We start from the raw sequence: 72,089 nt of genomic DNA, 5'->3' as shown, positions 1-72,089 counted from the left end.
GATTTATATGTGATGTAAATTTAAAACTTGTAAATTCCATAAACTCCATGTTCTAGTGAGTTCTAATGAACATGGCTGCAGCAGCCACACAAGACATTTTTAGGCAGCTTGTGTTGTGGGGCTTGCGTGCTACAATGCTTATGAACTGTAATTGAAAGGATACGGTCTTTGGCCAAGTAGCCTATTATGTAATGTCCTATATTTTGCGTTTCATGCTACTATAATAACATAAACGTATTGATGAGGAATGTTCAGAGAGGATTTTAATTGAGTAATTGCGTTATTTCCAATGTGTAGCTGCAAGTACCAGCTGCCTGCACGTGAGAAGCGGGTGTGCACTGCGTCATCGGTTGTCGCAGTTTGTCAGTGCCCCACGCTTCATCACCACACCGCAGATCATCTGAAAAGACAAGGCAACTGAAAACTGTAACTAAGCCTACCAAAGTTTTTGAAAATTGAAGGTGCAACCTAGGGATATATAAAAAAATAAAGAAGATGAAATTTCTTTTTTCTCACACTCCAAATGTGAAGTAAATTGCAGTTTTCTTACACCTTTCTTTGAAAAGTAGTGAAGTTTTTGTGCTGGGAGCTAAATGCATGTTTGAAAATTTAATAAGGTTTATTCTGTTGTACACATGTAATTTTTCTTGTAAATAATTCATGGAGTATGGAGAATTACCATTGAAATGAAAGGTGACTCAAGCGAACATTTACTGTGATATATTTGCCTACATTTCCTTTTAACAGGGAGTGTAATTACTCATGGTAATTGCATTGAGGGATATGTCTTGCAAATATATATATAATGCATATATATATATACAAATATGTTTGGTAAAAAAAAAAAACCTTAATTACTTATTCAATATGAACACATTACATTATGAAGGCAGACCATATTACTTTAAGTGGCTAATGATCATAATAGAATCTCCTATAAATTAACAAATTTCATTAAGAATTAATCATTATGTCTCCATGGATGTACTGCATGGCAGCTCATAAAAAATGTAGCTGACATGCAACTGAATGAGATTAAATAATACTACTCATTCTCTAAATTAATACAGATATTAGAATATAGTTAAAACTATTCTTTATTCTTCCACACATCTCAGTAGGGGTGCATGGAGAATGAAGACAGAGAGGTCTAAGAGATCAAAACATCTACTTTTATGCATAATTTATTTTCCAAGTTCTGTGCGACCAGCACTTTGTCAATGGGACAAGAACGCGATGGTTTGTCCGCGAGTCTGAAGCACACATGGTTTCTTCATTTTGAGCACTTAACGGACTCAGAACATCTGTGCCCACTAAGTAATATGAGCATAACCTGACCAGGAACTATTTTAAGCAAAAAAAAAGAAAGAAAGTTTGCAGGCATGTACAGCAAAACGCAATAATTAGTACACTGTGATTGGAGCAGTCAGAGACCATGATGATTATGTCTTTTTTTGCCAAGGGTGCACATATTTTGTAGTATGTTCTGATTTGTTTTACGTATGTGTCAGCACTGCACATAGAGTGATATATCTTACATGGTTGTGCTGTGATTTTTTTTCCTGAAATGTTTCTCTTACTCAATGAAAGCCATTAAATGAAATTATTTTGCCGCTTTTGCCTTATCCAAGAAAAGCAGTCAACAGCGCCTGGGTTCAGACTGAATAAACTTTAATACTGAGATTAAAACTAGACCTTCCTGTAGCCAGAGCCAGGAAAATGCAACTCTAAACAGTATAATAAGCACTGGTATATGTGCATACCAGGGGCAGAGCTACACTTAGCTGTTTCCACAGGAGGCATTTTTGAAAATGACCATGCATGCATTTCCTCTGAGGCACTGATTATATACCTGATAATGCGTCCCATTCTGAACTTTTGGCCAGATGGGGCTGGAATGTTAACAAGGACACGTTAAACTTTTTTTTTGGACATGTCAAAATGTGTAATGAAATTTAAGAAAATATTTTTCATGTTTAAGGCAAGCCAGAGATCAATTCAATTTCCCCAATACTTGAATGATCAGGAATAATCAGGTAGTTCTTACTGGACTCTATTCTACCTTTAATCTGAACTGAAGAAATGGTGGTTAAAATAATAGATTACCAACAGTAGCAAACCTTTCGTAACACCCAATATAAGCCAATATTAACCAGAGGGAGACAGACAGTCAAGAGCTCAGATAGCCGCAGAATTCACGAGACTGCTCTCTGATCCTCCACTCACTGAAGTTGTACATTTTGTCCTCCTGTGGATGAGGTCCTGGCCTTTTTGAACCAATGAGAGGAGTCCATATCTGTGAGGGCGTGGCCTCCAGGAGGTGGCAGTGCTTCCTCAGCTGAAAGATCTTTGTGATTGAGCCAGTGATTGTATGCAATTAACACGCCTCTTTAAACATGTTTCCACTTCTGCTGCGTTCTGTCTGTGTTCAGAGCCAACATAGTAGAAGCCAATATAGTCCAAACCCTAGTTTGTCAAATGTCTCACCAACAAGTGTCCATCCAACAACTTAGTTCCTTCACTTCCTTTCACTGTGACCCTGATAAGAACTGTCAAACATATAATGCTTAAAGCTGCATGAAATGGTTGTCCAATGTTGATGTTTACAGTCATTTATGCTTAAATTAAATAGCATTCTTGAAAAAAGTTTCAAAAACACTACTTGGAAGCTTTTGTAATAACTTTATATAAGTATAAAATTATAATAAAATTATTATGTAACCGTCTTTGTCATTCTCTGTGAGTCCATCAATTCAGCAGGCATGTTTCATTCTGGATTCAAGTTTGTCTCTGAATTCAGGCTTCAACATTCCAGCAAAACTTTAGCTTTTGTGCTTGAAGCAGTGAGACCCAAGTCATGCAGTTCTGACACAACCCATACAGCACAGTGGCCTGCTTCCTTCTAACTGTTGAAGTAAATTTCTTCAAATTTAATTTGAAGACCAAAAGCAGAGGAAAACCATTTGTTTCTTGACCCGTGGGTTTCCATCGTCAATAAGCAAATTGTAGAAGAGCAGTCAGGACACAGAGAGTACCAGAAAAATCTGGTACTCTTTGTGCTCTGAATAAAATTGAGAATCTCAAAGGATTCTATTTACAAAGGAAGAATGAATCAGTTTAGCAGAGAAGGAAAATAATGACTGTACGGTACATATAAACACATACCAGAGAGATCTGGAGGGTCTACCAAACTCAATAAATAGCACCACAGTACTGTTTCATTTTACCACCACAACTATCTTGGTTCCTGATGGATGGAAACCTCTTCCTGCCTCAATTTGTCCTCAGAAGGGAATGAAAAAAGGGTTGACATCATAAAGACTGGGAGCAATTGCCCAATCAGGGGTGGCCATTTAAGAGCATCACATTGCATTTATTTAATTTCCTGTTTCTCTTTGTTTCCTCTGGAATAATGAAATGCCTAATAGCGAGAGACATAGTTTGGCCCCAGTGCTGGAATTCATTATGATGAGCCTGAAGAAAAACAAAACAGCTTTTCTGAGGTAGCTAGGTCTGTCAGCATTTTCTACGGTAACGGAAAATAAAGAATCCCACTTTATTTTGTGGTATTTTTTAAACATATGATATCACATTTTAATTACGCATCATGTATGAATATTTGACACTGATTTCAGTTTAATATATCTGTGTGTGTGTATGCGTGTGTGTTCATATACTAAATAAAATGTATACGTATTTAGGCACATATTTTCATTTGCATTTCGCATGAAGTGTTGGAACCGATTGTAGTTATGTTAACATCACTATGTTAAATAAATGAAAATGTGTGAAGGGTGGGTAATGTGTGTGCATGTGTTTGTCATACATCATCATAAGTTTGGATATTAATGCTATTACACAACTGAGCTGAATTTGTTTTCTAATGATTGTGTATTTACTTAGAGAGTGGCTGCGACGGCCATTTTGGTCCCCAGCACATCTGGTGACATTTTCCGTTTGGAATAGCATGCTTTGATATGGCCTGTAACATTGGATTCAGATTTTCACCACTCAGTTACATTTACTGTAGCACTCGGCAGCCTTTTTTGGAAGTAATTGAATTCAACATGACTGGATAATGACTGTTGGTGGAATTCCCTGAAATAACTACAATACATTCAGGTGAAAAGCCTTTTCTTTGATTACTTAACATAGAATTTTGAATTAGTAAGTGGAATCATGTGCCATGTTGTTGGGAATTGTCATTCATAAATTTAAGTGGACGCTCAATGTTCTTGCAAGTTCCTGAATGCACAAAACCAGTTTCCCCTCATAGTTTAACAGCGTAACCTCTGGCTGACAATCACACACAGTGTTGTAGTCTGTATTTCCCGGTCACTTGTCTCCCCAGTACTGTCTCTGTGTCTGTGTTCTCTGAGCTGCTTCACTCCCCTGTACTTGTGTGATTTCACTATTCGGGTGGTTCCGGGTTTTCGTGGTTTCCCCCCTTCTTTCCAGTCTCGCTTTACTTTCTTCCTGCTGATTTCTAGTTTTACTAATTTCTACTAATCCCTACTAACTTATAGATTGTAAAGTACTAACCTCGCTAATATACTAACATGTGAATATTACTAATGGACTAACACACACTAGTTTTGGGTTTTTGATAGTTTAGATCACTATACTAATACATTAACCAGTCTCCCCTTTTCCATGCTGCGCTGTAGCTCCGCCCCTTTTCTTTCTAGCCTGCTCTAACGCTGAGTTCTGCAATTGCCTGCACCTGTCTCTTGCTCCAACTGCACCTCTCTCTCTCTGCACGTGTTTTACCTGCTAAACCCAGGCCGTCTGTTATCATTGTTGTCTATGTGATTCCAGTCCGCGTTTTGTCAGTCCCCTGTCATTTAATTAGTTATCCTAATGTTCTTCACCTGGATGTTGTTTGTTACTCCGCCCTCACTCACGTAACCCCTCCTTGATTGTTACCTTCCCCAGTGTATAAATGTCAGTCTTTTCCACCATGTCCCTGTCAGAACGTTGATCATATTCATTGTGCCGATTATTTGTAAGCCTTTGTTTATTGAGATTCTTGCGACACCCCTTTGCCCGACTTCGAGTTTGCCTGCCCCTTTTGGTTTTGTTTGATCTGGTTCGACCTTCGCTTTTCTTTGACTTCTCTTTTGCCTGCCCCTTTGTACCTTCGCTCTTTCTGATCTCCTGGTTTTTGACTTTTTGCCTGTCTTTTTACTTTTCTTTTGGAAACTCGATTCTGTACCGCACTCTCTCTGATCACCTGGCTACGAACTTCGCACTGATTAAAGACGACGTTTTCTTGGATTTCCCTGGTCTGCGTGTGGGTCCTTACACAGAACATCACAGTACGTTCTGACCAGGATGGACCCAGCGGACCCTGCCCAGGTACAATTTGTACTTGGGCAGCAGGGAGCCATGTTGGGACGCCACCAGTCCCACTTGGAGTCGGTCTCTCACCAGCTGCAGACCCTAACCTCCTGCGTGGCGGAGCTGATATCTGCACTCCGGGCTTCCTCGCCTGGCTTCGCTCCCCAGCAACCTGCGGCTCCCGCTACGCCTGACATCCCACCTGTACGTGCTCGTGAGCCCGACCTTCCTCCTCCGGAGAAGTACGACGGAGAACCTGGTGGCTGCCGCCCATTCCTTACCCAGTGCCGGCTGATCTTCCAGCTACAGCCAGCTACCTTCCCCACTGAGCAGGCCCGAGTTGCCTACATCATCACGCAGCTCACCGGGCGAGCTAGGAAGTGGGGAACGGCTGCCTGGGAGGAGGGGCTTCCCTGCGTGCAGACCTCCACGCTGCTCGCAGAAGAGATGAAACGGGTCTTCGACCGCTCCAAGCACGGCCATGATGCGGCGCAAGAACTCCTGCGCATGCGCCAAGGGGGAATGACGGTGTCGGACTTCGCCATCGACTTTCGTACTCTGGCTACCGCCAGTGGCTGGGAGGAGAAGTCTCAGTACGACACCTTCCTCAATGGCCTGTCTGAGAGCGTGAAGGACGAGCTGCTGACCCGGGACCTGCCCGAGGACCTAAACGATCTCATTGCCCTGGCTATCCGCGTGGATTCACGCATCCGAGAGCGCCAACGGGCTCGCAGTCAAGGGGTCTACAACCGAGCAGTCACTGAGAGGTCCAGAACCACTGCTGCACCTTCTACCAATCTCAAACCTCCTCCAGTCATGATGTCGGACCCGGAGCCGATGCAAGTCAACCGTGCTCGCCTGACCAAGGAGGAGAGGGATAGAAGAATGCACACCAGGTCATGCCTCTACTGTGGGAAACCAGGCCACTATGTCGCAGCCTGCCCGCTAAAAAGACAACGCCCGCTAGTGTGTCGAGAAGCACTAGTGGGTATGGTTCCAACCGAATCCTCCTCCAAACACCGGACTTGCCTGCCTGTCAACATTGAGTGGGATGGACGAACCAAGGGGACCACCGCCCTCATCGACTCCGGGGCCGAGGAGAACTTCCTGGACGCTGGGGCCGCCGAGAGATGGGGGATCCCCTTGGAGAAGATGTCATGCCCCCTAGTGGCCAACTCGCTCAATGGTCAAAGGTTGGCGAATATTACTCACACCAGCGTTCCTCTCAAGGTTCGGCTCTCCGGCAACCATCAAGAGGAGCTTCGGCTCCACATCATTGAATCTCCCCACTCACCCATCATTCTCGGGCATCCCTGGCTTGAGAAGCACAACCCCACCTTGGAGTGGAACTCGCACAAGATTTTGGGCTGGAGCCCATTCTGTTTAGCATCTTGTCTGCGAGAGGCCCATTCTTCTGTTCCTGAGTCACCTCCTCCCGAGAAGCCGACGGACCTGTCGGCGGTTCCTCCCGAGTACCTGGACCTTGAAGAGGTCTTCAGCAAGTCCCGAGCCACCTCTCTGCCTCCTCACCGCCCTTACGACTGCACTATTGACCTGAAGCCCGGCACCACTCCCACCAGAGGTCGATTGTTCTCTCTGTCTCGGCCGGAGACGGAAGCTATGAATAAATACCTCCAGGAGTCCTTGACTGCCGGCATCATCCGTCCTTCATCCTCACCAGCAGGGGCCGGATTCTTCTTTGTGGGGAAGAAGGATGGCTCACTCCGGCCTTGCGTCGACTACCGAGCCCTCAATGACATTACGATCAAGAACCGTTACCCACTCCCCCTCATGGCTTCCGCCTTTGAACTCCTGCAAGGAGCCACCATATTCACCAAGCTGGACCTGCGCAACGCCTATCACCTGGTGCGCATTCGAGAGGGCGATGAATGGAAGACAGCCTTCAACACTCCTACCGGACACTGGGAGTATTTGGTGATGCCCTTCGGGCTCACAAACGCACCAGCTATTTTCCAGACACTGGTGAATGATGTTCTGAGGGACTGGATAAATAAGTTTGTTTTTGTATACCTGGATGACATCCTGATCTTTTCCAAAACTAAGGAGGAACATATCATCCAGGTCCGCAAGGTGCTCCAGAGACTGTTGGAGAACCGCTTATTTGTCAAGGCGGAGAAATGTGAGTTTAGTTGCAACACCACTTCTTTCCTGGGATACATCATCTCCGCCGGCAGCATTCAGATGGACCCCCAGAAGATCCGGGCGGTTGTGGAATGGCCTCAGCCAGACTGTCGTCGGGAACTGCAACGTTTCCTGGGCTTCGCCAACTTTTACCGCCGTTTCATCCGTAATTACAGTTCTCTGGCAGCCCCACTCACCGCCCTCACATCCATTAAGACCCGATTCCAGTGGAACGCCCAGGCTGAAACAGCCTTCCGAGCCCTCAAAAACCACTTCACCTCTGCACCCATCCTTGTTCATCCTGACTCTGCGGCTCAGTTCATCGTAGAGGTTGATGCCTCCAACATTGGGGTGGGAGCCGTTCTCTCTCAGCGTTCCTCCAGGGACAATAAGATCCATCCCTGTGCCTACTTCTCTCACCGCCTGACACCCACAGAACAGAACTATGACATTGGGAACCGTGAGCTGTTGGCGGTGAGGATGGCTTTGGGAGAATGGCGCCATTGGCTTGAGGGCTCTCAAACACCTTTCCTGGTGTGGACTGATCATAAGAACCTGGAGTACCTTCACACAGCCAAACGCCTCAACTCTCGCCAGGCCCGATGGGCACTATTCTTCTCCAGATTTGACTTTACCCTTGCTTACCGCCCCGGGTCAAAGAATACCAAGCCTGACGCCCTCTCCCGCCGGTTTGAACCACCCACCAAAGATCCTTCACCTGACACCATCCTCCCGCGGAGCTGTTTCATCAATGCCATTCACTTGGACATCGAGGAGATGGTTCGTAAGGCCCAGGAGGATGAGGCTGGTCCAAGTAATTGCCCAGCGGATCGTCTCTACGTTCCTGCCCAAGTCCGCTCTCAAGTTCTCCTTTGGGGCCACGCTTCGCAACTCTCATGCCACCCGGGGGCCACCAGAACCAGGACATTTATTCGGAGACGTTTTTGGTGGCCCTCCATGAAACAAGAGATCTTGGACTTTGTGGCTGCCTGCTTGGTCTGTGCCCAGAACAAACCCTCTCACCACCCACCCTCAGGTCTGTTACAGCCCCTCCCCATCCCACACCGCCCCTGGTCTCACATAGCATTAGATTTCATCACAGGCTTACCCCCATCCAACACTTTCACCACTATCCTCACCATAGTTGATAGGTTCTCTAAAGCTGTTCACTTCGTTCCCCTCACCAAGCTTCCCTCTGCCAAAGAAACTGCCAACTTACTCATTCATCACGTTATTAGATTACACGGCATCCCCACTAATATAGTTTCCGATAGAGGCCCCCAGTTCACTGCACGTTTCTGGAAAGCTTTCTGCTCACTGTTGGGTTCCTCCATTAGCCTATCCTCAGGATTTCACCCCCAGACCAATGGCCAGACCGAGCGGGCCAATCAAGTGATCGAAACTGTCCTTAGATGCCTCTGCTCCAAGAACCCCACCTCATGGTCTTATCAACTACCCTGGGCAGAGTATGCCATTAACTCACACACCTCCGCTTCCAAACTTTCTCCGTTCGAGTGCTGCCTAGGGTACCAGCCGCCTCTATTCCCTAGTCAGGAGGAGGAGGTGGGGGTCCCCTCAGCTGAAGCCTTCATCCGGCGCTGCAGGAGAACATGGAAGACCGCTCGCCTCAACTTGCTTCGCGCCAGCGCCAGGATGAAGGTGACGGCCGATCGCCGCCGCTCTAAAGCCCCCTCCTACAGAGTTGGACAGCGTGTTTGGCTCACCACCAGAGACATTCCCCTACGTGTTGAGTCCCAGAAGTTAGCTCCTCGTTTTATTGGCCCCTTCCCTATTGTTAAAATCCTCAGCCCCACTGCTGTTATATTAAAGTTACCCTCCACCATGCGCAGAATTCACCCCACTTTTCATGTTTCCCGCTTAAAACCCGTTGTTACCCATCCCCTCTGCCCTGCCCCTGAGCCCCCCCCTCCCCCCCGACTCATTGATGGTGGTGATGCCTACACCGTGAACAAACTGTTGGATGTTCGTCGTCGGGGTCGCGGCCTTCAGTACCTGGTGGACTGGGAAGGCTACGGCCCCGAGGAAAGAAGCTGGATCCCCTCTCGCTTCATTTTGGATAAGCAGATGGTTAAGGACTTTCTTGTCAAACACCCTGTACCACCGGTGAAAACGCCAAGAGGCGTTTCCTAGGGGGGGGGTACTGTTGTAGTCTGTATTTCCCGGTCACTTGTCTCCCCAGTACTGTCTCTGTGTCTGTGTTCTCTGAGCTGCTTCACTCCCCTGTACTTGTGTGATTTCACTATTCGGGTGGTTCCGGGTTTTCGTGGTTTCCCCCCTTCTTTCCAGTCTCGCTTTACTTTCTTCCTGCTGATTTCTAGTTTTACTAATTTCTACTAATCCCTACTAACTTATAGATTGTAAAGTACTAACCTCGCTAATATACTAACATGTGAATATTACTAATGGACTAACACACACTAGTTTTGGGTTTTTGATAGTTTAGATCACTATACTAATACATTAACCAGTCTCCCCTTTTCCATGCTGCGCTGTAGCTCCGCCCCTTTTCTTTCTAGCCTGCTCTAACGCTGAGTTCTGCAATTGCCTGCACCTGTCTCTTGCTCCAACTGCACCTCTCTCTCTCTGCACGTGTTTTACCTGCTAAACCCAGGCCGTCTGTTATCATTGTTGTCTATGTGATTCCAGTCCGCGTTTTGTCAGTCCCCTGTCATTTAATTAGTTATCCTAATGTTCTTCACCTGGATGTTGTTTGTTACTCCGCCCTCACTCACGTAACCCCTCCTTGATTGTTACCTTCCCCAGTGTATAAATGTCAGTCTTTTCCACCATGTCCCTGTCAGAACGTTGATCATATTCATTGTGCCGATTATTTGTAAGCCTTTGTTTATTGAGATTCTTGCGACACCCCTTTGCCCGACTTCGAGTTTGCCTGCCCCTTTTGGTTTTGTTTGATCTGGTTCGACCTTCGCTTTTCTTTGACTTCTCTTTTGCCTGCCCCTTTGTACCTTCGCTCTTTCTGATCTCCTGGTTTTTGACTTTTTGCCTGTCTTTTTACTTTTCTTTTGGAAACTCGATTCTGTACCGCACTCTCTCTGATCACCTGGCTACGAACTTCGCACTGATTAAAGACGACGTTTTCTTGGATTTCCCTGGTCTGCGTGTGGGTCCTTACACAGAACATCACACACAGTCGGTATTTGAGCAGTTTATTTCTGTTTTATTTCTGTATTGGAAAGGGTGAAAACTGAGCTTTTGGCTGCAAGTTTCCATTTTAAATAGTTTAGTTTCACAGACAGTTATTTTAATTTTCATGCATTTAATGGAGGCTCCAGTGAACCTGTTTAGTGACAGGTCCAAACAATGCAAGGCGTCTTCTTAGAAAAGGATAAGAAATAAGATTTTCCACAATTGATTTGACGAGTACCACGTTTAACAAATCTGGACCAGAATTAGATTAGTTCTTGATATCTGCCTTGTTTTTACACAATGGACATGTTTTTCTATGCAAGCACTATAGTTTCCCCTGTTTTGACAGAACCAGAAATTAAACAGTGGCTGGAAATAGGGCACAGTTCCTCTCTTCAGTTCCTTAAACAGATGCTCTATATGCAGCCTTCCCATTGTCCACTTATCCTGTTAGGTTCAGTTTCTGGTTCTCGTTGAAGCACGGTCCCTAACCCTCCATCTGTTCCTGCTTATGAACATGCACCTCTCCAGCTGAAAAGCCTCCAAACAGAGATCTGTGAGAGGCTACAGAAGGTGGAACGCGAGGCTGGGGAGGAGGTCGGTATGCCTCACCTGGTTTAGTGCATTAAAAAGAGCTCTTCAGTTTATTTTTATAATGATTGTCATCTAACAAGCTTAACATGTCTGGATTCATTTGGAGTTAATTTCTTCTGGGCCAAAAACATTGAACATTTTCACGGGATATGAATGTGTTGGAGTCATTCGCTGTTTAATAAATCGGTTGGTTGACCGAATGTTCTTTCTTAGGTACACAGCAATGCCACAAACATAAAAAGCATTATTTATAAAATAATCAGATCTTATTATATTGTTGGTGCACATAGAAATAAATTTTCATGTCATTTGGATAAATTAAAGACAACAATGGCTGCTATTAAAAATATTAAGGATTCTTCTAGTTGACAAAATGGCATGAATCTAGAAAGCACACCTGTGGACCCTTTAAAAAAAACCCAAAGATTTAAGAAAAACATTCACCCTGATGAGTAAACCTTGGTTCATATTAAATGCTAATCTAAACACTTTCAGATAATTTTCAGGTAATTTTTAATTATTTTTTTACTGTAATTTAAAAAGTAAAGCAGACAATACACACAGAGTGCAATACACTTCCATCAAGATATAAAAAACAACTTAAAAACAATTATTTCAAAAGTAAGCTAACATTCTACTGATTAGAATGCAATTAACATGTTACTTGACATAAAAATAAAGCCCCACACCCAGCCTCTCATAACAATATTTTGCATTTACTCCAAGATGAGAATGATGTAATAAATTAGCCAAAATCCATTTCCATAATCAAAATCTAATTAAAGTACATTGAATATGTAAACCAACAATGTAATTAACCCATACTCATATATAATCACGTCAATATGCAAATCTGTTTCCCTTTTTTATTATGCAAATAAAGTTCCCTTTACTCTGGTTTGAACAAAAAATAGCATATTTACAATTGTGATTAATCAAAAGTCCAAACAGAGTGAGATGCATATTTTATGATAATGAGAAAGTAACGTGAATATTCAGTATAGAAGGATGTACAGCTACACTATCCCCAAGGCTCTGGGTAATTTTCAGCTAAATAGGCAGGCCATTTATCCAAGAAAACAAGGTTGTTACAGACAAAACAGTGGAGTCCCAGAAGAACCTTAGAGATTTTCACTTCTAATCCCTGAGTATCACAAAGAAAAATCAATTTCACCATAGCGTGACAGCACCCTTCTAAACACTTGTATACTTTTTTGTCCTTTAAAGACTCTGTCATGCACCACCGGGGGGATTAGACATATTTGATGATTTTTTTTTTGTACCATAAATATGCAGACATCAGTGAGAGATCTCCCTCGCTCCAGGAAAGATAAAACTGATTCTGTCTGTCACAGATCTCCACCGAGGTCCCGGTCGCTTTGATTCAACCAAGGATCAGGGCCAGGCGCTTCAACGAGGGGGGGGGGGGGGGCGGTGGGGGGGGTTGTGGGGTGGGGGGGTTGGACTGAGAGAGGCGAAAAGGGGGCAAGAAGGGGGTGAAGGAATGTGTGGCGGGCAAACGTCTCGATAAATATTGTGCTTGTGTTTGTGTTGTACGAGATACAATCAAAGGACTTGAACGCCTGCCAAGCTACGCTAACCTCCAGATTATAAATCAGCACTGTGCGAGTCTCAGAAGACTGGAGCGCAGAAGGAGAAAAAATATCCTAAAAATGTCAAGTTATGCTAAGGATGAAAATATAACTTAAAAAAAGAAATTAAAAAGGAGATTTTATGCACGCACACGCACACACACACACACACACACACACACACACACAAACACACACACATACACAAACACACATCTATGCATGCATCTAAAAACATACACATATACACTCGACTGTAGCTGACTGGATTAATGTGTACTAAACCATGTACAAAGAACTTTGCTACCACAGCACTGACGTACTGAGTCCTCTAATATAACATGTCCTCAGTCATGTTTCATCTTCCTTTACAGTGCAAGAAATGGCTGAGTTGGGCAAGCATGGAAATTCCGAGCCAGAAATAGTGAATAACACGCATTATTTTAAACAAAGCCTGCTGTTTTTTTTTTTTTAAAAAGAAAAAAAAAAGAAAAAAAAAGGAACTCAAAAACCCCGTCTCCACAAAAATCAAGCCATTATCTGATTCATATTATTATTATTATCTTTTTTTTTTAACATTTTTTGCTGACAAACAAAGAGTCGGGTTGAGACGCGTCTGCGGGCCGCGAGGAAGCTGGCTATTATTAGAGGGTTTCCTCGGCGTGCGCTGTCTCAGGACGCAGGCCCGTTTCTGCAGGAAAGGAGAAGCGCACTGTCTGCTCTGGAGCGGCTGAAGTGCCTGCGCCGCACGCACCAGGGGGAAACCCAGAGCCATCACGGCTTTCTTCTCGGGCCTCGCTTCTGACTGTCGCTAAGCAATGCTCGGGCGGGCATTCGATTAACTCATAAACGCTGACCGTATTATCATTTTTGTACGTTGAAACCCAAACAGATACGTGCTGTGCTGTGTAATAGACAGCGACATAACTGGGTTGGGTATCTTTGCGGTGGGAAATCGGAGCCACTCCCTATCTTGTGTTTACCTTTCAGATGTCATCCGACTGTATAAAGGGCTCTTTTCATTTAATAAATCAACCCCTAACCCATGCCCCCCCCCCCCCCCCCCAACAAACCCAAAAAAAGTCCTCACTATGTATGTACAGTACTGAGAGGTGACTTCCAAAATCAAGGGTGCATGCTTATTGCATGTTAAGCTGTAACAGCAGCAGTGGCATTTTCTTTGGCTGGTTTACGACTTCCTCATGTCTGTAGCAATTAATGAAAACACTCAACTTTGGCAGTGGGAGCCAGAGTTGGGACCTAATGTTGATACTGGACTTTTGAGATTGTTTTAATGGTGTCCAAATGTGTTTGTACTGTGTTCAAAAAACAAATACTACCACTCCATTACTATCCATCCACCAAACACTTAGACACAGATTTTTAAACACACTAGGAAGACAAATATGATTATACGCTTGTGCATAACATTGGGAGGTATTACAGACCAAACATGCACGAACGTACACACACACAATTTAACAAACACATGCCAAGCCAGCAGAGAAAACTGGGCGTTGCATGTAAAACTATATTTTGAATGCTACGTCTTCTTTCTCAGGAAACACAGAGTAAAAATACGATGAACTAGGAAAGACTAAATAGCTAGCTATTTTTGTTATTACTGATTTCCATTTAGTGTTGTTGAATCAACAAGTGATCGAGAGAAAATAGTGAGATACGGAAAGAAAGGAGGGTTAGAAAAATAGGGAGGTAGAGAGAGCAAGAGAAATGGAATGGCAGTAGGAAGAAGAGACCATGAAATACAGAGGGATAGAAAAATGTGAGAGAATGAGAGAAATAGAGATGTAGTAGAAAATGGGATATATATATATGCACACACAAAGAGATAGATAGAGAGACAGAGACAGAGAGAGAGAGAAAGAGAGAGAAGGCTGGCGGCTCCTGTGCTGTCCAGGTCACAGAGATTACAGAACCTTCAGTTCAAAGTCCTCTTGTTCAGAGCTTTGATAATGGCGCTGTCTCCCTTTCTGAGGGTTATTATTGTTAATCACATTATTGCAGTCCTCAATGGGCGAATCCCAGGAGACGCACAGATAAAAGGTCAAACGGGATTCCCAGAACTCAGACGGGCAGCCAGCACCACATCAAAGCGCCGTCCGATTATCCTAAGTGATGTCACCACGATACAGAGAGAGAGAAAAAGAAACTTTTGTAAAAAAAAAATGTATGTTTTTTGGCAAGATGCCAAAGTCTCGGATGCGTGTTTCAACCGTTCTGTTAATCTTTTGTGCCCTGTGCCATTATCAATCACAGTTTCATACAGAAAGCCCATTTTTCATATTTGAGAGGGTTTGTTCTGTAGCCCTGTTCCAACGGTCGTTTCAGTGAATTTACCACTTTGGGCTGTATGACTGAGAATTCTTTCATTTCATAAGATCAATATTATCTCAGTACGTGTACTGTGTTTTATGTGTAAAATGTTGTGGTACATCTTTAAAGGGACTCTAAATCATACGGAATAACCGGATTAAATCATGCGGCACGGTCACCAGTATGACATGCGTGATGACACAAGGGGTGAATCTGTTTCCAACAGAGGGCGAACCTGTCCAGTGCAAAGACCTGCCACAGGTCAGAGGTCAAAGTTCACTCCATTCACCATAACACCACCCCCCCCCCCCCCTTCCCCCCCCACCCTGCAGCCAAGCGGGAGCTGTGATCCCCGGAATTCGGCGGCGACAGGAGAACCCGCCGGAGCACGGCGGAGAGGCACGTTCGAGCACTTGCGCCGTGCCGTCGCATAAAGGGTCCCCAGGGGTACGAGGGAGCGCCTGCGTGTGTTCGTTTGCTCTGCCTCCCCAGAGCGATAGTTCAGCCAGGGCCAGGGCTGTCCTACGGCTGTACCAAATCCTCCGTCGCCCGCCCGCCTGCCCTAGCCGAAGCCAAAGAACCCAGCCCGTCCTACTACCCTCATTACTCTTTTTTTATTGGACGGATGCACGCCCTTGTCTGAGCGTCACAGTGAGTGCTTCACTCGAGGGTACGGTGGCAGGGCCCCACTCAAATGACCCTCCCCTCTGGTTGCAAGGGTAGTTCCACTACTGCGGATAAAAATGAGAGGTGTAGGATACAGTATAGGAAATAGCCAAAGATTATTATTATTATTATTATTATTATTATTATTATAATTCAATGCTATTACCAGTGGTCAGCATTACTATTTCACATAGAATGACTGAGGTAGTAAATTTGCAAACATACAATTCTCATCGAGGTTGTGAAAGGTATTATATAAATAGAGTATATAAATTCATTATTTTAAAACCCAAATTGCTGTCAGTTCCTCCACTCCTGATTCTTAATAATGACATGAAGCTACTGAGTTCATCACAGAAACACAAATAGTGTCTTTCAGCATTAAGTGAATGCGAAATTAGATAAACTGTTAATTTGATATATGCAGGATGCTGATTAATGTGCTACCATGCTGGCAGGGATGTGCAATATCTGCTCAATACTTCCCTCTTCAGGAAAACCACGGGAACTGCTTTTAGCACTGTGGGTTGTACATGATGGAGTCAGCAGGGATCAGAAATGGTACAAGGTTTTACATGTTTTGAGTGAGATTTTTTTAGATTAGCAGCATACTGCTAATATCTCCACCGTGCACAAAATGCACACTGCAGCTGTTTTGAAAGAGTTATTGATCTGAACTGTTTTCGATATACAGAACGCACCCCGGGCAAAAATTGGGATGGACATATTTATTAGCATTTTTATTTCTTGCTGTGCTGTGCATTTCTTCATAATAAGGGACATAACACATAGTATGTTACCCATTTGTTTGCCGTGTGGTTTTCATTTCATTCGTGTACTGCAGAAGATGTGCCCTTGGCACGTAAGTAAATGCACTATGCAGAAAAATTGTACAAAAATGATCATGATAATAATGCACAATCAATCCACAAACACAACCTCCTGTAGTGGTCTTCAGCAGTAACAGTATCTACACACATGGATCTCTCACAAAGGAGGGGCTCAAAGGTGCAGGACCATGTAGGGTGGGGTCGGGGGGGGTGGGGGGGTGGTTAGAAAGTGAGGTTTGAAATGCCCCCCCCCCCTCCCCTCCCGACCCCCACTACCACTCCCTCCCTTTACCTGATTCTGCAAGTCGGCAGACAGTTCTGTGGGAGTTTTAAACGTCATGACTGCAGCCACTTATCAGACCACTCCAGGCTCTCTCAGAGACCTCTCGCCTGCCCCCCCCCCCCCCCCATAATGACATGCCCCCAGGGGACCGGTAAAACACATTTTCTAGTGTTCAGCCAGGGTCACTGACAGGCTTTCTTGTGATTCATACACTGAACTGCTTGATCGGGACGCTGTCCACATCAGTTTTCTGTGATCAAAGAAAAAAATAAAAACACGATGTTAAAATAAGAAAACATGTCATTATGATCAGTACTCTCTTTGATGTCTGCCCCAAAGCCATGTGACATGAGTACCGGTTAAATATGCTTCTTTATAATTAAAGTGCATATACACGTTCCCTTTGTTGTACCATTTTGTTTGCTCATCTGTTTGAAAATGAAGTAATTATGGGCTGAATAAGCAAAATACTTCACAATAAATCTGCTTTTAGCATTGCTATTATAAGACACAGCTCTTCTGTAGGAAACTTGTCCACGTAGAAGGTACAGCTGTTTATCCACTGTGCTAATGTCTGTGGGTTATCATGATAAACACCACCCTTATTTACATCATTATTTCATTTTTTCCATACTTAGAGCAAATTTCTTAGTTCTCAGTTCAAAATTGGGATGGGTAGGGTAGGGTAGACTGGGGAAGGGAAGGGGGGAGGGGGGTTGAGATTGGTAGTGTGGTCATCTGAGAACCTGGAGCTTTTAGCCTCATCTGCGCTAACGTGGGGATACTCCAGAGGCCTGAAACCCTATTGTTAGTTGTTTTGGGCTAGCATCTCTGGGACCTGTTGTCCACTATGAGGGGAACGGCGGGTGAAGCACGACGCTGTCATTGTTTTCGGTGGACTCCTGAGCAGGGACAGAAAGCTGAACTCCGTCCAACACAATTAGAACCTTTAGATGGCAAATGCTAGTGGTCTCTATGCGTGAATCATAAGGAAAATCATCAGCGTTGTCTCCTACCCAGAAGCCTCCTCACATAAACAGAGTCTCTATTAGGCCAGGAATAATCCTGTGCAGAATAAGTATTAAATCAGCTCTCATGGAACATTATTAATCCTACTGGGCTCATTTAAACTCTGTGAGAGGTGATTTAACACTGGAGTTGTGTCTGTGTGGCAGATCTGGGTCAAATATGTATTTGTTATGGATTCAAATACTTTTCTGTGCTTTATTGATCTTGTCTGGTGTAATTGAGCCTGCCAAGAACCAGACCAGAAGGTGGGGTTTGCACTTTTTGAGAGTATTTCATTGGTTCCAATACACCAGACAAGATCAGTAAAGCTTAGAAAAGTATACATGTTTGTATAAACAAATACATGTTCGATCCGGGTCTGCTGTGTGGGGAGCGACAGTTGCCTAAAGTGGCAGTGAGACCAAGTGCGCTCCTCGCATTGTGCTTTTGTGCTGAGGTACTGTGGCTTTCACCAGAGAGAAGAAACGCAGGCATGGCACTCCAGTCTAAAAAACCTGCCAAAATATACAGAGCTATGAGACATGATTATCAAAGGGGTCAATCCTCGCCTGGAATGTTAAATGTACACGATAGTATTCCAGTCGCGCAAACATGACAAGCGCTGTGGGGTAAGGAGGCTCGAATATGGAGTTTGGATCCGGTTAGTTTAGCACAAAGCGTCATCCAGCATGAGGGAGAATTCTTCTCCACGGTGATTTTGTTCCACATATTTCGATGTGTAATCCTGTACAAAGCTCAGAATTAATGGTTGTGCTGAAAGCACTCCCCCCCCCCCCCCCCCCCCCCCCCCCCGTTGGTACAATAAGAAAGACTTATTGAAACAAGGCTGGCACTGAGCTATGTGTGTGGGGGCTGTTTATTCGGAGAGTGGCAGGGAGCTCCGCTAACCTTTGATAAGCCCTACACCCCCTAGGGCGTCTCTCTGCCGGGTACAGAGCGGCTCCACTCCCCGTGGGTCAGACGCGTTTCCTGGCAACCGCTGGACCGGTTGCGGTCACATGACTGAGATTCGCAAAACTTCTTCCATGACAGTTGACCGAGTTCACAGCACATTAGGCCAAACTATATACCTCAGATAGTACATTTAATATAGTACATGGTTTTTAAGAAAAAAAAGCCTCTACGCTACATGTTTTTGGGTGTCTCCTGCTCTTGTCCAGTTCTTATTTTTCATTACAGCCTGTCCGCAGTCCCAGAACTCTAGGGCGTGTCCAGCCTGGAACAAAATCCCCAAAAGAGGCGATCTTTCTTTCAGAGCTCGCGCTGGATCGAATGCAGCTGAGAGCTGCACGGGGGAAGCAGGGGTTGTGTCACGGTCCGCTTTTGCACGCAGAGCGCTGGAACGTTCGCGGCGGTTTCATTAGCGGCGAAAGCCCGCGTTGGCGGCGGTTCAGGGCGCGGGTCGTTACGCCCGCCCGCGTTTCCGACACACGCAATGCCCCCGTTTATCCCTCTCCTCTCGAGTGATTTAGACCAGAGCCTGCACTCCAACAGCACTATCCATCACCGCAGCCTCGCACCTGCCAGACGCGGCGTTCGTCTGGGAAACGAAACGCCGCGCGGCGGAGTCTTACCGCCCGTCAGCGGGTTTCCCAGCGTTCGGCACATGTACGGGGTGACAGTCCGGCCTGAACACTGAATTCCACGCCGCGTACGCTACAGGAGCGGAACTAAATGCCAACTTTTCTATGATAGAAAAAGGCGAGCGATCTCTCTTAATGCCCCCACCTCCTGTTCCCCAGGGGCCGAAGCAGACACGTCAAGCACAAACCACGTCTGGCTTGAGATGTTCACTTTTTCGCTTTTACATCACGCCACACGTCACGTGATGTGAACTGGAAACCTCCATCACGCTGCATGTGCTGTCCTAGAGGGGGAAATGACTGCAATGCCTCCACATCTTTTTGGCAGTTTTGTTTCATGATGGAAGCCGCTGAACAAAGCAAGGCATCGTCTCAACTTACGGGGGAAAAGGAAAGGAGGAGAAACATCCACCGAGGGACGCGTGTCATGCGGAGTCACGAGGGACGGCGCGCTTTCGAGCGGGCCGCGGAAACCCTCAGACATTCCTCCGGCTCCCGTGTGCAGGCTGCCATTTGTCACTTTCTCAATGCGCACTTTGAAACGGCCATTGTGTAAACTTGACCCCGAAGCTTGACCTCAAAAAAAGCGACACCCTGTCCTTAACAACGGGGGCGGAAACTGTGGACAAACTCGAAAGCAGGTACGGTGAGAGCGCCAAACACTTCTCACGTGTTTTTGTACTTTTTTAATTTTTTAATTTTTGGAAAATAAGAATACTGGGAGGCACTGGGTCAGGACACTGTGCGCACCTCTGTTCAGCGACCGAGATGAAAGTCAGGCCAAAGTGCTTAAGCAAAGTGTTTAAACGCACTGGGATCCCCCCAGGGAGAAAAGCACCCGAGTTCACTCTCCTCCCAGGACTGGGGTGGAGGGGGCTTTGTTGGAGGGGGGGGGGGGAGGGAGGGGGGGCTTCGGCTGAAGTCCATTAAGCAAATTAAAGAGTGGAGGAAAAATAAACAGAGATTAATGTAAATGGGAGGTTTTAAGGCGGAGAGGAAGCGGTTACCTTTAACGGGGGCTTTTTTGTGGCACTCTGTGCCCCAGGGCATGCCCCTGATTGGTGGAACTAACAGAACTAACATGTCGCACCGGGCAATGAGTGAAGTCCACCTTTACATGCTCCCCCCTCAACGTCTCGCCTACTCCCCCCCGCCCCAAAGTCCACCCGTGCCGCTGTCCCAATCCCTCATCTCCTCTTCCTGTCAATGTCTCAGGGCCGTAGGGACTGAATGAAAAGATAAACACACATGTCCACAAAGAATGTCTCCAAATAATGACGCTAAAAGCCTATTAAAAATATCACCCTGCCTATAAACCTCAGCTTTAAAAGGCTTTTAATGAGGACATTTTGGATATGTTTACTCATGTGTATTCACAGGAAATGAGTGAATCTATGTCACTGTTTATTTTTTATGGTATTTTACAAAGAAAAAAAACTAAAAGGCCTGTTTGTTGTATTACAGTGTCTCTTTGTTCCCTTTTCATTTATAGTATCTCCCTGAAAAGCCAGTGTTCCAATTATCTTTTTACCCCTAGAGAATTTTCCAGTCAGTGTTTCTTCTGTGTGTCTGGTCACGTCCTGTGTATTCAAACCAGCCTTTAAGGAACAGGCTTTCAAGGAGTGCTGGTGGTTTAAAAGTTCTTTTACACATCAAAAATATTTTCCCTCCAGACATTCACCCTTGAATGGCAAAAGTCCTGCCATGTTGCTGTGCACAGACAGACTTATATTCAACAGGAGACATGGGCACTCAGAGCTGGAAAGAACCTGAAAACCTAGCTGTTCATAAGCTATTTTTAAGAGGACCCCAAACATTGGAACTGGCATTAGAACCCACAGTGAGGGTGCAGACACAAGGGAGGTCAGGGTTCGAGCACTTGGAGATGGGTTGTGCGAGCAGAACTGGTCAAAGAGGATGAACACGCCCTGGGCGCAGGAAATGTGCCAGGTGATCTTGCGTTCTGACCATCAGCTTCATCTTTTGCTGATAAGTCAGGCTCAGGACACTGTAGCAGCATGTGGAGTGGAAGGTTCCAGTAGGTAGTGTTTCGTCAGAACGCATCACCCAGAACAGCATCCTCTGGTCAGTCAGTCAGCTGTGAACTGCCTATGTGTGACCTTCTAGTGCAGTCACCGTGGCGACGTTGCAGTGTCTCACTACGTCCACAGTTGTGATTAAGCACCTTCAATTGGGGAGACAAATGATGAGAAAAACTATGACGTGTCTCAGGATAAGAAATTTAACATTCTCTTCAGTGGCAGCAAGACATGAAAGGCCAATTACCCCTCAAAGTTCAGTTCAGTTCAATTCAATTCAATTCAAATCACTTACAATTAAACTCAGTTCAATTCAATTCACTTGCAATTGAATTCACTTCATTTCGATATGCTTCACTGGCATGAAATATATGCAGTATGCTTTGCTAGTTTCAAATAATAGAAAAAACACTGTAAATAATCTTTTTAACTGAGGTCTATTGCAATTATAATGGTGGTAAGGGAAATGGTGAAATAAATAAAAGGATATGTGACCTGGAAGTGAAACCTGCAATGCGATACACATTTGCGATACGCGAATGCGATACTTTTATGTGCAAATGGAGCACCACCAATAAAATAAAAACACTGGAAAGTACGAGATCATTCCCCAGTACTTCATGAAGAAAAGCAATTAGCACATAACCAGGTTAGAAATTGTCTTCTGTAACATTGAACATAATTTCAGTTGTACTACAGCTCCCTCCCAATATTCCACAAAGAACATACTGTATCTTCACATTTTGCACACATTTTTAAATGGATTTTTCTCAGAAACAATGCGTGGGATAAGTTTGGACAGAAACTCCCTGCAGCATGCTCATGGTCCAAACAAGACACATATAGTGGTATGGCTGTTTTTAATTAGAGGGTAAAGATGGTTTAATGCTTCTAATGTGGGCCAGGTTTTTTCCTGTACTGCAAAGGTGCCGAAAAAAAGGGTGAGAAGCACAAAACCTTCCTGTTGGGGAACTCACCTATCGGATGTCTCAGGCGCTAACACTCGGGCTCAGGGGAGCTGTTTTCAGGGCGCACATCAAAGTGGCGACTCGCTGGCCTCCTGGAGACTCCAAAAGAAGACCACCCTGAGAAAAAAACAGATGCTACCCGAGATTGGACAGTCAGGCAGCTTTTTGAAGTCGAATAAAGGCAGGATTCTGCTCAGAAGCCCATTGAGGAGGACGGCGAGGTGTGGCTGAATTGAGCACATTGTGCGGTGCCCGTTCGCTTCGCGGCTGGGGTGAGGGGTGGGGAGAGGGGAACGCTGAGGTGGCGTGTGGCTTTGAGAACCATCTGACAGCACTGTACGCCGCACAGACTCGAGTCTGTTTCATTTTTTTTCCCTTCTGAAATGAGCCCGTGAAAATATTTCCGAAGTGCTTTGGCATTGGTATTTTTGTATTTACTGTAAATGTTATGGCAGGCCCCCTCTGTGCCTTTTATAATGTGTTTCCATTATGAATGAATATGCCGTACAGTCATTTTGACTCACGCAGTTTCCTTCCTGCTCCTGTAAAAGATGGTTTGCATGGCACAGTGCGCAGGGATGTCTGGGATTTGGGACTCAATGTGGAAAGCAATGAGATGTGAAACAAAAACTCTAGCTCTGTAGTAAAGTAGGTGTGCAGTTTGCCAAGTCATAACAGTATCCAGTAGCAATCAGGGGTGTTCTTCAAAATCACATGACTGCATTTGCATTATTGTCAGTTGAAGGCCCTCACTTATTTGTTTCAAGTTTTATTGTATGGTTGTTCGCTTAAGATGTCTAACGTGTCCCAGTTAAGCTAGTAAAGTATGAAATGTGTAAAACATGATCTTGCCACATTAGCTCCCAGACAAAAAATCACCAAACAAAACAAGTCAGATTTAGGGGCAGATCTGACATAGATTCTGGATCTCAATCAAAGCAGCCAATCATCTTTGATCTACTATTTGCATAAGCACTCCCATGCTCATCTTAACTTCGAGCGCAGCGTCATTGTATTATTAGCGATAACCAATCGAGGCAGAGCGTGTGAAAAAAACGTACTACACCCACCCATAACAACCTGTTCAGCTCAAAGGGAGAGAGACTTATAGGATATGTTTTTTTAATGTTTTGTAATTTTATTTTCTTTGAAAAAGCCTTATCAACATGTTTGGTAGACCTTATGGAGTAGTATAAAATTGCCAAAATTAGAATAATTGGGGATTTTTCACATGTAGCAGGTTTGTTGCTTGAATTTATGATTGATGTGAACTATTAATATGAAGTGTCTCTGCTGGAGTTGACTTGTTACATTGAGCCAAATTATTCCTCTAGGAAGTCTTTTTTAACAGAAATCTGAGCAACTGTTGAAGTAAATCTATGGTATGAGAGCACGGACACAGACCCTTTCACGTAAAGATATGAAGGTCTTGAACTGCAGCTGTATTTGATGAGAAAAATGGTGAATATGAAGCAGGCTACTGAAGAGGGAATCCACCGTGTGTACAGTGAGCGTGTAGCGTGTATCAGTTACAGTGGAGATACTGTATTTGTTTCCATTGTCTTTTTCACCCTGAATGTGGCGAATGTGTGCTTCTGAGTGAGGGGGTTGACTGATGCAGTTTATCTGCTGTGGAAAGGCCTAGAGGGTTCGTGCAACATCACGTGATGCAAGCCCCACATGAGCTCCGTTTACTGGGGGAAGTGATGGGAACGGTCAGTGGATTTTAATCTTCTGTGGTACACGTTCACTGAGAACTGCCTGTGGGTGGTGTTCACGTCCAGAACGCTGCCAAATGTTCAACGCCACGTCAAGATAGGTCATGAGAAACAACATGTATACCAAAAAAAAAATAAAAAAATGTAATAAAATAAATAGCATGATGCTGATGATAGGTTGGAACTTCAGATAGCTTCCCATTCAGTGTTTTCTGGGAAAGCCCTGCTGGAAGTTAACAGTGGTAGGGTGCTATAGGAAAATGTTTAAGAAAACCACAGGTCTACGGAGCCTGTGGAAATGGAATAGAGCTTTGCTGTGAGATACAAGCTGATGGAGACAATTCTGGTTCTAGATTGTGTGTGAGACACGAGGAGACATGCTGCAACTCAAACCATAGATTCCTTAGACTCCCCCGATACTGAGCTCTGAAAATCCTGCTCCCTACCACTGAAGCTGAAACATTTCAATTGGACGCATCTTCTGCAAATTCTTTAGTGGGCTTCACCATGTAAAATTCTGCAGCTATGGATATTCTGACTGGAGTATAGCCCTGGAAACATTTTACCAACCTGAACCTCCTGTAGTTAAGAAGCAAAGAGGATATAAATATACAGGAGTCTGAAGACTGATTTGTCTGAAGACTGTGAGAGATCCTATAGTTTCAGGTGTGAGATTCTGCAGCTTTATTTCAGTGAGAAACTTTGAAGGATTCTCTGAGAGGCTATGAGACATTCTGTTTTGAGATTTTGTGGCGTTGGTTGACCCTGTGAGAGACACAGTGTAAAGTACGAGGCTTGTGAAAGCACAACAGGGAACTCCAGGTAGCGGAGTGAGTATGGCGGAACTCGGAGTGAGTATGGCAACCCTTGTGTTGGGGTGGAGGATTGACATGCTCACAGAGAGGCTACCCTGTCCCTACCTGAGCTCTGTGCCCTTTTGAACCATGCTGATAGGGTGAGCAAAACTCTCCCACAAGACCAAGAGAGGGAGGAATGGGCCTGCTTTTGAAGTCACAGGATGATATCAGAACAGCAAGGTGTGGCGGTACAGCAAGGGAAGGGAGGGGAGGTGGGGGGTGGGGGGGGGGTGGGGGGGTTTGTAAATAGTGCTGGAGTGTGAATACATGGCAGTGATCCCGCTAAATCAATCAGGAGACAAGCCATCAAAGGGAGACTCAGGAATTAACCAGCCCGTTTGAAATCACTCCCCTCTGATGCCTTCTCCCTGATAGCCGAAGCTCTGCACCCACTTTTGGAATATTTCAGACGCTACACCCCTCATTCACAACAAGAGGCCAGACAATAGGAACGTTATTTTGTTGAAAGCAAAAGAAGGCTGGGGAGGCAAGGGGGGGGGGGGGGGGGGGGGGGGGGCAGAAACAAGAAAAAAAAGACAAAGGGCTGACAGTGTAGTTGTGGATTCAGACTGCGTGTGTCTGTGGGAGATGTCGTGCAAAGGAACAAAGTGTGTGTGTCTGTGTCATCCACGGTGAACACAGCCACTTTGAATCTGGATAATATTTCCTTTTTTGTCCCCCCCTCCATGCTGTCTGTGTAAAGCTCATTCTTTGGACCTGCTTGGAAAAATAATTCCGCATTCCCTAAACGAATTTTAACTGAGGCGACATGACCTTAACGCTTCCTTTAAAAAAAACAGACCCAGCGCTCAGTTTATTTCTCTTCATGCATTCATTGATTTTTTCGTTCATCCACATTTTCCTGGAATTAATGCCCTTATTTGCCATTTTTTCACGAGGAGAACACTTTGTACCACATGTTTGGTTACAGAGTGAAATAAACGGTTTGTGTCTGTGCAGTGGGCGATAGTTCAGTGTTTACCACTATACACATACTGCTGATACTGCTGAAGTAGATGTTGCTTGTAGTGGAGTTAAAAGCTTTCTTTATGGTTGCTACCAGACCCTGGGGTCAAAAATAATAATCTAGCTCAGACTTCCTTGATGTGAAGAGGAGATAAAGGTTCATATTGAGGAAAAAGCGGGCTGGAGCCAATACAAGGCCAACATTATTTCTGAAGACATATTTTACCCTCAGACCAGACAATGTCTGCATTCACATTTTAAAAAGCAATATTAGTCACATGGGCCAAATGCTCACGGACATTCTGTCTGCATCGTCATGAAACATTTTTCATAACGCGAAGCATTTCTCGTAAATCAAAGGAACAGACATCTTCAATTATCATTACATTCCAGAATGTTTTTGTAATTTTTTCAACAGTGGGCATTGTTTTTACAGTGTCATGGTGTGCATTTTTATGTTTCTGGATGCATGGATATAAATACTTCAAAATTATAAAGCCTATTATGAATATTCATTGGAGTTATATGTACCTTATGCATATTAGTTATGCAGTATCCCAAACAATAAGGCATGTTTTTTTAACCTTTTGCTTAGAGACATGCTGCACTTAGTCATTTGTGGCTATGGGAAAGTTGCATGGGATTCCTCTGCCTAGTGAATAATGGCTTTTTTGACAAAATTATAATCCCATTTTCCACCCCAATGAGATTCCCCTCTCGACGGTATTCTTAATTAAACTGGCTGAATGTCGAAGGAATTAGCAAATATCACCTTTAATACCCTGCTCACTGAGAGCCGGCAAAACTAATAGCCACCGTTAAGACCACTGCACCCTGGCAAGTCCTGTCCTGCAGCAGAAGATTGCCATCTCCTTTTCCAGTGTTAATAACTTGACCTCTTTTAAAGGTTACCCTGTGTGTACCGAAACTGTCTATTAGCCTTCCCCTGAAATGCTGTTTCTGGTATTTAATCACCAGCTGGAATTTGAGAAGGTCAAAGCTCGCTTTCTGTGATGGATGACAAACAACTATTAAAACATGGAAACACAGAACGGAGTAAAAAGGAGTGTGTTTGTGTGTGTGTGTGTGTGTGTGTGTGTGTGTGTGTGTGAGAGAGAGAGAGAGAGAGAGAGAGAGAGAGAGATTGCGTGTGTGAGTGAGTGTGTGTACGCAGAAAAAGACCCTTGAAATATTTCAATACTTTGAGTTTTTCATACTTTTTATATATTTTTTTTATTTTCATTTTCAGAGTCCTTTCTTTCTTTTGAATGGGTACATGCCTCACTCCCTCCTCACCAAAAATGTAAAAATATCTAATAATAAAGTCACACAATATTGCACTTTTTCTGAACGACAGGCAGTAGAGCCCCATACCGCCACATCACTGTGGGTCTGAGCTACTTTTGTTTAAATACACATTTTTCCCCAATATCGTTTCCTCATCCCGTGAATTCAGGCTGACCTTTGACCCCCTCATATGGCCATCCGTACCTTCAAGCTCTGTTGCAACTTACTGGGACACCCAGAGAAAGGATATTAAAAGTGTCCCCCCTGCCTGGAAGGGGGGGGTTGGGGGCGAAGCCTGGTGGGTATACAGATTGAAAGCCTCACTGCTTATAACCTGTAGTCAGACAGTCACAGCAGGGGTTACACCCACTCCCCTGCAACCGACATTAGTTTGGAGGATCAAAGATCTCGCTCCCGCCCCCTCTCTCTCTTCCGCCATTGAACACATAGCAGCACTCAAACGACAATATATGCTGAGGACAAGCAAAAAAAATTGCTTTGTGACACAGGTTCCAAACTTAATATCAGGTTAATGTTTGACAATCTTTGAAATAGCCATCACAACATCTGCTCCCATCTGCTGTGGCATCAGGTAAATGACCTAAATTAACTTTAAAAAAATGGTTTCTTGTTGAAAAACAAGTGTTTGAATTTTTTATTTTATTTTTTATTTTTTGCATTCCTAAGGCTATTTTCCTTTTAAAAAATTTCCTGAATGTAAAAGAGAAATTACACCGCAAGGTGCTGTCAGACAGCTTTTAGTCATGTTATTAGTGAGCTGTATGGTTTTGTTTTCAAACCGGACTTCTGACCCTTGACCTGCTCTACCATGTCACACTGTACTCTGCATTGCATAACGTAAAAAAAGAGGGGCTTCTTCAAAGGGTCATGGCAGGGGATGCGCCAACCTTATAAATTTTTGCATTCATTAAAACTGACAGGTCAGTCCGTTTAATCGCTTTGTGCTTTTTAGTGTTTGAAGTTCAGGAGCAGCCAGAGCTTTCTCATACTGCCAGTCCCAGAATATAACCAAATTAACTTTCTGTGTTTTTATGAAGTAAGAGCTGCCACGCTGACCTCCGTCTGGAGCCTGGATGGTCACACAGAGCCCCTTTCAGAATCCTCCCCCCGTCCCGGGGACTGTCTCTCCTGCTTCCTCCCCTTCAGGTCCTTTGACTGTTTCATCAGTTGATAGCAACAAGAAAAGCTCAGTTTCATTTTTTGGAATTAGTGATTAAAGGCAAAGCTCATGTAAAAATGGGACTGGAAAAACGAAGTGAGCACCACAGGACTGAGCTGGCAAAGTGTTGGTTTATAACATTATTCAAAGATCAATATTATTAATGTATAAAAGTTTTTACTGAAGGTAAAATGAGAGGGAGGTGTTGGATACAGAACTTTCCAGGAAACCAAAGCCTGCATGCTGATTTTATGAGGCCAAAGGAAAAACTCAGAAAATGAACAGTTTTTGTTCAGTTGACAATTAAATTTAAAATATATCTAAAAATTATCCCTATTGTCAATGAACTATTGCTGTGCTACTGGGAATCTGTAAATCAGGAAGGAAGTCATTATGCAGCAGGAGCTTTGATGTCCTGGAACATTAAAAGAAATGAAAATATTTGTTTCCTTTTCAAAAGGTATTACAGTTCAACAAATGTAAATTATATATTGAGGGAAAAATATTTATACATTTTGCAACATACAGTGGCAAGCTGATAACGCAACTGGAGCATGAGTCAAAAATGTAAAAAGAGAGTAAGCAATACAGGGATCAAAAGTAGAAATATTTAATCAGATTCGGAAAGTTAGGACACTCAGATGTTAAAATTCCTAAAGAGAATTTCCTGGATTGATATATCCATTAGACTTTATCAGCTGGCCCTGTTCTGCATTCAACCTCACATCATATTCTTCTAGGAACTAGGCTCTCCTTCCCAGGCATGAGCTCTGGGCCGCATAAAGCAGAGAGGCTTCAAAATGGTGGCCTCCAGACATTGGAACCACATAAATCTCTCCTTTCATTACTTTCATGTGTCACAGGTCAGGTAATTACAAGTGTGTAAATATATCAGCCGTCACCGCTCAACGTTAAGGGTACTGTCGGCACGCCACGGGAACATGGAATGTATTTTATCTCCTGTCAGGAAGCAGGGATCTGGCAGTCAAAAATCAGGGAGGAGCCAGGAAAAGAAGAGATAGGCAGTCACGCAATGGCATCCCCCTGAATTCTCTGCATCTTGTCTGACTGTAGCTGTTCTCTGGATCAAAGAAACCGAGCCTGATAAAAAAAAGAGTCACACAACCTTTTAGACAAATCTGAAATACGCAAAACCAGTGTTTTTATTTCCAGATATGGAACGCGGCCCCTTTCTCATCTCTGAGATGCGCTGATATGGCTTGTCTTGGGAGGGGGTGAGGAGCATGGCAGGTGGTGGGGGGGGGCGGGGGGCGGTGTTTTGGCATGTCTGCTCCTGTTGGGTTATCTCGAATGCAGTGGGTACCTGGCATCACAGCTTCTCCACCCATTTCAGTCAGTGTACCTCTAAGGCCTTCATTTTGAACTGTGAATCACAAACCATTGTCTCCTCTATGTACCGCTGCCTCCTCAATATGTAATGTCAAAGATGATTTTACTTTACCCATAAATCTGTAATACCTGTCAAAATTCTTGGTCACGAGACTACAGAAGTGATGTACTGTGTTTACATGAATATTTTTCCATCATTTTAAACCACTTGAATGATGTTAACAATGTCTAGGGGTGGCAGCCGCATGAAATATGTTCAGCACCAAGATGTTTGAAGTTTTTAGAGCCCAAAAGCAAAATACAAAATTAAAAATAAAATGTTGGCCCGAAGACCTGACTTTTAAACCAGATGATACTGTTCAATCCTGTTGTCAAATACCCCAATGGCCCTGCAGCTAAAGTGTTCAACGTTGCCAATATTATCATTATTATAGGTGAAACAGCTTGGGCAGTGCTAAGCTGCTGATAATATTTATGGTGTTGTAGGTGAATAGAAAGAAGAAAAGTGTAAGGAATTTTGAAGACCAGCATGATCTAGAGCTAAAATTTCACTCTATCAGGCCTGACACAATTTGTTGTTTAGATTTGGAGTAGAGGCAAATGGTTTTTTTTATTCATAATTATAATCATTTCGTCAAGACTGCTGAAGAAGAGTCTATGGTGGGGTTAAATGTTTGTGGATTATTGTGAATTCTGAATATATGTTCTGTTTGGGATTAGCAGAAGTTGGGCTGGGTAAAACAAAATGGCACTACCCTTATCACTAGTCTCCTGAGTGACTTGGCAGGTTTAGTGTGCTCCATGTGGAAGGTGAGCGGGGCATAGTGGGAACTGGGCCGGGTGGGCGGGGGTTGACCACTCCACCTCTCTTTCATCAATCACCCCATGCATCGGTGCTGTTCTTTGACTGTTCACATGTGGACTTGTGTGTACATTCATTCACCCCATTCACCCCATCAAACCTGGATGTTAGACTGTTCTAGGAATGGCAGCTTTCCATGCTTTATTTGAGTATGATGCATGAGCAGCAGGTCCAGCTCTCCACATACCTGTTTGTAAGGTAAAGATGTGCACATTGAGTACAAGCTTATGTCTACATCGGTACTGCATGCTCACTAGGTGTGCTGAAAATATCATTTACAATCTCTCAATGGCTGCCATTGAAAGATTTTCAGAATATGTGCTACATTACAGAACAGTAGTGTAGCAATAGCAATACCTACATTTCAGGGGACTGGGCCTATATCACCTCAGCTAAAAATATAGTCATTTGTATTATTGCAGGTCATCGAGGAAGATTCCCATTGGTCCCAATGATTCACATTTGATTGTGAGTTAAATATTGAGAACATTCCTCAAACAGTTTGAGAACATTACATTTTTCTAGACAGTCTTATACAAAAATAATGGCAATGTACTCAGGTGGTTATACATTTTTCATTGAAAGCACCATGGAAAATATGTGTCAAATATTTTAAGAATGTTCTGAATGAAAGTCTTTAAGGGGGTTCCACTGTGGCTGTGTACATTTGACTGCACTGTAATTTTACATCAGCACTCATGATAAAGAACGTTTCTATGAACAGACCGGCAGTAAGGAGCAAACTAATACAGAGATAAAGACAAGTTAGCAGATTATATAATGCTCTTTAATTTTGAAAGAATATACAACAACAACTTGCATCTTGAGTTGTCTGAATCAAAAGGTCTCTCCCTTTACGAGAAATAGAGCTTGAGTGGTAAACATGATGAGATATAACAAAGCAAAGCTGAGAATGGCTATTGTATACAGTATGTGCTAAGGAGAGATGGTGTTGTTATCAGTGGCGACTTACACAACTTCACATACGCGCTGTTTTTACAGCTGGATATTTACTGCAGTCATTCAGGGTTAATTACCTCACTCAAGGGTGCAGCTACAGTGCTTCGCCCAGGAACTGAACTCGCAAGATTTTGGTGGTCTAGCTCCCCAACCACGAAGCCACAAGGCCTGAAGTTCAAGCCCCTTTCAACTGTTCCATTGGTGTAGGAGGATTATTTTTTAAATGCGTTCTGACTGTTTAATACGAAAACAGTCGTTGCTGTGTGTGGAGGTGCCTCAACAGAATTGGCCCTGCCTCTTCCCCGATGCGCATTCAGAAGGAAGAAGGAAGTGAGTGGGGTCTCGAAGCGCGCTCCCCAGATCAGTTGTTATTGTTTACACTGCTGAGCGAGTCTTCAACCAACAAGTCTTTCCATTCACTTTTCCCTATGCTGGGGCTGCCGCGCCCCCAGGCTCTGTAGAATTCACCGGAATCAAGACGCCTAAAAATACATGACCCTGGAACACAACGAGCATGCCACCGTGCTTGCCAAAAGAAAAGACTTGGTGTTCCGACCGACTGGGTTTGACATCAGCATTTGCCAACTTTTTCAGTTTGTGATCTCTGAGAATTTCACTATTGGCTTAAGTTATTCAATGCAGTACTTCACACTGTTTGCATTGTTGACGTTTTTTAAAACTATGTTTTGTACAAGCTATGACCTACCACCCCTGTGAATGCACTGCTAAATTAACAGTAATTTCGTATGTTGTTATCAGTCATTGAATTTTAGGGCAACCAAGACATTTTGTGATTTCTGCTGTTCAAATTCCGGTGCTAACAAAAGCATTAGTTCAAGGTTTTCTGGAGTTCTGCTTCCTGGCCGATTTTATCATAACACTTCAGTGAGCTGCCTGTGTTCGCCTAGCTTTCAGTGCCTTTTTTTAGTGTTGTGGATCATAAACCATCAGGACTTCCTTTTGGATCCAGAGCCCTGGACTCATTTTGGGGAAATGGCAAAATGGAATAAAAATGGCCAACATATTTGATTATACCAAGCACCATAAAACATCAATGCACATTTATGGAAGAACCATGCCTGTATGATCTATGCCTGTGAGCATGGAGTGGTGCTTGTGCGTCTTCCTCACACCAGTGGAAGGAAAAGTACCAGCACACCTGACCCAGTGTATACTGGATATGAATAGTGTTCTACGGGCATCTCTTCACTCTTTAAGAAGTGGTCCTGCAACAAATTTCCTCACCGCATTCAGAAGTTCAATACGAGCGATCTGGGACACACTCACACCTTAGCTGAATCTTCCAAGGAATAAAATCTTACATGGAGATAAATCTTACATGGAACCTGACTTCTAGTCACATAATAAAGAATTACAGCAGAGGTCAAGGGGCAGGAGCTCTTGAGGGCAAGTGTCACTGACATGCCAGTAATTACATCAGGAGTAATTTATTGGTGATTGTGAGATAGCGTTTTTTCCCTTTACATAAATTCACATCATGTTCTTATGTCTACAGACATATTTGGCCTATCTGAAAAAATGCAGGCAGCCAGCAGCCATACCTCCATGTGCCCTGCTCCTGCTGAATGGTTGAAGCTGCGCAAGTGTGGGCTTGTTTAGTACTTGGATTCTGGGCCAGTAGGGGGTGATTTTCCCTTGGGTCATATAATGCCCAATGCCCCAGTGCAGTGATGGGGACACTGTGGTTTAGGAGACACTTTTGGATGAGACGTTAAACTGAGGTCCTGACTCACTGTGGCCATTAGATCATTAGATCTCATGACACTCATTGCAAGGAGTAGGGGGTTCCACGGTGTCCTGGTCAAATTCCTAACCTGGCACCTGATCGTCCTTCTAAAAGAAATTCCCTATTCCCTCTCCCCCTCAGGTGATGTGTGGTGAATGTCTGACTCAAAATGTCTGCTGTGGTGGGTGCTGCCCATCGGAGGCGGTTGTGACGAGTTTCCCTATCTTCACCGTAAAGGGCTTTGAGTCACCTGCTGGTGAATAAAACGCAAGGAATTAAAAATTACATTTCCATGCACTCCTCCTTCCCCATGCCCAATTTCAAGGTATATTAACAACATTAACTGTAATTATTTGTTTTAACATACAGTTTAACTTAAGTGAATACAATTAACTGTGCACTTTCATAATAAGCATCAGACTCAGTGAGAGGATTTGAGTATTGATATTTTAACCTCCTTCGTAAGGGCCATTTTTCCAAAGTGAGGAGGCCTCCAGCCGGGCTCTGCTGCTCATGCCTCCGGACATCACTCAGCTTCCTGCTTTTGTTTCTTTTCTTTCCTCTTTCTATTCTCAGAAAAGACAACACGCTGATTTTGATTTGTTTTTCAAGGGCTTAAACGTGGCTTCATGCAAATTCCTTTCGGAGAAAAGAAGCATGTAATTAGGGGCTGTTTGGCTGCGACTGGGAGCTGGTGTGGGGTTTGAGAACAGCGGCACGGGGGCAGAGTGTCAGTGGGAAACAACGACATGGGGAACGGCGGCGGAAAAATGAGAGGGAAGTAGGACTAGCTTCTCACTACAGGAGAACCCAGGTCACATGATTCAGGTGTTTCAGGCAGAATGTCACTGTACTGATCCCTGTATATTCAATTTCCCTGAATTTTGAGCTAAGAAGAGTTATTCAACACGGATATTAAATTCGCTGTGAGGGGAGCAAGTAGTAAACAAATGAGTAGGAGAATAGCCCTTTGTGTCCATTGTGTATGGCAGCAGTGGGATGTAATAAGGAATTATTACAGCATCTTTTTGGATTTAATTCCAAGAAATACAATGCCATTTCACCCAAGTTGAATGTAAGTTTTCATAAGTGTGTTGAGGAGGCACTCACTTGATTACAGTAATGAGCTCTGTAATTTTGATCATGTAAGAGCTTAGGTCTTACCAAGCCTTCAATTATAATGCGATGAGAGATAGGGACCAGTGCTATTTATATTCATGTTTGATGTTTTATTTTTAACATAGACATAATACTGAATTTAATTCTGAACTTAATTTTCTGTCACTTACACTATATAATATGTTTTATTTTTTAGTTCAAACCATACAATTCATGAAAGATTTTGAGAAGAAAGATTCAGGTTTTGCACCTGTGTGCTGTGCTTCGACACCATGCCGTTTGCCAGGTCCGTTCCTTTCCCCCGCTCCCTCGAGCAGCGATGGCCTCCTGTGGCTTTCTCCTCTCCCCGGGCTGCCGCTTGACCCGTCTCCTCTCCCCCCGAACACCTGGAATGTGTCTTCTGTGCGTCGGCCCATTGCATCTGACCAGCCCGGCCCGGGGCTCTGCTGTGCCTTGCACTAAAGACCTGCACATTTATCTGGCTGTCACGTTTTCCAGCCCATAGACCTGGCCTGGCAGCGGCCTGCGCTTTCTCGGTTTCCTCAAAAGACATGGCTTTGCTGGAAACTACACCCCCCCCCCCAGCTCTCAATTAGAATATGTCCAGCCGCCACGATTAACTTTCGAACAGCCAAAAATCCACATTCAGTTTCAGGCCGTACTTGTCTGTTCTAATTCTCACGAAGGTCATGTGATGCAAACAAATGACCAGCGATCTTTTACGGTTGTTCATCCCACCCCCAATATGAAACGTACTAACTGGAGACAGTTCAAGGAGTATTCGGGATAGGTGAGGAGAAGCAGTGGAACGCTGAACATAACGGGAAACGGTTTCTGAACTTCCTTGGTTAAGTGAGGGGCTGCTGTTGCTCATTTATGACATCAGACTGAAGAATGCATGAAGAATGTTTGTGTTTATGTTATTTGGCTGACGGAGTAACATAAATCCCTAAGTAAACACGGTCTGTCTCTGATTGTAAACAGAGTGTCAGGGTAATGGTTTTGGGAACAAATCAGAAGTTCATAGAAGGGGGGCCCCGCCGGTAAAAGCGCTTGTGCACTGCCGCTCCGACTGCCGTCGCTTCGCTCTGGTGAGAACGCGTAGCCCTTCCTGTCGAACCCGGGGCTTGGATAGTGTGTCACAGGAAGAGCATTAAGCGGGCCGCCGTCTCATTCAAGTCCAAAGCCCCCAAAATGGCAGCAATATCCCACAGGATCCCAGGAAGAGATAAGCAGCGAGCCGGAAGGGAGCGATCCCAGACTCCTGTTTTCCCAAAAGGATCCGGCTTTCTGATTTCAATACTAGAGAAACAAAAACAAATTCAACGGTATCAGTTGCGAAAGCACTGAAATCTGCAGAGAGCTGACATAATGGTGAACCCCGGCCTGTATTTTTCGATGCCCCTGCTCTGTGATTTACTATCGAGGGCCGCTCAAAAATCAGGGGCAGGGTGTGTGGGTGAGTCAGACTTTGAAATGTTTGAAGCACAAAATATTTCCCTTGAGAAATCCTGCTGCAAATGTTATCTCACGGTTTGCTTCATTGCACTCTTTGTCCACGGTCCTGTGGAAACACATCAATATTCTTTCAGTTCATAAATGAACACAAAATAATGATAAGGAGCCGTATGTCTCCTGGAACATATAATTCAGCAAATTACATAACTGAGGGTAAATTGTACTGGAGAAAACACTCATTCATTCACTCTGTCATTTTATGCTACTAAGTCTTCTGTCTTAATACTGTTTGGGACAGGGGGATTGAATAATATTTCAGTCTTTACGAGATGAATCTTCTTTCCTGTTTTTCAGTTTTAGGAGGAATATCAGCAAGACCTGTTTTTAGCAGCCCTACAGCAGTGTCTCTGGGCCAATGTGTTTCTCATCCTCCTGCATTCCACTGGAGATGTGTGCCTTGTTAACAGCAGATAATTACCCACAATGCAGCAAAAGCATGAGCAAACGTGCTGGTCAGAGACGGGGGGAGTGTACATTGTCTGTCTCTCTCCGGGATGAAACTTAGGTCAAAAGTCAAGCGGGCTGTGCTCATAAATCCTCCTCATCAAACTTGACTTGTGCACACAGCCGGACAAAAGTTCTTGTGCTCACCGCAGTAACCCCGAGGTATCTGTTTAGCGAAGTGCTGTGAAAAACCCTGTTCAATAAGAGCCAGGCCCCGGCGAGCACACAGCAATGAATTCAGGAGGTTAGCTCTCGGTGTCCAAGTGGACAGCTGAAGTGCCTGTCAAGCGAGGGGCCTCTGTACTTCGGTGACTCGGAGCGCCCTAAAAGCATTGTTGGGAACGTGGCCCCTGGCCGAGCTCTGGGCCAGGCAGCGGTGGCAGAGAGCACTGTGGGAGGCCGACGTGCAGCAGACAATGTTTGGGCTCTCGTAGGAATGCAAGCCTATTTTTTTCAGGGGACAAAAACCAGCACCTTGTATGAAGGTTGAAAGGTCAACACACATCAGAAATATTTATTTTTCCATAAGCACATAGAGTGTTAGAATTCTTATTTAAATTTTTTAAAAATGATATAATTATGGTCATGTAAAGTTAAAATTATTTTATTTCAGTGATGATGATGATGATGATGATAAAGTAGTAGTAGTAATTCTCTGCAAGAAATAATATTCTAATTATTTGCCTTTGATTGTATGATGCCACTCAGTTTTTAAAAACTGCAAGTCAAAGAGTTTTTTATTTTCCTTGTTGTCGTACTGTAAAATGTGTCATTGAGTAATTTTGTGAAAGATTCAAAATGTCAAAATAAAGATTCTGCATGAATACTAACAAAGTTCAGAGAACTTTTGATTGTAGGAGAACATACCTTATACTTTACTTTAACCACTTTGTTTTGTAATTTTCTGAGCCTATAAGGATGTCTGTGGTTGGATCCATTTTCTAAACGCGATATGGAAACATAACAACACCCTCTGTGCCAACATTCATTATATTACATAAGCTCTTGTTCCATATAGCTACAAGAAAATGCAATACAGAACTATAACAAAACCCCCTATTCTTGCCAATATTCATTATATAACACAAAATATTGTCCCATATTGCTGTAACAAAGTAATTTCGATGAGGGCAATAAATAAGAGCAAAATTGAGCCTTGAAAGAATTAGATATGAACTGACAAACATGGGTTTTCCCAATTTGTACGTACAGTAAATACGGTGTTACTTTGCTGCAATGCATGTTCTTCACTGCTTTGCCAGGCTGTCTTTGCCTGTGAGTTGACATGGAAATTCTTTACAGGACATCAATTTCAGAGTGAGAGAAAAATTAACCAACTGCACTTTAGAGCATTAAGATTCAGCATACAAATTAACAAAACAAACACAAAAGTTATAAATATTGGCTGTGTACTCCGCAATTTTAGATTTGTAATCAAACCATACACATGTGATTAAAGTGCACATTCTCAGCTTTTAATTCAGGGTATTTATACACCTTGGTTTCACCATTCAAAAATGACAGCACTTTTAATACAGAGCCCCTTCATTTCAGGGCACCATAATGTTTGGGACATTTTAATGTTAAGTAAATTAAAGTAGTCATGTTCAGTACTTTGTTGAAGATTCTTTGCATGCAATGACTGCTTGACGTCTGTGACCCATCGAGATAACCAGGTATTGGTTAACATCTTCTCTGGTGATGCTCTGCCAGGCCTGTGCTGCAGCCATCTTCAGCTCCTGCTTTTTTTCTAGGGCTAGTTGTGCAAAATTTTTCCTTCAGCATAAAGAAACGCAAGTTCAATTGGATTCAGACTGAGTGAATGACTTAGGATGTTCGTCAGAGCAGAGAAGCCAAAAGAGGGGGTTGCAGCATTTACAGTTCCCCTGCAACATCCTATGATCATTACATGTATGATTTGCAGGACCAGCCGTGGACACAGTAGCGTAGGCACACGGCTGTTTATAATAACTGAACAAATAAACGTGCAGAAATGTCAGCGCACCCACGGCGGCAGAAGCTCGTGGGCCGTTTGCCGCATTCCTGTGGAATCTTGAGAGGGATGCACGGCCTTATGGGAAGGTCTATTAATGTAATTACAGCGTAAGACTCTGTTGGGCCACTGTTCTGGGAACCAGGCAGAACTGGCAGACAGACAGGCTGCGCATAAGGAACCAGCTCTGATCCTGTTTGTGTCCTGGGGGTCTCTCCACCCCCATTGTTCTTTTCACAAGCCCAGCCCTTGTAGGATGTTGCGGGGGAACAGTAATGGCTGCAGCAACCCCCTCTTCTGGCTTCACTCACCAAAGAGAAGAGAACATTGAGACCAATAGTAGTGCTTCTTTAATTAAGCGGAAAAAAGGCATTCTGTGTTGCACTGGAGTCTTATTAAAAAAAAAGAAAAGAAAATACTGCTCAAGTACAGTATGTACTCTAATGTGCCTATTTAGTTCTACAGAACAACATTGTACCCTGTTTGAAATTGTCTCACTGAACTCCTGTCTGAAATGCAGTGGTGTGTCTACACTGACGGTTAGGACAGGCAATCAGTCAGCAGTCGGTGGACTTTCTGCAAAGAGCGACACCTAGTGGCAACCACCAAAATTGCTGTAGCCAGGGCATTATTGTACAATGAGCAAGTGTTCTCAAGAGTAACCTCCTCCAGATATACATCTTTACCGCTCCCTCTCAGGGCAGCTAGGTTAGTTTTCACCCAGCATCAGAGAGTATGCAGATTGTTTGAAACTCTTGAAACAACATACAGGCTGTCATGTACAAATAATCTGGAGTTGTTCTTTTTCAGGAGACCACTGCTGAAAGCCCCAAATGGCTGAACATTACCTTTCAATCCAGTGATAAATCCCCAAAAAGTGCCCTATCGGTGCAGTAAAGACTGTACATTTCATAGCCTTTATTCTTTACCACCAAAATCCCTCGTTAAGCTCCCCATAAGGAAACCATTGTGAACCAGCAAAGCGGCGTACATGACTTAAATACTTTCTGAAACCAATAAAATTCCGTTTTTTCAACACTGTGTTTTTTTAGTTCCTTTTTTCTAAAACCCCTGTGAAATGTCAGTGCATATACTGACTGTTGACATAATCTGACCCCAGAAATGCCATTGCCTTTAACCTGAAGTTTAAAAGCCAGAGGATTAAGAACCTGGCCCGGTTTAACATTTACGTGGCTTTTACAGGAGGTTAAGTAGTGGTTCTCAGCTGCCCAAAGAGGAGGAGGGGGCGGCTCACCTCAGGGATTTTCTCAACATAAAATAACTTTACGCCGACCCTGTCATTTACAACAGAAGGGAATCCAAAGCTGATTCATCAGGTTCCTGCTCAAGTTAGCCTCGATGGGAGTACACCGTACAAGGCAGACCAGAATATAGTTCTCAGTGCGGATTGGTGTAAATTAACAACAAAACAAATGTGATGGAAAACTAAGTCTGCCCACTGTAGTTTGTGCTTTTTACTGATAAATTGTAATATGTACGTAAACATGTTAAGGTACCAGTCAACACACAGAAGACTTCTATATCGGATACCACATCCCCAGATTTATTTGTGAGGCATTTTGTTCTTGTGAATTTTGAAAGGTTGTAGTAGTTGTAGTAAAACAAAAAAAAAAATTGTCCTTAATTTAGGGGAATGCACTATGCTATACTATGACATACTAGTACACTGGTCAAATCAAAATTAACATGCATTTGGTAGTTTAAAGGTAGAGTCAGGTTTTTTATACATCCTGTTTTCAGTGGATACAAATCACAAGACAGAATCCTGATGAAATTCTGATTGTCTGCGAATCTGATATTTGTACTTTGCACGACGCAGTTTGGTTAACATGACTGGAATTTAATCAGACCGGACGTGAAACTGAAACAGAATTGAATAACACTGCAGATTCCCATGTGAGAAAAGCATATAAAAAAGGTAAAATGTTTCTCTTTGTGCTCATCAGTCAGAATCATCAATGGATGGTGTAAGGACGCCCTCTGCAGGCAGCTGAATAATAGCACCTCATTATTGGTTACGCTCACAATCTCTCGTTCACAGTTTCATTTGTTTCCTTCTGCCCTTCAGTTATACACATTCACTCACAGCATAGTGCTGGTGTAAGGGGAGTGGAACAGTTCCTTCTGACAGCAGAAAGGTGCAGGAAATAGGGTGGATCCTACTTTACATTAATGCTGGAAAGCTGGACATAAGCTGGAACCACATACACAGAGATTTACTAAGACCTTTAGCACCCGCCAAACTAATAACACAACCAATGATTGGTACAAAGGAAATACCATGATAAATCATTGGCCATGTTATTGGTTTTGCCTGTGCTAAAAAGTTTTGCACATGCTTTATGTCTTAGTAAATCAGGCCCAGAGTCTTACCACTAGTCATTGTGTAGCCAGTGTCACTAACTTAAGGGCTATTTGCCAGAGCTCAAACTCCCTGTGAGACACACTGTCCCAGAATGTATTCATAATAATTAATTTTATGTTTCCTTTTTTTAACGAGGTGCCAAGGTTTTCCCGCTCATGCTCGTTCTCCAAGTTCCCGGATCGCGTGTTGCCTGGCACTCAAGGTGCATGATGTGGCACAAGAAAGGGTTTTGAATGAGAGGTAATGGAACTTGCGGTTTTGGGGTGGCGGTGGGGTTGGGGTGAGGGGTTGTGTTGCTCTGGGGGCTGGGCTGCCAGGTGTTCCGAGCGGCAGTGGGAGAAATGGGGTCAGATTCAGCCTCGGGCATCACCCCCGCCAGCCAAGAAAACGCCAGGGCAACGGCTGGCCTCGGACGCGTCATGTTCTCACTCATTCCCTCTCATTGAGTTATTATTCCATCATCACAGCAGAGGGCAAAGCAAACAGCACAACAATGCCAAAACACTGTCTCGGCCAAATAGCATAGCCAAACACACACACACATGCACACACACACATATGCGGACATACACAGACGACACACACAGAAACACAGAAACACATACACACACATGCACATACACCTACGACACAAACACACTTGCACACACACACACACACACACACACACACACGCCCATATGCGGACATACACATACGACACACACACATGCACACACACTCAAATACACACACATACACACATGTACATACACACACGCACATGCACATACACTTACAACACACACACACACACACACACACACATACAGACAGACACACACACTTACAGACACACACCCATATGCAGAGACATTTTGAGATGGACTAGGTTAACTCCAATACAGCCTCTGTTTTATTCAGCTATACCCTAGCTATGTCATAGCAGCTAGAAAATTTTCGCTTAACCAAATGTAGTCAGGTATTCACCTGAATGCCTAAGTGGCGTTTCACACACTTTTCACCTCAGACATGTCCACTGGGACACACACACACACACACAGGCACAAATGTGCACACACACCTGCAGACACACATGTGCACACACACAAACACACACTTGCCGACACACAAGAACACACACACACTTGCCGACACACAAGCACACACACATACGAAAATGTGTATGAGAGAGACAGAGGAACAGAGAGTGAAACTGGGCAAAATTGTAAATTTCCCCTAGACTTAGAGTATTCTGTGACAAAGTGCCATGGACTTTGTGTGACTTTGGCATTTATGAACAAATCCACCCCACCAGTTAAAGGTCTGAATGAGTAATGTGAATGTTAACAGCTGTAATTTTTGGCATTCACTGGTGTCATTTATATTATATGATTCTGATATTACTGGAAAGGGTCGAACCTTCAGTCTGAGCTAATGCTGCTTATAAATGTGAGATTTTTCATTGTGTTCAGTCAGGAAAACTCCAGGACCCTTCAAACGTCATCAGGGAATAAGTTCCACTCATAAACTGAGGTAAATGCTTAAAAACTCTGACCTCAGCTGTACAGAAAGAGCTTTGTCGCACAGTCTGGGAGACAACTTCTGCTCAAATCCATATTCGCATGTGACGACAGATGGGCCTAGACTTCAATGGGCCGTCACAGATTTGGGCGTAGTCGGTCTGAAAATGATTCTGGAGAGAAATAAGCTTGGTTTTTAGTTTCATTAAAAAAGAGGGGTCTGTCTTTTTAAAAGCATTTCTAAAGCTGTTGAAGAAAGAGTGGCTTGTTAGCTTTGTTAAGTCAGTCTTCTTGATTCCGCTATGATGCTGCCGTTGCTACTGTTTTACAGAAAAACAAATGTTTCACTGATTACACAGTCCAAGGACCTGCTGCTGCCAGGCATCCATGAGTCACGCGATTGGCTCAGGTTGTGCCGTATGCCTGCTGCAGGAGGGTGGGCTCTGCTGTCTGTCATAAGTAAGCAGCCAATCCATGGGCCCGTGGTGGCCTGGCTGTGGTTGATAGCTGCTCAGGGAGGTGGGCGGGTTTCCTTTGGCATCAGCTGGGGGAGGGTGCAGGGTTAGGAATGAGGCCCTTTACTGGCCTCTCCGGGCGGTGGGAGGGGTAAACACCTGTAGAGGAGCAGTGGGCTGTGTGGCTGCGTGAGGAATGTCCTTTTCAAACCCCAGTAATTCCAATAATGTCAAACACTGAACTGCGCTCAGAGCCACTTGTATATACAGTGGCAGCGTTTATTAAAATAATAAGGCTACTCCTGTTTCTTTGAACCAATTTGTTTTTGGTGTCTTGCATTTGTGTTGTTTATTGATCATAATATTTACAGATCGATTGGTAGCTTTGCGAGATTCAAAGAGAAAGTGCTTGATTTGAAAGAAAAGTCAAAAACGAGATGTCACGCTGTTACTAGCTTGCTCAACATTAACAAATTGAAACAAATTACTCCCAGGATTTCTAAATATTATTGGCCTGTGAGGCAAGAAATCGTTGTGATCAGAACCGCAAAACATTATTAGTAGCTTCTTCCATCCCGCCAATCACGTTATTTCATCCCGCTTCTTCTACTAGTGTAATAATAAAACAGTAACACTTTATAATAAGGTCACATGAATCAGAATAAACTATTGCAGCTGTTAACATGAATTAATTATTAAGCATGAAATTTAGTTAGCTGTTGACAAATACATTAATTAATGTATTAGTTTCATGATTATTTGTATATTAGCAAAATATAGGATAAACTTTAAATTAGTAAACCATTAACAAATACATTAGCTGCATACACACACACCACCCGCACACATACAGTACACACACACAAGCACACACACACACACACACACACGCACACACACACACCTGCTCAGTTCACTGCTGTGCTCACTGAAACAATCCCGCCTTTATGCCAGGGAGGGGGGAGCACTTCCAGTCAGCGCTGAACTGCGGTCTGGCACAGGAGCGCTTACTGGCATCTCCCGAGAGTCTCTAAACCTGCTCCCTCTGGGCTTCCTTCCCTGTGTGTGGGGCTTCACACCTGCAGCAGCCGGCACTGCTCACTGCCCCAAGTATGACCTCTCCCTGCAGCCTCACAGACCACGAGTCTCTGTGCAGCCACACTGTAAACACTACCGGAGCTCACAGACACCCGGCCTCCAGTTCCAGTGAAAAAGGCACTGTAAATAAAACCAGATCACTTCGTTTCATGCTCATTTCCAGCATACATTTCTGTTCTAACCCCAAAACACATCCTCCTGGAATGTCCCTGAATTTCCACATGGAATCTTTCTGCCCTGAGAAAAAGTGAAGTTTGGTTCTGGTACTAGACTGGTGTATGCTGCTCTCTACTGGATGTAAATTAACCTGAGCTGTGTGGCTGAATGAATGAATTCAGGCTGTTTTACAGTGCAGTGAGCCAAGAGAAGAATTCACCCCGCGTTTACTCTCTATAGGTAAACATGTTTGTTGTGCTCTGACTATAACTATAACATTCATAATCCATGTTAAATTTAAATGAAGAAATAGCACAGGACTTTACACAGCAAGCCTCATCTCAATGAAAAGGGTCTGTGAAATTTGGAAGCACAGAAAATGCATTTAAGTCTGCAGAAGGAAATGCTGATATCAAGGTTTGTTTGAATTTCTCTTCATTTTTACATAATAGTCATACAAATGTAATATAGTTGAACTAAACCTTTGACTCATTGACTACTTCTTTACACTTTGTGGTGTTGTCACTATAAATTTGATCCGGGCTGCAAAAATGATCCGGGTGACGTAATGACCGTCTAAAACAGCTGTTATAGCCATTGTGTCATACTTGAAGTTTCGTTACAGCTTCCGTTGCTATGCCAACGCTGCCAGGCTTGCTACATTCCGCAGTGACAAAGATTGCTAAGTTGTCTTAGAATCTTTGTCACCACAGAATCTAGCAAGGCTGGCAATGTCGGCATAACCACGGATGCTGTAACGAAACTTTAAGTACGTCACAATGGTTTTAGAATGTCATTACGTCACCCGGATCATTTTTGCAGCCCGGATCAAATTTATAGTGACAACACCACAAGAATTCTGTTCAAGAATTAGAGCATTGTTTTGAATTTTACTCCTCAAAACAAGGGTTTACTGTAAGCATTAAGACAGGATGTTTGTCTCTTTAACAGAACCGGGACATCTATGCATAATCCATACTGGTGGCCATTAGTGAAAACATGTAACATTTTGCTTTCTGAGTTCTTTGAAATCAATCAGCTTTTTAAAAGAAATTCTGAACTGCACACAACTGAAACAACTACCAAAATTAATGTATTTCACAATTCACAAAATGTCTCGTCACTCAATAAAGCAAAGCGGTAAAATTCCTGTTCTCTCTGGAAGAAAGGATGAAGACTGCTGCTTTGATGAAGACAAGCAAATCTCTAGTACTGGAAGAAAATTTTCAGTGAGCTGTTATTAGCTGTGTGGATCTGCTAAAATGTATACACTGTTCTATAGAAACAGAGATCAGACTTAAACTTTTAGCGAGACCCTTCGGAGTGCTCCAGTTTTAGGTCTGTGTGTCATAATAAAATTCTGAAGTGTAATGTTGGGATGACCATATTTATCTATAATAAGAGAGTGGGTGGAACAAAGTTTGAATAGCACAAAAACATAGATTCCAGTGATTCCCTTAATTGTAGTAGCATGATATTTGAAACAAGAGGACAATAAAGAACAATATTTGTGATCAAAATTTAGAGTTTTTGTCTATGGTTTCTGCATGAATATTTTCTTAATGGTAAATAAAAATAACATAAGTCATTGATTTAAATTATTAACAGCCTATATGGTTATTCAGTGCCATAGTAAAGGAAGGACATTTGCCAAGCATTTACATATGATGCCATGGTAGACAAATACAGTAGTTAAAGACAACCTAGCTTTTGGGCTGATAGTCTGTTCATTTCAACACTAAGATTCAGGCGAAGAAATTCCAAACAAAATAATATGACCTAGAACTGGAAGAATGGGGAAAAGCAAAAGGAAGTCTGCGTGTTGAAACGGAGGAGCATTATGGTAGACTCAGTTGTAAACAGTGAGAACCAACAGAGAGGTGAGAGAGGTTGGGACTGGAATGAGAGAAATTTGTCAGATTGACCGGTCCCTTGATTAATTAAAAACCCTTCGGCTGCTACAGAAACGTGAGTACTTCCCCAAAATTAAAATGGTCAATAATAGCCGGTTTCAAAACGTTTGAATGATTGGAATGGTTCCTGCAGGGGGACCCCTTGGTCAGAGGTGTGAAAAGCATCACAGTTCGATGGGCAGGGACTCCCCGATCTCAGCGCGGGTCAACTTGCTAAAGGCCACGTTACAGTTCCTTTTCACATTCTTTTTTCTTCTGTTGGCAGAAGAAGTGTAGCAAGCGTCTTTGAGTTCATGAAAAGCGCTATATAAAATAAATTTATTATTATTTATTATTAAGATGGATGAGTCATAGATGAAACAAGGGAATACCTCGAGTCCACCACCACCCCCATTCACGCTCACCAATCCGCTTCATTCTATTGACATAACCATGCTTGATTCTAACTACAGTGCATCATATTTGCTCCTAATGCGCACTCTGTAATGATATTATAACATGGCTCTTGTCTAGGGAGTAGACAATAATGGTTTTTGAAATTATAAGGTATAGACACAGAGTCTCTGTGCAGGTACACTGTAAACAGTACCTGACCTCTCAGACACTCAGTCTCCAGTTTAAGAGTAAGAGGCACCATAAATAAAGACAGTTCATAGGTTTCGTGCTCATTTCCAGCATATTTTTCTAACCCCTAAACACGTCCTCCCTGCATGTCCCTGAATTCCCACATGGAATCTTCCCTTTCTTTTTGCCCTGAGAAAAAGTGAAGTTTGGTTCTGGTACTAGACTAGTGTATGCTGCTCTCTACTGGATGTAAATGAACCTGAGCTGTATGACTGAATTCAGGTTGTTTTCCAGTGCAGTGGGCCAAGAGAAGAATTCCCTATACGTTTGCTCTCTGACTATACGTAGACATTTCAAAATTCATATTTAAAAGATTAAATAGTGCAGGTCTTTACAGCTAGCTTTATCTAAATAGAAAAATGATCTAAAAGAGCCACCAAAATGAATATATCCCACAATGTACAAAATGTACCTTTGCTCAATAAAGCGGTCAATAAAGCAAAGAAGTGAAATTCCTGGTCTCTCTGGGAGAAAGAATGGAAACGGTTACATCTGTGAAGACAGGCAAACATCCAGAATGGAATTAGATTTTCACTGAGCCGTTATAAGCGGTGTCAGTATAATGTATACACTGCCCTATAAAACTGAGGTTCTCCTCAGTGACCCAACTTCTGCTTGTAGCAAGGACCCTTTGAAATGATCCAGTTTTAGGTCCGTGTTATAATTAAATTCTAAAGTGTAGTGTTGGGATGACCTCATCTATCCATAGAGGGTATGCATTGACGTCACTTTCCCGCCGGAATACGCCCCCTCAGTCGGGACTGAGTGGCAAAACATGCTGCCACATGGCTGCCTTTAGTAGCTATAGGAAACTGCAAAACCGGGAGTAAAACAAACGATTATCTGCTTAAATTAAAGGCAGTTGGACTCGACAGTGATCCTTACAACTTACCAAAGAACCAGTAGTCCATGACCATTCAACAAGAAATCGGAGCTATCTTTTTACAGACTGCCGAAAGCTAAAGAAAAGAGAAGCGATGCATCGCTGCAATTCGCAGAAACAACTGGAATCCAGGCACCGAAACGTGGATTTGCGGTTGTTATTTTGTGTCAGGTATGTTGGATTTTTGGGTAAAATCATACCTTAGTATTATCTAGGCAAGCATATAAATTATTATCTAACCACCCCCCCTTTGTTTGTAGAACACAAGGCTCATCATCATGGATGTCTTTTTAATAAATGCTGACAAATACTTTACAGTTAGACAGAATATAAATGAAAGATGCTAAATATTTAATTGATGAGTAGTCAATACAGTAGCCTACATAACTTAAGTTGTTTCTGCGAATTGCGATTCATTTGCTTCTCTTTTCTTTAGCTTTCGGCAGTCTGTAAAAAAGATAGCTCCGATGTCGTGTTGAATCTATTTGTACAGTCAATCGCACAACAGCTCTTTCCCATTTTAGATGTGTTTTTTGTGTTTTCACGGCATTCAAGCTGAACGCTAACGCTATCACTCAGTAGTCTTTCTGCCACTCAGTGGGTGTAACCGCATTGACTTCACCTACTGTGATGTGCATACCCTCTATAATAAGAGAGTGGCTGGAACAAAGTTTCAGTGGCTCAAAAATGTATATTCCAGTGATTCGCTTAATTGTAATAGCATGTTATTTCCACTAGATTGCGATAATGAACAAGATTCCAGATTCAAAATTGAAGTTTCTGTCTGTAGTTCCCGTGCGAATGTTTTCTCAAATGCTAATAAGCACTACATTTTGCGTAGGAAATCCGAGGGGCTAACTAAGTGTAGTTGCATATAATGTGCACATGTATTGTTGATTGATGATGGAAGAATGGGGAAAAGTAAGAGAGTCTGCCCATAAATAATGATCTCATTGGGAACTAGATGGGAAATGTAGAACGATTTGAAATAGAGTAGTATAATGGTAAACTCAGTCGTAAACGGTGAGGAGAGAATTCAGAGTGAATCTGAAAAGAGAGGGGAGAGAGGTGGGGTCTGGCATGAAAGAAATTTGTCAGATTGACTGGAGCTCACTGACACACAGTGAAAGAAATATTCAGTGCATGTCTTGTAAAGATGTTAGACATCGCCTGAGCCCAACAAAGATCAATTCATCAAGGACTCATTGGTGACTACAGAAACGTTCAGAAGTGATTTATGTTCCATAAAATTAAAAATGGTTAAAAATAGGCAAGACATTTGAATGCTTTGAATGATTCCTGCAGGGGGACCCTTGGTCAGAGGTGTGAAAAGCATCACAGTTCGATGGGCAGGGACTCCCCGTTCTCAGCACGGGTCAACTTGCTAAAGGTCACGTTACAGTTCCTTTTCACATTCTTTCATTTGACACTTTTCTTCTATTGGCAGATGAAGTGTAGCCAGATGGATGAGTCATAAATGAGGTAAGGGAATACCTCGGGTCCACCACCGCCACCCCCGTCCCCACCCACATGCCTCGCCTTTACGACAGCAAGAGCAATCTGTTTCCTGTTCTTGGCATTAACCACACCTGATTCTAATCATATTTGCCGCTTGTACACAATGTGCAATGCTTTAGAACACTGAACAAGGTTGAAGACTTCATCGTCATTCATCAGTATATTTCACATATATAGTGGCTGACTACCTGCTGTACCCATATACTGGGCCTGGAACATAACCAGGCCAAAGTACTCTCATAGTAGAAGAGCAACAACAGTAGTGCCTTAGCTGAGCATTTTACAGCCTCTTCATTTTAGAGCTGTTTGATTTGTGAAGCCTTTTTTTGAAAACACAAAATTTAAAAATGAGTCAAATATTAGCAAAGCCTTTGAGGAAATAAAATCAACAACTAAAGTGCAACAAATCCCCCTCCTACTCCCCCCTGACTCTCCCTAGAAACTGAATTTCCAGCCATCCTAATAAGGAACAGCAATGAGCTCAGGTGACCATAAACTCCTCCCACTTCCCTTTCAATGAGAAACTACTCATATCCCAATATGGCAATAAATCATTGTTATTAATCTATTAGACTGTGGGTTTAGGCTGAAATAGGTTAAATAAATATTTCTGGTGTTCATATGGACTGTATTGTTGACAATTGTTGAAGTCAAAATCCCAGAATCATTATTTTCCTCCCAGGCATATTCAGTTTAAAAAGAACTGAATGAGATAATTCAAATCAATGCTGATTAGGCTTGAGAGGCTATTCCTTTTTAGACAGTGTGTTGCTTTGTGAATATTATAGCTTATAGCATGTTATATGTTGGACTGGATCTCTTGACTGCTTGGTTAAACTGAGGTTTCCACGGTGCAGCAGTCTGCCTGAACGGCTCAGGTCAGACAGCAGAACTGATGATTCACTTTCCCAGAGTTGATTTATCACATGGGCAAATATTCTGCTTTTCAGCATGGAAGTCACATACAGCACACATTTCATCATTTGAAATTCTCAGCAGTATTTCCCTTTTTGTGTGTCTTTTGAAGAAGTCATGTGCCTTCAATTTTATTGTAATAAAATGATTGCTTTAGTTTTGCTTCCTTCCAAATACTTGCCTACTTCACATTGCATTAGACTATTCTAATTTGACTGGATAAATAGCAATTGGCCTGACTTTTTTCAGATACTACATTTCAGATTGATAAAATAACATTATTTAATGTTAATCAGTTAATGTATCCTTTCTTAATGACATGTGCAGTGTCTGTATTTTTCTGTTTTATGAAATACTTCTTGTCATATATAAAATGTATTGGCATAGAGGATCTGCATATCCTTTCTGTCACATGCTGTGATTTATAGTGAATATACAATTATGTACAGCGCATTTTTTTTGTAGAGATTTCTGTGCAAGCAGTAGAATTGTGGGTCTTCCATTCATCTATACCTGCTTATGCTGAGCAGGGTCGTGGGGGGTGCTGGAGCCTATCCCAGCGTGCATTGGTGAGAGGCAGGAATACACCCTGGAAACACTCGCCAATCTATCGCAGGGCACATGCACCATTCACACACTCATACCTATGGGTAATTTAGAGTCTCCAATTAGCCTTCCTGCATGTCTTTGGACTGCATGCGGACACTGGGAGAGCATACAAACTCCACACAGAAAGGCTCAAATCTACGACCTTCTTGCTGTGAGGCGACAGTGCTACCCACTGCACCACCGTGCCGCCCCAATTGTGGGTCTTGTACATGTGATTTCGGTGATATGTGATCACGTAAGGGACACAAGACAGTTCCAGGGTTTCCCCAAATAAAGACTTGAAGGGCAAGTAAACTGCAAAAACTTTATTTGACTGTCACACTGAATGGTTTCAGATCTTTAGAAAAAATGTAATATTGGGCAAAGGGAACATGGGTAAACCCTAAACACATTTTTTAAATTAAATCACATTTTAAAGATTATTAACCCATGTGAAAAAGTGTTTTCCCAACTTAGTAAGTGGTTGCAATAACTGCAACCAAACGCTTCCTGTAATTTGATATCAGTTGTTCACATCACTGTGGAGGAATTTTAGCCCACTCTCCTTTGCAGAACGGCTTTAATTCAGACAAATTGGTAGGTTTTTGAGCATGAATTGTTCATTTAATGTCCTGCCACAGCATGGGTTTAAGTCAGGACTTTGACCAAGGGCACTGCAAAACTCAATTTTGTTTCTTTTCAAGTCATTCAGATGTGGACTTGCTGTATTTTGGATCATTGTCTTGCTGCATAACCCAATTACGCTTCAGCTTCAGCTCACAGACAGATGACCGGACATTCTCCTTAAGAATTTTCTGCTACAGAGCAGAATTCATAGTTCCTTCAATAATGGAAAGTTGTCCAGGTGCCCGGGCCGCAGAGCACCACCACAACATCACACCACCACCAGTATGTTGACTGTTGCTATGATGTTCTGCATTTTCCTTACGCCAGACATAATGGGACCTGTGTCATCCAAAAAGATTCACTTTTGACTCATCTGTTCACAGAAGAACTGTCTAACAACTTTTTATCTTATCTCTTCTGGAATTTCCTTTTGTCCTAGTGTAGTGTGCTTGCAGAAATTTCGTGGTGACTACTTAACTCAGATAATAAGGTTCAGTATGAGTGAGGTTTAGATTCAACAGGCAGGGCTGCAATCAAGCCTGACTTTGTTCAATCAGCGGAATCTAATTATCGATTAAATTTTGTTAATAGGTTGATTGAGTAACTAAGGGGGCAAATACTTTATGGGTTTTTGATAATTTTCTTCATTAATGAAATGATCATTTAAAAATGCGTTTCGCGTTTACTCAGTTTCCCTTTGTCTAATATTACATTTTGTCTAAAGATATGAAACCATTCAGTGTGACAAATATGCATTAATATGGGACATCAGAAATACTTTCTCACAGCACTGTAGTTCAGTTGCCTATAAGCTCCTTTTAGACAATTTTATCAATAAAAGGGAATTTGATGAGCATTATTTTCAGTGCGGAGGGGCTTTTTATGGGATAAATTGACCAGAAGTTCCAAAATGTATAATAGGAAACCACTGAAAAAGTAGCATTACATTACATTTACATTACATTACATTTATTTGGCAGATGCTTTTATCCAAAGCGACGTACAAAAAGTGCATTTCATGGTCATAGACAACTGCTAAACACAGGTTCAGTAAGTACAATACTTATTTTGTACAGCTATTTCTAGCCAAGAACACAGTTTAGTTCACACAGTGAACACTATTCAGACCTAGCACATTTGCAAAAGCAGAAAAAAATATAAATGATAAAATATTTTGGCCTTTTTTTCCTTTGTATATATCGGTCATGTCTTGTGCATCATTCTTCATTGCTCATATAATGTGTTTGGCATATACATGTACTTACAGCTCTTTCAAATTATAGCTCTTGAAAGGCTGTTTTTTTTTCTTTTGTGATGATTTTGTAATGCCTTTTGAGATTCTGTCTTATGCTCACTTTGGGTCCATTCTTTGTCTGGTTGAGTGCTGATTGTGTTCAGATGGGTTAATGTTATTATTATGTCTCTTAATGCTGATATCTCTACTGCTAACTTCTCCTCAGCTGAATTCTGTACGACAGAAAGAATCCTTCCCGAGGATGAGGTTGTTATTCAACCATTGTGTCATGAAGTTACACACCACTTTCTAGTTCTGATAACACTTATTTTGGTATTAATTGCCACTTTGCTGATTGCTTTAGTTAGAAGTTACAGTAGAGTAACTGCAACTTTATATTGCAATGCTGATATTGAATCATAATTGTATTCCTTTATCCTGAGTTGTAATGTGTTATCGATATTGTATTGATAAAGCAAATGTATATATATGTACATAATAAAGAATAATAAAATATTATTGATCAATTCCTTGTGTACAGAATAGACTCTTCAATGCATTGTGAATGTACAGGTATGTTTAAATCACCATGAATGATAAAACCACTTCATAATAACTCCACCTCCTGTGATGTCAGCTTGAGACTCTCTGAATACAGGGTACTGGCACACTGAAGGGAGCATGTCACTTGAAAACAAGCAAGGCATGCTTCCTCTTTCTGTGAGTTTCCCTCTCCGTAACAGACAAAACCTCCTGAGGTTTGCACCACTGCCCATGCCACTTCAAGTAAGTGACAGATTTTCACCAGTCAAACACGTCAGCTGAAAATTTGAACTTGTGATCAATCAGGAGGAGAAACATCATCATTATTTATTTTTATATATTTATTTATTTATTTTATTTATTTATTTAAGAAGGGACAGTGCATATTAATCAACGACAAATGTAAATATGCCAGATTTAGCCAAAAGGCTAATTTTCATCTGTAGTCCCTGGCCAAAGTGTTATAAAAAGGCTTCCTAAAAAGATAAAAGATAAAGGTAAACTGTAAAACATACTGAGCAAAGAGAAGAAAAAAAACACAGTTATTTAAAAAAGAATGATGTTAGAGGGTACACAGACAAACTGACATGACACAGAAGCATAGGACATGTGACATTTCAATGCTGACATCCATTGTTTGTAGTGATGGCTAAGTTGATGGCTGAGACAAGTTGTGAGTAACTTTATAGACAAGGCATATATTTGCATACCTTATTAAGTTATCCCAGCTCGGGATGTTATATTTTTCCAGGATTGAGCAGTGGTGAACGTGCATTGGTTTCTTATCTAATGTTTTGAGTGTTTGTTTATACAATGACTCTAATGGTTTACGTGTCGTGTGGTTGGCCTGTGACCAGCTTGTTTGGCATTTACTGAGAAATGGCACTGCTGATGATTCTTCTGCAAACGATCAGTGCTTATCCATGTCCTGTTACTGTACTTAACTTGACACTGCTTTGTGTAATTTTTTTTTTTTTTTTTTAAAGAACATCCACAGCCTGCCATCATTTTTACTTTATTCAGACAAGGGAAATCAGAGAGGGTTACAGATAGAGATGGGACCACGGAACAGAAAATTCCCACAGCTGGGAACTGAACCGATGGCATTACAGGGAAGGGGATTTGTATATGGGCTGAGTTGGCTCAGACTGAGGCAGTATTTTACAAGCACAGCTTTGAAGGAGACTGGACAATTCAGCCCATCTAGGTACTGTATGTCATTTAGCCCACCATCTAGAGTGCATCCAGCACTTTTACAAGCTTGGTGTTCAATGCACCAATGATTCATAATTACCACACCTCAAAAACAACATGAAATGTGCCATGCTGTAATATAAAAAGACAAGAAACTTTTGCTTTTCCTTAACTATACAATGTAATTGTTAGTATGTGCATTGTCCATTGACTCTGCCCAAACTGGAGAGAAGGGACACAAGTGGCACACAAGCTTATCTTACAGTATTTATCCCTTCACAGAATTTGCACTGAAGCAAAGTTCTCAAATCATTACTTTCCTCAACATACATTTATAAAGGTCATGAAACATCCCAGATAGCAAACTTCAAAGTTCATTGGGTTCTCTGTGGAACGCATATTTACACAAATATTCATTAAGGAATGCTAAACAGGCATTGCTGTATGTACCACAGCTGTATATACATATTTCATCTCATTGGATGTACACTATAAAGAGAAAACATAAATCAGCAAGTGTTGTATTAAACTAGAAAGATTTAGATACAGGTAGGCCTGGGGTTAAATCGCGCTTACGAACGGACTGCCATAAAGCCTATTATATTAAAAATTTGAGTTAAATACAATGGTTCGTAATAACGAACGCACACACTACTTTGTGACGCTCATGAAAACATTGCGCGGCATATATACAGTATATATAGTAACATATATACTACATACTAAGACAAACATTTCACTAACTGACGCTAAATAAGAACCGTGTGTACCTGTCCCGACTTGCCTACAAATTCGACTTAAAGACAGACTTAGGAACGGATCTTGTTCGTAATCCGGGGACTGCCTGTACTTGATTACAGACATAGGGGTTATTTGCACAGCAATTATACAAAATCATATGTTTCCACAGGAATAAACGCATTCATATGAGAATAATGCTAATCGTTGCTTCAGAGCCACACATGCTCAACGCCTTACGGAACAGCAAGAGATGACTCCGTACGCTTACACACTTTCTGAACCGGAGTATAATTCACACAGAGAGGGGCGTGTCGACCCCGCCGGCGTGGCAAGCTTCCGCTGGTGACGCGCGCAAAGGTCCCGCGGTTCTGGGGCCCGAGAGCCGTCTCCCCGCGGGAGCAGGCTCCATCGGCAGGCCCCGGGCTCAGCCTCGGCCCCCCGCTTTCTCTGTCCGTCCCGCCCGAGCGCCGCAGGAGTCGCGAGGGGAGGCTGTTAGCCGTACTCCGAGGACGGGGGCCCTCGCACGATGTTGTAGTAGCCCGCCAGAGCGCCCAGGTCAACGTACAGGGATCCCCTTCGCCTCAGGTGCGCCGAGTCCTCCTCGCTGTACAGGGAAGACTCTGGAAGAGAGGAGCGCTCACGTCAGGGTCCAAACGGTCTGAGCCCGAGGGCCGGCTTTACACTGCCTCGGTGTGCGAGAGCAGGCAGAGTGTGTGTGTGTGTGTGTGTGTGTGTGCGTGTGTGTGTGTGTGTGTGTGTGTGTGTGTGTGTGTGTGTGTGTGTGAGTGTGTGTGTGTGTGTGTGTGTGTGTGTGTGTGTGTGTGCGTGTGTGTCCAGGTCTGCATGTGTGTGCGATGAGCTTCACTCCACAAAAAAACAACCCTGTAGATTCAATGATCTATGTGAACAGTCTATGTACACAGAACAGCTGAAAGAATCTGCTGACATCTCTACAAGCCAGTCTTCTTGAGAGTCGTGTTCGGAAGGTTACATTTTAGACAGGTGTCATTGTGTAAGGCTGACTGTATAAACCTCAGACTTCTGGGGAGGAAGTGCAATGGGTTTGCTCTATATTTGGCTTTATAAGAAATGAATGCAAGCAAAGAAATAATCGCAAGCATTACTTCTTCTTCTGTTTCACAAGCAGGGAGGTGATTTTGAACATTTATCAGTAAACAAAAGTTCAACCTCAGGCCGGGCGTGGAAATTCCTCCCCTCGGGGTGGCATCACACCCCCACCCCCACCCACACACTAATTCATGGAATGAAAGCAGCAGCTCCACAGCGAATACAATTTACACGTCTGTCTTAGCCTTAGCACGGTGGAAACATACTGATGTAGCCACCTGATATTACGGAAGGAAATGATGCTCTTTATAACAGCTTTTGTTCCCCGAAAAGGACTTGACCAACGAGTTAACCCAAAACGACGAAGATCGCTACAATGCTTCCTTTAATGCTTGTGCTGTTTGTTTAGCCCTATGGGGAAGGTACAGTTACTTCCCCTTAATTTGACAAGCAGAACCAGCCCAAGCTTAATATGTGTGCTGCATTCATGCACTGAATGAACTTTTTCCTAATGTAATTGGAGGTCCTGTGTAGGCGCATGTATGTCAGCATGTATTTATGTGTGTATCTGTCAGTCTGTGTGTGCATTATCTGCTTGGCTGTACTGCACCTGCGTGTCTGCGTGTATAAGAGAAGGGTAACCGGTGTGAGTGTGTCTGTACGTGCATGCATAAGCTAAGATTATGGCTGATATGATGACGCAACACCTGTGTGCCCGAGAGGAAACACATTTTATGGGCCAGTGATGAGCAGTATATTATGTGAACATGTCACGCCCTTAAAGTAGCCTAATCATAGTCATTTGAAACTCTCTACTACTCATTTATTTTTTATTAATAATTTTTACCAACCAAACAAAGCAATACAGAAAGGTATTAGCTCTCTAGACTCATGTTCGCTGCTCTCTGCTTCATAAAGTAAACATTTTTCCTATACTAATAAAATGTGTTACACTTTTCCTTCATAAATTAATGCCTGTTCTCATCTACTTCTTTCATGAATGTGGAAATTGGTTATAGTTTGAACTTATACTATAATGTAGAACAATGTGGTACCCACATCAGCCAGTACGGTCAGAAATATGCTCTTTGCTTACACACATCGGCTGTAATCCATATCGTGCACCCCTAGCATGTATGCATGTGCGTGTACATAAGCGCGGGCGCGTGCGTGTGACATCCTACCCTGGGTGGTGTCCGGCAGCTGGCTGTGCTGACGCAGCAGGGGGTGCGACGCCTCCCCCAGGGCGGAGTCCAGGCTCCAGCAGCGGGGCTGGTCCTCTCGGGGGGGGTTGATGGCCTCGTCCCGCAGGAGCTCAGCCGCGGAGCTGCGCACCCGGGGGTTCTTCTCCAGCGCTCGCTCCAGGAAGCTGCGCATGGCCGGGCTGCAGTCCTCCGCTATGTCCTCGAGGGGCGGGGCCTGCTTGTGGATCTGCAACGACACGGGTCGGAGGTCAAGGGTCAGAGCGGGGCAGCCCAAGTCACACTGAAAACTCACACCGGATATCAGGAATCACACTGGGAATCAGTGTGCATGTGTGAATGTGCTTTTGCAGAAATACAGAGAAAAGATATTAGTGAGCACATCCAGCCAAAGTTGGGTTTAGGTGCAAGATAAAAAAAGGTAGACTCCAAAAAAGGAAAAATTCTGCATGCTGAAATGAAAAGCTCCCAAAAATGTACTGCATTTATTTAACAATGCAACATTTCAGTCACAAAGATGATGAAGGTCTTTGCGGTCAAAACATTGCAAAAGAACATTGCAAATCACTGACTTGATTACTGATTCAGGAAAACTGGTCCATGGCTTCAACACTGCACTAGAGAATATCATACAGATTAAATTAACGATTTTTTCCAAACATTAACATAAAGAGGAACATGAAGGTGTATGGCTAAGCTCTGGGCCCAGAATCATTTCCCCACACTGCACCATGCAAACAGCAGGGCACCATTTCATAATTCTGTGATTTTCAAAAAGGGAAGAACTGCCTGAAGTCAAAGAGTCATGGAAACAGGAACCAAAAATTGGACTACAGTTGTCCACAGAAATGTTTTTTTTTTGTTTTTTTTGAAACACGGTCGTGGAAAATATAACAACACAAAAAAACCAAACATCATAACGAAACACTCCTGACAAAAAGAAGCAAACATGCCATTTTAATGTCTAGTGTCCAGGGTTCCTACAGTATTTCTACTGCAAATCCAAGGATGTTTCAATTATTCAAAAATGTTATTTGAAAATGAATTATTTTTTATGGACTTATTATTATTAAAACAGTTGAGAATTTCTGAATCACTGAAAATTTTGACGTTACACTGTGAGCACATTAATAGGGACAGACAACAGAAACAGAGCACAATGTCACTGACAACAAATCTTTCACAACCTTGAATTGTCATCAGTAAAAATGAAGCTCTTCCAAGTAATGACCTGTCAGGGAAGCCTATCTATGCTATCTGTCAAACTATCTTGCCTACCATCGAGTGACGTACGACAGACACATTTCTGTAAAACAAGAGAGTTCAGTAGAAGCAGCCACAGGCGGGTTCTGCCACATCCTACGGTACATGCAGTTCTACCACAGGTACACTCAATGAGTCAGAAATGGCAAGCATGCAGTCTTCTTCTGGAGAAACTGGAATACTTTGTAACACTCAATGCTTTTCGAGGAGGAGGACACACATCAGGATCAGCATATTTTTCTTGTGAAATGTGAAATAAAACACAAAGGACACAGGGAAACTGCAATAAAGCGAAGCCTCCATCACCTTCGTTTAGCCTTTATAAGAATGCATCACCATGATTAATCCAATGACATAAAAGGCAGGGAGGTAGAGAGCACAGGGATACTTACTATGTACAGATAGGAGGGGTAGGCAGACCGAGGGTACCTGCGAACCCACGGCGGGCTGCCGGTCTGCATGTGGATGATGGTGGTGCCCAGGCTGTAGATGTCCGCCTTGGTGTTGTGGCCTCTGCACAGAACCACTTCCGGACTCATGTACATCTGCAAAGCAAACGCGCGAGCTTGTCAGGCAAGTCGGAAGGTCAGGCCTGTGGGAAGGTCCCCCGTGACGGCCGCGATGCAGACCACGCGCGTCGGGAAAAACGGAACTGCTTTCAGCTCTTTTTCATGTTTAGCAGGGCTGTTGAAAACTTTCCGGCAGAGGAAACGTTTGACTGACAGATGGGGACGTGCTGGAACTGGGGCTTCAGCGTGGCTGAGGCACGGGAGGGGGCTCTGTCGACACCGCTTCGCCGCGGAGTCGGGGCCGTCTGCAAGTCAGCGTCAGCTAGACAAGAGTCAGCCCTCACACTGAAAGTCCTGTCTTCCCTGCACCTGAGCGTTAAGACAGCTCCTTTTGATGTTTGCTGTCTGCAGTCCTTCCAGTTTATCAGAGCTCTCTGTGTACCTGGGCCTTTCCCCCTGTTATCAGGGACAACAGTCATCCACTTCCTCCCAACACTTGTCCCTGGGATAATGATTGTGTTTGCCATGGGAAATTTTGTTGGATGGGGGACAGCTGTTTGCAAGGCTCATCTAAGCTAGCTTAGATGGACATAATTACATAGCATGACAGAAAAGATGCAAGACCCAAGAAAGAGATGTTCCAACCCCCCCCCCCCCCCCCCCCCCCCCCCGCCCCCACAGACCCTTGTGAGTCACAAAAATCCATTTGAACAGCTGGCCCACACGCCTTAAGATTGCTTGTGACTCAAAAGCCTCAAAACATTACGCCGAGAGCATCGGCCGTAAAGGAGTGACCAGAGTGTTTTTCCCTTTTCGACGGTAATTGCCTCCGCCTCGCAGGGAGCGGGAGCGGATAGCGGCGCTCACCTCTGTCCCACGCAGGTCCCTCGGGGTGAACACGTCCTCCGTCATCTGCACGGTGAGGCCAAAGTCCACCAGGACCGCTTTGGCGGACATCAGGACAATGTTGCTAGCTGCCAAGGGTAGAATGGAAACCAGGTCAGAACAGTGTGTCTTGGTCTGCGGCCAAGGCATGAGGAACCACAACGACCCACTCCCACTGTTTCCCCTTGCATGCAGAGACACCGATGAACCAGTTAAGCCTTCTCAGCGCAACCGCACAAAGACACAGTCTTTGGGCTTTTGAAATCATTGCTGTAGAATCACTGCAATATTCAGCGACGAACCTAGGAATCTCTTTGATGATTACATATCATTCATAATTCAGCGCATGTGTTTAATTTTATGGCTAACATCAATTATGATAAAAAATTACACATGCCAAGGTGACATATCAGAACAGGAGGATGGCAGATGATTTTAAATCAGATTCTAGTCTTCAAAAATCTACAAGTTACAAAACAGTGCATGAACACAACCAGCATTTAAGTACTCAGCCGTGCCACAAAGAAATCCTTCTACATTGTTGTATCTTTCCCAACAACAACCCCCCCAACCCCCCCACCCCCCCGCCCCCCCACCTTGACCCGAACACATACTTATGACAGGAATTTCCAGTAACCCGGTGCTTTCATTCCAGGCCTGCATTCCTATGCACTGACAAGAGCCCTGAAGGCTCCACCGAACTGCTGTGCTATGACTTCCTGTGTCCCAAAGCATCATGGGACAAGATATACTCCCTTGTCTGTCCTAGTTTTTGCAACACCCTCTCCATTGCCAGACAGTTTTTCAAAACACTATAAACACATGCCACTGATTCCACATAACCCATAATTCACTCTCACATACAAAATTGATTTAATTGGGCCAGGTTCTTCTTGCCCAGGCACCAAGCATCAATACTCGGCTCTCAGAATACAGTTTCAAAACAGACACAAGCCCCACCCCTCCTTGGCGGGGCCAGGTCGAGGAGCTTACGTTTGATGTCATGGTGAATGATGTTGTGGGAGTGCAGGTATTCCAGAGCCCTGAGGATCTGCTTGGTGACCCAAATGATCTCAAACTCCCTCATTGGCCCACAGCTCTCCAACTTCTCCATCACTGAGCCTCCCTCCCCAGCTTCCATGAACAGGTGGATGGTTTGGTCCCACAGGAGGGCGCCGTAGAGCTCGGCGATGTTCTCGTGACGAAAGCGTGCCTGGAACTCGACGTCGGCTGGCCTGAAATGCTCCAAGGGTATCTGGGAGACGCAGGCAGAATAAATAAAAACATAAGTATAAGTATAAGTGCGTACTCTACACCAGCCTTCTTCAAATGCTACTTCCTGGAGAGACTAATGATGAGTATATTCCAAATAGTATTTAAAAAGCAATGCATGAATAATATGTATTTAACATACATGTAAGCAAAGTAGATCATAAGTAGCCATCTTAAAAAATGCCTAGATACGTATTATACAGACCTGTACAAAGTGATATTTTTTATTACTTGAATTTTTTCTCAATGATAAATTCATCTAGGTCTGCACTTGGGCAATCAGTTGGCACTTGAACAGCTTATCCACAATGATATCCATGATATCCACAATAGTCAACCAGAATAAATGCCAACTATGCAAATATACAGTATGTACACTGACATCCAAAATTATTGGCACCCCTGATAAAGAAGTGCAAAAAAAGGCTATATAAAACAGACAATGCACGTAACAACAGACAACAGCTGATAAATTAGAATTGCTCAGACAAAAAGCTTTAACAAATAATAATTTCACTTTCTAAAATAAAGGATTCGCACTACTGTTTCCAGAACTTTGTGCACCCTCTCTTCAAAAGGATAAAACTACTGAATTTCTGAGTTTTATGAGATTAGTTAACATACAGGGAGACCTTCAACCATTTCTCCATACATAAACTTTTCAGATCCTTCGGCCTATGCACGTAGACTGCCCTGTTCCATTAAAACGACCAATTTCAGATCCAGTCTAAGAACCGAGACAGCCAAAACAGTAATTATGTGGTCAGTTAAGCATTCCTTGGTTGACTTTGTGGTATGCTAAGGATTTTTGTCAATTCAATTCATGAATGATGCCTATTCATTTACGTCATAGGAGTTGCATTTCTTAGATGTCCTTTATTTCATTTCAGGTTGGAATGAATATTTTCCATCACAAAATGCGAGTGCAAGAACGTGCCAGTGCATACACTACAAAGATGACCTTAAATAAGCCGACATGCCTCGCTTTTGGTACCAGGTACTTCGTTTTCCACTGCAGATAGTACCCCCGTCAATGTAGCTGTTCGTCATAGCGACGCCGCATGAAACCGATTCTTTCTGACCAATCAGTGGTCTGCAGTATTTTCACGTCACCTTTTGGTATTGCCTCAACTCGCTTGGAACCTCGATGGAGGTGATACCAAAAAAAGTACCAGGTACCAGGTACTATCCACAACTTTTGCCCAATGGAAAACCAAAAAAGTCGAGTAGAGTCGAGTCGATTTGAGCCGGTACCATGCAGTGGAAAAGCGGCTGTAGACTACAGTCTGCATGCATGCTCCTGACTCAGAGACCTAATGACACTAAACTCTAGGAAACCACTCCCATCCTGCGTGCTAAAGCTCCTATTCGTATCACACAAGCAAAGAAAGAAACAGCGTAAAGACAGAACTGACTGGAAAAGTGGCATTTGCATGTCCACAGGGACATGCTTGAAACGCATGGAGTGTACCGAAACTTTAGCATTCAGCCTAGGCCCCAGGCATGGCTTTCAGTTTACGCCATGTTTACTCAGATTTCTTTCCCATGTGGGCCAGTGGATAGGCTGTCCATTGATTATCCACTCCTGATAGGAACACCTGAATACTCAATGTCTGATTGTCACAATGTACAATCTTTTGCAGGAAGTTTCTCTCAGGTTTCTGAATGGTTCACCAAGCCAATTTTCAGTTTCTCTTAGCCTGAACCACCTGCTTTTGAAACAGCCTTACAGAAAAAAAGGTTCTTTCCACACATTCTTCCTCTTTATTCTTCATTAAAATGTCAAAGTTGTCATTTGCACAAGCCATTTTCTTCCAAACATTGAGAGTAGCCTACAGCCATTTACAATGAGATTTGTACTTTCCTCTGCGAAAACAAAGCAACCAGAGTCAGAAATAAAGATCTGGACACTTTCCCACAGGCTAGCATAATCCATTAAACAAACATGCCAGGAATTTCTGAGATTTACTGACCAGCTTGCATGCCATTCGTTTTCTGGTTTCTGTGTCTTGGGCAAGGTGGACTTTCCCAAAAGACCCTTTGGGGACGTGTCCAGAGCCTGGGTTCCTGTAGGTCAGTTTCCAAGGAAACAGGAATACGTCTGAGTCGATGCGGTAACGCCCCCCTTTGACCACCATGTCGGTCTGCCTCAGAGAAAGACAGAGAGCTGACATGAGAACCTTAAGCCAGAAAGACAGACAGAAGCCCACAAACACACCTGCATGCAGACACACACTCGCACACAGATTCAGTCAACCACAACCATTTTTTTAAATCCCTGAAAATGTCACATTCTAGACAGACGGGTGTACAATGACTGGCTGAAAAAAACAACAACAAAAAACATTTGTCCTTCCATTTATCATTCAAACCATTTCAACAACATATAAAAGAAGTAACTAAACTTGAGCGTAATGTTGCATTTCATCCTAATCAGGTCATACGATTGAGTTGAAAGACACAACTGGATGATTTTATCGGTTCATATGGCTGGTGTTCAAACTGATTTGTAACACAAACCCCTGGTACTGTGGCTTTTGAAAGAAAAAATCAAAACCCTGGATGTCAGACTGGCATTTGACCTAGATTCTGAAACCGCAGCCGGACTTCCCCGAGAAACAGGCAGGAAAACACACAGGTACAAGCAAACAAAAACAACTGAGGCACCTTACAAATGAAATATGAAGTAATAAAAGAAGCGCAGTATTGCTATTAGGCCTATATGTGTTCTAAGGGGTATGCAGTACTGTGGTCAAGGAAATACAGGTTATGTGTAAGCCTACAGGTTGCAGGTTTCATTCCTGTGAAGCGGCACTGCTGATCTACACTTAACCAAGGCAGTTATTCTGAATTGTTCCCACAAATATTCAGTTCCATAAAAGGGTAATATGGAAAACGTATCTAGAAAAATCACATTAGATAAAGAAAACCCCAAAGTAACTTTTTTTATGTAGGCACCATGAAAGAAGCTTGATAATGATTACTTGCCTACGTTTATCTTAGTTGACTTAGTTATTGCACTTGTGCCTACTCAACTATTGCATGTTCTATTTGCATAGAATGCATTGTTGCTGTTTTTGTTGTGTTAATCAGATTAACCTACAGGGTCCAAGTTAAACTATGTGGTCGTTCCCTGCACTTGGAACTGTACTTCCCTCTAGGGTTTTCAACACACTTGTTCCTGGTTTTGGTTGTACACTTTGTTGTATGTCGCTCTGGATAAGAGTTAAAAACTGAGGAAACAAACAAAAGCAGTGTCACATTTGAAGCACTTATATTACCATGCTCATATGGAGAGGTGCCAAAGTGCACTCTTGTGTGCAGTCTTAAGATGAAGATGTAGATTAAGGTTTTATTATATAAAGTGTAAAATGCTGAGACTCACTCACCTTATTTAGCAGGACACCTATCTCCTCAGTCAGGTGCTTCAGTGAGGCCGGTGGCGTATTTGAGATGAGGTTGATGAAGGACAGCATGTCCGAGACAGCCCCATACCTCACACTGCCCAGCACAGGGGTCTGCTCAAGTGACAAAGAGTCGGCCGTCTCTTCGTTTTCGTCCATGTCCTCCTGGAAGAGGCTGTCCTCAAAGGACGCTCCCGATGACGACTCGCAGGGATATAAAATTTCCACAGCACTGATTATGTCCTCAAGGTTCATGTGAGCCAGATAGAGTTCAATTCCACCATTGTCATTCTTGTACTCCATAGTGACGTCCTCCTTGAGTTCTAAGACATAACGTTGGTAAAGAGATTCCATTAGGTCTACTGAAGCTCTGAAAGTGATGTGACTCCATACCCCTCACAGCCCCGTGTGGCGCGAGGACACGTAGTGCTCAGCCTACTGGACGGCAGGAGGCGGAGCTTATGCTAAAAGAACATCGTCAATATTTTCCTTGCAAATTAAGGGAATTTCACAACAAGAAGGGGAGCCCCAGGGAGGCCACACCCACTTGTGTGTTTAGTAAAGGTGTAAAAATGCTTTCATGCCCATCATGTATGTAAAATACACGTGGAGACACCAGTGGAGGAAAAAACATTTCGATTTTTTTTTTATCCGACATGATGGTCAACCGACCTCAAATTACATTGTACACAAATGACATGGTGACAACACTCAGAACTCCAGAGCCTCATTATTTTGCCATATAAAACGGTTACGGAATTCATTTATAAACCGTAGTGTATTTTTATGAACCGTGAGTAAAGCGGTTTAAATATTCGTGGTGGGGATGTAGCTCCTATCAAAGCAACTGGCATGACACTAATATTATCTTAACTTCCTACAGTCGAGAAACGATCTGTAAATTAACACCCACCATCTGAAAAAGAAGTAGTAACATCGAGATTCAAGCAGCCCAAAACATTGCTGCTGTGGTCTGGAAGTCGTCCAATGATTAAACATTTTTTCATTCAAAATTATTGACTCGGTATTTGAGTCTTTCACATGCTGCTGTTGCGCTCAAAGTAGAACAATTTGTTTTCCATGACAAACTAAGCATTGCAGAAGCAGTTGGCGTTTTTTTAAATATTAAAACTGAAATCCCTGGTGCATTTTAACAAACCCGACGCATGACGCCGTGAATTAAGAAACCTACTTAAAAATGTACTTACTTGTTTTGTTCAGTTTTCAGTGATGCAATCCAAGATCACACCCAAGAACGAATCTGTCACTCGTCCACTGTGCCATTCCTGCAGAAACGTTAATGTTGTATTCAACATCAGTCTATAAACAGAGGAAGTACGGTGGTTTCGACTGCAAAGGCGCAAGCGTGCAAGTTGCCTTGTTCTTGTCAAGCCCCCGCCCCACTGCCTAGATTTCGTTTTTCAGTTTATTATTTACCTTATTATTGCATTCGCTATTGAAACATAATTGGCTCTCATGGAAAACGTCTCCGTAAACTCGTTTTCATGTGAACTCAAGATGATTCTGACAACGTCAAATGTATTTCGTAATATTTCCATTACGTTTGAACACAAATGCTCCACTCCCTGCGACCACAGTACTATGAAATGAGCGACAGTGAGCGACAGTAAGACTACAGATTCGTCGGAAATCGTTCAAAATAAAAGTATGCCTGCGCGAAAGCGAGAAACGCGCATCTCAAAGTTTATTTTCAAAACTAGCGACGTTTTGACATGTAAAAATACTCCTTCGTTATAATTGCCAGTTACGTTTCTGGAGAAACGTTTAGGCCTACATGTAAAGGCTATGTATTTTATAGCCTAAGGCTTTTTTATTTATTTCTGCCATGTTGATTCTTGCAAGTGCAGTAAGTCTAAATATGAAATATCACGATCTGGCTTTTTCCGAGAATATAAAACTGATTCCAGCATATTTGTCATAATTAATAGGTCATGTTACCACTGAAGTGTTCTAACAACTCTAGATGATAGTTTATCCTATAACAATTAGCCAATAAGCTATGTGGCATTGGGTTGTTAGTGCACAATGTCCAGTGCTAATTCAACTCTAAATAGATAACATTTGGACCCACATTCCAGAGTGAGACCAAAAGTCATCTGTTAAGACTTGAATTAACAATGGACATGTACTGCGTACGACCCTTCACTACATTGATATGATGTCAAAGATATCAAATAAACATGATAGAAAATGTTGTGGTTTAACTAAACAGTGTATTCCTCTCCACTGCTAGTATACTGTAGGTCAATGGTTCATATCAGGCTCTGCTGCCTCTCCTGGACATGTTGTCTCAATGATATGGGGGTGTTTTGAAAACCTTGGACCCTCCACTCTTCAGATATGGTGCCACTTTTATCAAATAAGTGTCATAGAAAATGTGGCTGGGGTTTGAACATGCAGTACATAGGTGAATTTCATTCAATTAAATCCAAATTGCTTTCTGATAGCATAACATATATCATGCTCTGCAGCCTTCCCTGGACATGTTGTCTCAATGATATGGAGGTGTTTTGAAAACCTTGGATCCTCCACTCTTCAGATATGGTGTCACTTATACTAGTCATATTTTCCACTGTATGGATTCTTAATTGGGATTTAATTGAATGAAATTTGCCTATACCCTGCATGTTCAAACCCCAGCCACATTTTCCACAATGCTTATTTGATATAAGTGTACTGCATGCTTATACCCCAGCCAGGATATACTGTGTGTGATGTTTTCACCTTTAAAAACATGTGTTAATACTGTCCTATTCTTCTTGCCATACTACTGCTATATCATACATTTTCCACATTTTCATACTTATTTTAGTTGATGTTACAAGGTAGCACAGAATGTTGAAGTAATGCATTTTAAATGACTCTAATTCTTCCCTTACAATTCAGTTAAACTCATGTACTGATGTAATGTTGTATTGGATATTTCAATAATAATTAAAAGTAATGGGAGTATTTTATCTTTAATTCTCCATTTAAAATTTTGCCTTTTCAGTGTTAAAAATGTAGGGGAAAAAATAGAAAAAAGGAAGACGTTTGTTTGTAATTAATATTAGCGTGGTTCTAGCTGAAAATGAATAGTTTTGCAACGTCTATGTTTAAAATCGAAGTTTTTAAAATGTTGTACAAATAGAAAACGAATAGTTCATATTTTAGGACAAAGTACAGTTCGATTTTTCCTTAATTAATTCCATTTTGTTGAACGTATAGTGGTTTTATCTTCGGGACTATTATTTTGAGATTTTCAGACCCGCGCGAAAGTCCTTACTGTCGCTAGCTTCACACTGCTAGTTAAACAAGCACAACTAGCTACAAACAGAGATTTTGCCCATGCCATCGATTACAACATTACTTTTTAAATGACCGACATTACCCCGTGTGGTAGGTACATAAATGAAAACAGAAGACATTTAATAGAATAATTATTATCAGCATTACTACTTTTACCAATTGAATATATATATGACAGAACACGGACATGGCTACAGCCAACTTATGAAAAAAGATGCACGTGTTCTCAATTATGAAAGTAAAAAAACGACTGAACAAGTAGAATTGCAGTCACGGAATCTGAGCACAGGACACATTAAACAATTATTTTGTAATCTCACCTCTTCTGACACCACTCGCTTGCTGTAGAGACAGAAGACACATGCGCAATACTGTCTATCGAACACAACAATGGCGGCCTCCATACAGATGCGCAGGTTATACACGAGTGGACGGGGAACGTTTTTCAGAAGTTTACATAAAAATTATTTTTGTTTCCGGAGAAAAATTGCTTCGAAAACAGTTGCTGCAAAAATACAACTGTCAGCCAAAAAAGGTGAATGTGATATGCCGAGCCAATACAGGAAATTACCATGACTTGTATAGCTGAGCTGCTATATGAATGCATTTTGGGCTAGCTAACGTTATTGGATAGAAACTCTTGGCTAACTAGAGTGTTTTGAAGGGTTGCTTGTCCTTTTAATTGTCTAACGTTAGCTATCTAGCTCCGCTCGATAGTTTTGTTAGCACGGTGACTTCAAGATTTTTGATTTATCCCACGACTTGCTAACGTAGTGTATGCACAAGTTATCCAAGCACTTCTTTTTCTGGGTACATTTTCGTAGGTTCGCTCAGCATTTGCCTTTATAACCATGACTTACAATGAATTACTTTATGCAGTGCTACGTTTGGCGAGTTAAGTAGAGCAATCGCTGAACTCGCCAAATTGTTTCGTGAAGAAATCACAGACGCTTCCATTCAGGTGTGGGTCGAAGATATATGTTGTTTAAATGCCGACTAATGCCTCCAAACAGCCTGTTCCTAACTTCGTTTGAACGGCTGCCTTGCTACATCGCTGTGCTAAACTTGCGGTGTACATGTTATATTTTGTCTTTTTAGAAGCTAAGGATGAAAGAAAATCTTTTTCCACACTTCAAGAAGAGAGACGCGAACAGGCAGAGAGATCTGTGCTGATCAGCTGTCCGCCAAATATCAGTGAGACGAAGTTTCTAAAACACATGTCCAGACATGGAAATATAAACAACTGTTTCTTTTACGAAAGTTTCGTAAGTATTGTCTGTACTGTACTAACCGTACTAACGATGTTATTCATGACAAATCAGACTGCCCACACTGTTGTTATATTAACTTGGATAGCCGTTTACGCACAACTTGGAAAAATCCCATTCTGTACTACCCTGACTTCCTCCTAATGAATTTCCACACCAAACTGTAGATTCCAAATTTCTGGAGTCAACCCCAGGCATTTAGCAAGTAGTGACCTCCACAATTACTGGCACGCTTGATGAAAATGAGCGAATGAAAAACAGAGGTTTTAAAATGATTGACATCCGTAAATATTTAAAAAATTAAATCAAAATTAAAAGCTACATTAGAATTCTTAAGTTCGTCGCAGATTTACGAAACTGTTTTGTGGCCGACCGTTACTTTGTGTTTTTGTAGGATATAATGAGGTAACAAACGTCATTGAAGCTATGACTGGAACTGAGTGCTGTGATCAGAACACTCCCTGTTTTGGGGTGCATAGAAGGAAGACTGCCCCATGCCTACTGTTAAATGTGGTGGTGGATTCTTTGCAGTTTTTGCTGCCAATAGTCCAGGGGCTCTTGTTAAGATCAGTGTCATAATGAATTCTCCCAAGTACCAGGGGATTTAGTCAAAAATGTGGTTTGCTCTACCAGGAGGCTGATACTTGGCTGTCAGTGGACCTTCTAATAAGATAATGACCCCTGATAAACTTCAAAATAACCACAGAAATGGTTCTGGGTAACACAACAAAAAAAAAACAGAATCAGTTGTGCACTGGCCATCTGAATCTCAACACGTAGAGAGAGAGAAGGGACCAGAGGAACCTTATCAAACAGGAAAAGGTCATCCTGGATTGGGAAGGCTGCACCAAGTACTAATCATAGGATTGCCAATAATTGTGAATCCTGATTTTTTAAAATGAATAATTTAAAAAATGTGTTATTTTAGTTGAATCATTAATAAAGCACAATATTTTATACTTGTGGGGTAGTATATCTCAGTAATGGTATTTGCTTTTACCTAATTGTGCATCTTTATCAAGCATGTCAATAATTTAGGACCTGGCTGTCCCTCCTAGTCAGAAATATGCTTTTGAGGAGTATATACACATTGTGTTAAAATGTCAACATTTATACAGTGATGCAGTGGAATATAAATATGGCATTTAGAAATATAAATAGCCAGCACCGCTGTTCCTGAATATGTGGGCAATTTAGCTAAACATATGAGCTGCTTTAAACCTGCTTTTCAAGCAACCATTACATTTTTTCAAACATCAGTTCAGGTTGTACTCCATGCTGTGGAAGTTGACCATTGTTCCTTTTCGTGTTTCTTGTAGGGCATATATGCGGTGGTGGAGTTTTCTGAGAAAGAGAGTATCGCCTCACTTCGGGAGGCGACCAGCATTCCCAGCATTCAACACGAGACGGCTGTGCCTTTCAAAACCAGACTGCTTTCGGTGAAAGCAAACAACTTCAGTCTGCCCAGCTCCCAGCCGTCTGTGCAGTGCCTGAAGCAAACCCCCATTGGCATTAAGGAGCTGATTCTGAAGCTGTCACGAGAGGATAGTGTAAGTGCTTTGTCATGACTGCTCATTTTTATCGTATTCATGGGATTACGTAAGTGTAACAATGCTAACAATTGTTCAAAAGTGGTATGCTTTCGTGGATCTTTGTTTTCTTTAGAAAGATTCTGTTTTATGTGCAGTGTGATTTTATTGACAAAGAAATCATTTGAAATGCACATAACTAGTTGTTACGTCTCCAGCCTCTGCTTGCCTGGGTAGTGCAGGTGGAGGTAATACCTAATTGCTTAATTTCTTGATTGCCTCCTCCTGCCTGTGGCCCAATATAAGCCCTACAGTATGAGGCTGGGGAGATCTTCTTCAGTGTTTCTTTTGTGTGGTTTGTGTTTGGTAGGTTTTTGTGAAGACTCTTTTATTTTGTGAACTTTGTGGGTTTTTGTTTGGTTTAATTTGTGTTTTAGATTAATAAATGTCTGAGTTTGTGTTTTTAGATCAGTTTCTGTATGTTTTTGGTGCATTTGGACTTTGTTTGTTGCGGCCCTTCGAGCCGGCCGTAACATAATGGGGGCTCGTCTGGGATTCGAACCCAGGACCTCTCGCAGCCGAAGCGAGAATCATACCCCCAGATACACACAGTTAAAGGAAAGATCCTTGGATTACTATATACCAGGCTTGAAAGTCTTGCAGGATGTTTAGAGTGTTGGCAAAATTACATGCCTAGATCTATTGTTCTTTTCTATCTTTGGCTGCCTTTATTCTAAGAAGTTTCCGGATGCAAAATGTAACGAATGGTTTTACTATTGTATAGAGCACACAATGTTTAATATCATTCAGCAGAGTAAATTTTATGTTGTATTGCCAAAGATTCAATGATATCAATTTTTTCCCACTTTTTTATATCAGATAGACCAACAATTATATTCTCTTATGGAAGAGTACCAGCTGACTGAAGAGAACATTTGCCTGCGCTTCCTCGTCTGTTCCTTACTCAAAGACATTGCCGCTGCGTATTTCCCAGAATGCATCATAAGGCCATTCGGCTCCTCAGTCAACGGTTTCGGGAAGCTTGGTTGCGATCTGGATATGTTTTTGGATCTTGATGCTATCAGTGGAAGGAATATAAAGCAGGTAATATCACTTGATTTTCCTATTCTTTATTTGCCAGTATTGGTAATGCCAATATAGTGGTGGTATGACAAATACCAACAATGTTATTAAAATGCAATGTGGGGTTTATTATTTACCCCTCAAACGTTTTCTTTATTGTTTAGAATGATGGAACAAGTTCTGGGTTAGCTGAATGTAATGGGCGGCTCTTGTAATAGTAACACACAAGCTAACATCTGAAGGTGGTGATGTCATTCAGGATGTTTCATAAGGTGACATGATTCCTGTTGTGCATATTGTGTGAATATTGTCGTGACTTATAGGTGACACAAGGATGCTGAATCAGTCAAC

The 72,089-nt window shown here is 42.7% G+C and overlaps 2 protein-coding genes across 3 annotated transcripts in view; one reads left to right on the top strand and one right to left on the bottom strand.

Moving 5' to 3' along the window:
- Window positions 1-54,009: 54,009 nt before the first annotated feature.
- On the bottom strand, window positions 54,010-66,158 carry map3k8 (mitogen-activated protein kinase kinase kinase 8). Of its 2 annotated transcripts, XM_035415583.1 has the most exons (9): window positions 65,987-66,158; window positions 65,758-65,835; window positions 64,535-64,872; window positions 63,119-63,289; window positions 60,867-61,128; window positions 59,856-59,962; window positions 58,872-59,024; window positions 57,199-57,445; window positions 54,010-55,566 (listed from the first exon to the last, which is right to left on the bottom strand). In XM_035415583.1, the coding sequence occupies exons 3-9, from the start codon at window positions 64,850-64,852 to the stop codon at window positions 55,439-55,441; spliced, it is 1,386 nt and encodes a 461-aa protein (XP_035271474.1). In that variant the 5' UTR covers window positions 64,853-64,872; window positions 65,758-65,835; window positions 65,987-66,158; the 3' UTR covers window positions 54,010-55,438. The 2 variants fall into 2 exon arrangements, with proteins under 2 accessions (XP_035271474.1, XP_035271473.1); XM_035415582.1 differs by lacking the exons at window positions 65,758-65,835; window positions 65,987-66,158 and having other exon boundaries at window positions 64,535-64,976.
- Window positions 66,159-68,213: 2,055 nt separating this feature from the next.
- The window catches only part of mtpap (mitochondrial poly(A) polymerase), an 18,981-nt gene continuing 15,105 nt past the window's right edge, over window positions 68,214-72,089 (top strand). Inside the window, exons 1-4 of the mRNA XM_035412115.1 lie at window positions 68,214-68,393; window positions 68,957-69,123; window positions 70,446-70,676; window positions 71,535-71,759. Of these exons, the coding sequence (XP_035268006.1) occupies window positions 68,249-68,393; window positions 68,957-69,123; window positions 70,446-70,676; window positions 71,535-71,759 (768 nt within the window). The 5' untranslated portion in view covers window positions 68,214-68,248. The remainder of the gene's footprint in view (window positions 68,394-68,956; window positions 69,124-70,445; window positions 70,677-71,534; window positions 71,760-72,089) is intronic.

This window comes from Anguilla anguilla, chromosome 4 (assembly GCF_013347855.1).
Source record: "Anguilla anguilla isolate fAngAng1 chromosome 4, fAngAng1.pri, whole genome shotgun sequence".
Lineage (NCBI taxonomy): Eukaryota > Metazoa > Chordata > Actinopteri > Anguilliformes > Anguillidae > Anguilla > Anguilla anguilla.
Note: the sequence above shows the minus strand (reverse complement) of the source record. Positions and strands in the feature narration are given on the sequence as shown.

What these genes read in the sequence shown, in the direction of transcription:
- map3k8 (XM_035415582.1), bottom strand. Translation starts at nt 64,903, where the DNA reads ATGGAATCTCTTTACCAACGTTATGTCTTAGAACTCAAGGAGGACGTC. An exon ending in TAGGTGTCCTGCTAAATAAG is followed by an intron (nt 63,290 to 64,534) that starts GTGAGTGAGTCT and finishes TCTCTGAGGCAG; the next exon opens with ACCGACATGGTGGTCAAAGG. An exon ending in GGGACCTGCGTGGGACAGAG is followed by an intron (nt 59,025 to 59,855) that starts GTGAGCGCCGCT and finishes TTTGCTTTGCAG; the next exon opens with ATGTACATGAGTCCGGAAGT.